This window comes from Eubalaena glacialis, chromosome 3, assembly GCF_028564815.1.
Source record: "Eubalaena glacialis isolate mEubGla1 chromosome 3, mEubGla1.1.hap2.+ XY, whole genome shotgun sequence".
Taxonomy (NCBI): domain Eukaryota; kingdom Metazoa; phylum Chordata; class Mammalia; order Artiodactyla; family Balaenidae; genus Eubalaena; species Eubalaena glacialis.
In genome coordinates this window covers 67879135-67951223 of record NC_083718.1, presented here as the reverse complement: position 1 = coordinate 67951223, position 72089 = coordinate 67879135, and positions in this window count along the sequence as shown.

Below are 72089 nucleotides of genomic sequence, written 5' to 3'. Positions count from 1 at the left end.
TAACGGTGCTGATTCTCCAAGTAGGGAGATTGTTAGTAAAGCGGCTGGAATGGCGAACCCGAGCACAAGGAGAGGAGAAATGAGGTGCGTTTTAGAAACCTTTCCCGATCACACGGTGTACCATCTTCTGGGTTTCCCAGGCATGTTTTCGATGTAGGAAGATGCCCTTGAACCTGGAGATTTCGGACCCATGGGATGGGTACCACGCACTATTACTTTAAAGGGTCTGCATTTGCTCACCCAACCTCACCAATCCTCTCAGCCCCAAGAGTGTCCAGCCTTATGTCTCATCCAGCTGTGGGTCTAGATATGGTCAATGCAGGTTGCATCAGAGCCCCTGAACGGATTTTGTAAGAATTTCTCTCTCTTTCACTGTCTTTGTTTTATTGGGTTTTTTTAAAAGTAATTTATTTTTATTATGGGGATTAGCTGCTTTTCACTGCTGTGTTTATGCCGCTTTACACCCTCTTGATTCACTTCCAGAGAGATATCAATACATAGGTTTTAAGATTCTTACTAGTCAGATATATTCTTGTGCAGTGCATAGGGGGTGTTGAGTCCATTTCACTGAGCAGGGAGTAGGTTTGTCTATTACATATTTGGCTTATGGAACGGTATCTGAGCTAATTTCAAACCCTTGTTTTATGCATCACCCCACCTGATCTTTCCCGTTAAGCAGCCATAGTGTGTTTTCTAAACGGGTGACTCTGTTCTGTTTTGTAATTCAGTTCAAGTGTAGCGATTTTGACATTCCCTCTATAAGTGATATCTTAGGATAAGTGTCTTTTTCTGTGTGACTTATTTCACTTAGAGTCATCGTACCTAAATCCACTCATCATGCTGCTACTAGCCTTACGACATTGATTTCATGGCTGAGTGATATTCCATTGTGCATAAGTACCAAAACTTCTTTATCCATTTTTCTCTTTCCTGGGCTATTGAAGGTGTACTGAAGTGGAGGTTCTTGTAAACAGAGCAGCCCTACACTTTAGGGTGCCTGTGTCTTGTGGATTTTCAGTTTTCCGAATTTATACGCCCATGAGTGGAAGTGCACTATGATCTCTAAGCTGTGTTTATTACATGTTTCAGGACACACCGTACACTTCTCCAGAGTGGCTGTTGGCAATTTACATCCCGCCCATCAGTGTAGCAAGGCTCCCATGTGTCCATGGCCTATCCTGCATTTCTGGTTTTTACACTTTATTCAGCATGGCCCTTTTGACCGATGGCAAGCGAGACTTCTTTGTAGTGCTGATTTGCCTTTCCGGCTTGTTTGGTTGGCCAAAAAGGGCATCATTGTCGAAGTTTTGCCGCTTTTCATGTGCTTTAAAGGCGTGTCGAATCTACCTCTTGAAATCTGTTTCCTGCAATTCTGCCTTGCTTTCAAATCCTCTTCGTTGCCTTCCCTCAATATATTTGTGGACGAGAGTTATCATTTATAACTCTGCAGGTTTGTGAATTGCAGTGCCCCTGAGCTCCAGTTGTCAACTCGCTTGTTTGGGAGCTGGCCGCAAAAGCGCAGGATTGCTTCAGGCCCTATTCTGGTTCTGGGGGGGGCAGGCTGAGCCTGTGGTTCATTCTTCTTCCTGATGGGAAAATAGAGTGACCTGTGCCTGTCCCAACACCTAGAGCTAGTCTCTCATTGGTTCCCCCTCTTCCCGTTCATCCTCAGGACAAATTGCAACCTGTACGAAACAGGAGGTTAACGGTGCTGATTCTCCAACTAGGGAGATTGTTAGTAAAGCGGCTGGAATGGCGAACCCGAGCACAAGGAGAGGAGAAATGAGGTGCGTTTTAGAAACCTTTCCCGATCACACGGTGTACCATCTTCTGGGTTTCCCAGGCATGTTTTCGATGTAGGAAGATGCCCTTGAAACTGGAGATTTGGGACCCATGGGATGGGTACCACGCAGTATTACTTTAAAGGGTCTGCGTTTGCTCACCCAACCTCACCAATCCTCTCAGCCCCAAGAGTGTCCAGCCTTATGTCTCATCCACCTGTGGGTCTAGATATGGTCAATGCAGGTTGCATCAGAGCCCCTGAACGGATTTTGTAAGAATTTCTCTCTCTTTCACTGTCTTTGTTTTATTGGGTTTTTTTTAAAGTAATTTATTTTTATTATGGGGATTAGCTGCTTTTCACTGCTGTGTTTATGCCGCTTTACACCCTCTTGATTCACTTCCAGAGAGATATCAATACATAGGTTTTAAGATTCTTACTAGTCAGATATATTCTTGTGCGGTGAATAGGGGGTGTTGAGTCCAGTTCACTGAGCAGGGAGTAGGTTTGTCTATTACATATTTGTCTTATGGAACGGTATCTGAGCTAATTTCAAACCCTTGTTTTATGCATCACCCCACCTGATCATTCCCGTTAAGCAGCCATAGTGTGTTTTCTAAACGGGTGACTCTGTTCTGTTTTGTAATTCAGTTCAAGTGTAGCGATTTTGACATTCCGTCTATAAGTGATATCTTAGGATAAGTGTCTTTTTCTGTGTGACTTATTTCACTTAGAGTCATCGTACCTAAATCCACTCATCATGCTGCTACTAGCCTTACGACATTGATTTCATGGCTGAGTGATATTCCATTGTGCATAAGTACCAAAACTTCTTTATCCATTTTTCTCTTTCCTGGGCTATTGAAGGTGTACTGAAGTGGAGGTTCTTGTAAACAGAGCAGCCCTACACTTTAGGGTGCCTGTGTCTTGTGGATTTTCAGTTTTCCCAATGTATACGCCCATGAGTGGAAGTGCCCTATGATCTCTAAGCTGTGTTTATTACATGTTTCAGGACACACCGTACACTTCTCCAGAGTGGCTGTTGGCAATTTACATCCCGCCCATCAGTGTAGCAAGGCTCCCATGTGTCCATGGCCTGTCCTGCATTTCTGGTTTTTACACTTTATTCAGCATGGCCCTTTTGACCGATGGCAAGCGAGACTTCTTTGTAGTGCTGATTTGCCTTTCTGGCTTGTTTGGTTGGCCAAAAAGGGCGATTCGTTTTTTCCTGAATATATTCAGGAAAAAACGCATACGCCCATTTTGGAAAGGGCATCATTGTCGACGTTTTGCCGCTTTTCATGTGCTTTAAAGGCGAGTCGAATCTACCTCCTGAAATCTGTTTACTGCAATTCTGTCTTGCTTTCAAATCCTCTTCGTTGCCTTCCCTCAATATATTTGTGGACGAGAGTTATCATTTATAACTCTGCAGGTTTGTGAATTGCAGTGCCCCTGAGCTCCATTTGTCAACTCGCTTGTTTGGGAACTGGCCGCAAAAGCACAGGATTGCTTCAGGCCCTATTCTGGTTCCGGGGGGGCAGGCTGAGCCTGTGGTTCATTCTTCTTCCTGATGGGAAAATAGAGTGACCTGTGCCTGTCCCAACACCTAGAGCTAGTCTCTCATTGGTTCCCCCTCTTCCCGTTCATCCTCAGGACAAATTGCAACATGTACGAAACAGGAGGTTAACGGTGCTGATTCTCCAACTAGGGAGATTGTTAGTAAAGCGGCTGGAATGGCGAACCCGAGCACAAGGAGAGGAGAAATGAGGTGCGTTTTAGAAACCTTTCCCGATCACACGGTGTACCATCTTCTGGGTTTCCCAGGCATGTTTCCGATGTAGGAAGATGCCCTTGAACCTGGAGATTTCGGACCCATGGGATGGGTACCACGCACTATTACTTTAAAGGGTCTGCGTTTGCTCACCCAACCTCACCAATCCTCTCAGCCCCAAGAGTGTCCAGCCTTATGTCTCATCCAGCTGTGGGTCTAGATATGGTCAATGCAGGTTGCATCAGAGCCCCTGAACGGATTTTGTAAGAATTTCTCTCTCTTTCACTGTCTTTGTTTTATTGGGTTTTTTTTAAAGTAATTTATTTTTATTATGGGGATTAGCTGCTTTTCACTGCTGTGTTTATGCCTCTTTACACCCTCTTGATTCACTTCCAGAGAGATATCAATACATAGGTTTTAAGATTCTTACTAGTCAGATATATTGTTGTGCAGTGAATAGGGGGTGTTGAGTCCAGTTCACTGAGCAGGGAGTAGGTTTGTCTATTACATATTTGGCTTATGGAACGGTATCTGAGCTAATTTCAAACCCTTGTTTTATGCATCACCCCACCTGATCTTTCCTGTTAAGCAGCCATAGTGTGTTTTCTAAACGTGTGACTCTGTTCTGTTTTGTAATTCAGTTCAAGTGTAGCGATTTTGACATTCCCTCTATAAGTGATATCTTAGGATAAGTGTCTTTTTCTGTGTGACTTATTTCACTTAGAGTCATCGTACCTAAATCCACTCATCATGCTGCTACTAGCCTTACGACATTGATTTCATGGCTGAGTGATATTCCATTGTGCATAAGTACCACAACTTCTTTATCCATTTTTCTCTTTCCTGGGCTCTTGAAGGTGTACCGAAGTGGAGGTTCTTATAAACAAAGCAGCCCTACACTTTGGGGTTCCTGTGTCTTGTGGATTTTCAGTTTTCCCAATGTATACGGCCATGAGTGGAAGTGCCCTATGCTCTCTAAGCTGTGTTTATTACATGTTTCAGGACACACCGTACACTTCTCCAGAGTGGCTGTTGGCAATTTACATCCCGCCCATCAGCGTAGCAAGGCTCCCATGTGTACATAGCCTGTCCTGCATTTCTGGTTTTTACACTTTGTTCAGCATGGCCCTTTTGACCTATGGCAAGCGAGACTTCTTTGTAGTGCTGATTTGCCTTTCCGGCTTGCTTGGTTGGCCAAAAAGTGCGTATGCGTTTTTTCCTGAATATATTCAGGAAAAAACGCATACGCCCTTTTTGGCCAAGGGCATCATTGTCGACGTTTTGCCGCTTTTCATGTGCTTTAAAGGCGAGTCGAATCTACCTCCTGAAATCTGTTTCCTGCAATTCTGCCTTGCTTTCAAATCCTCTTCGTTGCCTTCCCTCAATATATTTGTGGACGAGAGTTATCATTTATAACTCTGCAGGTTTGTGAATTGCAGTGCCCCTGAGCTCCAGTTGTCAACTCGCTTGTTTGGGAACTGGCCGCAAAAGCACAGGATTGCTTCAGGCCCTATTCTGGTTCCGGGGGGGCAGGCTGAGCCTGTGGTTCATTCTTCTTCCTGATGGGAAAATAGAGTGACCTGTGCTTTTCCCAACACCTAGAGCTAGTCTCTCATTGGTTCCCCCTCTTCCCGTTCATCCTCAGGACAAATTGCAACCTGTACGAAACAGGAGGTTAACGGTGCTGATTCTCCAAGTAGGGAGATTGTTAGTAAAGCGGCTGGAATGGCGAACCCGAGCACAAGGAGAGGAGAAATGAGGTGCATTTTAGAAACCTTTCCCGATCACACGGTGTACCATCTTCTGGGTTTCCCAGGCATGTTTTCGATGTAGGAAGAAGCCCTTGAACCTGGAGAATTGGGACCCATGGGATGGGTACCACGCAGTATTACTTTAAAGGGTCTGCGTTTGCTCACCCAACCTCACCAATCCTCTCAGCCCCAAGAGTGTCCAGCCTTATGTCTCATCCAGCTGTGGGTCTAGATATGGTCAATGAAGGTTGCATCAGAGCCCCTGAACGGATTTTGTAAGAATTTCTCTCTCTTTCACTGTCTTTGTTTTATTGGGTTTTTTTTAAAGTAATTTATTTTTATTATGGGGATTAGCTGCTTTTCACTGCTGTGTTTATGCCGCTTTACACCCTCTTGATTCACTTCCAGAGAGATGTCAATACATAGGTTTTAAGATTCTTACTAGTCAGATATATTCTTGTGCGGTGAATAGGGGGTGTTGAGTCCAGTTCACTGAGCAGGGAGTAGGTTTTTCTATTACATATTTGGCTTATGGAACGGTATCTGAGCTAATTTCAAACCCTTGTTTTATGCATCACCCCACCTGATCTTTCCCGTTAAGCAGCCATAGTGTGTTTTCTAAACGTGTGACTCTGTTCTGTTTTGTAATTCAGTTCAAGTGTAGCGATTTTGACATTCCCTCTATAAGTGATATCTTAGGATAAGTGTCTTTTTCTGTGTGACTTATTTCACTTAGAGTCATCGTACCTAAATCCACTCATCATGCTGCTACTAGCCTTACGACATTGATTTCATGGCTGAGTGATATTCCATTGTGCATAAGTACCACAACTTCTTTATCCATTTTTCTCTTTCCTGGGCTCTTGAAGGTGTACCGAAGTGGAGGTTCTTATAAACAAAGCAGCCCTACACTTTGGGGTTCCTGTGTCTTGTGGATTTTCAGTTTTCCCAATGTATACGGCCATGAGTGGAAGTGCCCTATGCTCTCTAAGCTGTGTTTATTACATGTTTCAGGACACACCGTACACTTCTCCAGAGTGGCTGTTGGCAATTTACATCCCGCCCATCAGCGTAGCAAGGCTCCCATGTGTACATAGCCTGTCCTGCATTTCTGGTTTTTACACTTTGTTCAGCATGGCCCTTTTGACCGATGGCAAGCGAGACTTCTTTGTAGTGCTGATTTGCCTTTCCGGCTTGCTTGGTTGGCCAAAAAGTGCGTATGCGTTTTTTCCTGAATATATTCAGGAAAAAACGCATACGCCCTTTTTGGCCAAGGGCATCATTGTCGACGTTTTGCCGCTTTTCATGTGCTTTAAAGGCGAGTCGAATCTACCTCCTGAAATCTGTTTCCTGCAATTCTGCCTTGCTTTCAAATCCTCTTCGTTGCCTTCCCTCAATATATTTGTGGACGAGAGTTATCATTTATAACTCTGCAGGTTTGTGAATTGCAGTGCCCCTGAGCTCCAGTTGTCAACTCGCTTGTTTGGGAACTGGCCGCAAAAGCACAGGATTGCTTCAGGCCCTATTCTGGTTCCGGGGGGGCAGGCTGAGCCTGTGGTTCATTCTTCTTCCTGATGGGAAAATAGAGTGACCTGTGCTTTTCCCAACACCTAGAGCTAGTCTCTCATTGGTTCCCCCTCTTCCCGTTCATCCTCAGGACAAATTGCAACCTGTACGAAACAGGAGGTTAACGGTGCTGATTCTCCAAGTAGGGAGATTGTTAGTAAAGCGGCTGGAATGGCGAACCCGAGCACAAGGAGAGGAGAAATGAGGTGCATTTTAGAAACCTTTCCCGATCACACGGTGTACCATCTTCTGGGTTTCCCAGGCATGTTTTCGATGTAGGAAGAAGCCCTTGAACCTGGAGAATTGGGACCCATGGGATGGGTACCACGCAGTATTACTTTAAAGGGTCTGCGTTTGCTCACCCAACCTCACCAATCCTCTCAGCCCCAAGAGTGTCCAGCCTTATGTCTCATCCAGCTGTGGGTCTAGATATGGTCAATGAAGGTTGCATCAGAGCCCCTGAACGGATTTTGTAAGAATTTCTCTCTCTTTCACTGTCTTTGTTTTATTGGGTTTTTTTTAAAGTAATTTATTTTTATTATGGGGATTAGCTGCTTTTCACTGCTGTGTTTATGCCGCTTTACACCCTCTTGATTCACTTCCAGAGAGATGTCAATACATAGGTTTTAAGATTCTTACTAGTCAGATATATTCTTGTGCGGTGAATAGGGGGTGTTGAGTCCAGTTCACTGAGCAGGGAGTAGGTTTTTCTATTACATATTTGGCTTATGGAACGGTATCTGAGCTAATTTCAAACCCTTGTTTTATGCATCACCCCACCTGATCTTTCCCGTTAAGCAGCCATAGTGTGTTTTCTAAACGTGTGACTCTGTTCTGTTTTGTAATTCAGTTCAAGTGTAGCGATTTTGACATTCCCTCTATAAGTGATATCTTAGGATAAGTGTCTTTTTCTGTGTGACTTATTTCACTTAGAGTCATCGTACCTAAATCCACTCATCATGCTGCTACTAGCCTTACGACATTGATTTCATGGCTGAGTGATATTCCATTGTGCATAAGTACCACAACTTCTTTATCCATTTTTCTCTTTCCTGGGCTCTTGAAGGTGTACCGAAGTGGAGGTTCTTATAAACAAAGCAGCCCTACACTTTGGGGTTCCTGTGTCTTGTGGATTTTCAGTTTTCCCAATGTATACGGCCATGAGTGGAAGTGCCCTATGCTCTCTAAGCTGTGTTTATTACATGTTTCAGGACACACCGTACACTTCTCCAGAGTGGCTGTTGGCAATTTACATCCCGCCCATCAGCGTAGCAAGGCTCCCATGTGTACATAGCCTGTCCTGCATTTCTGGTTTTTACACTTTGTTCAGCATGGCCCTTTTGACCGATGGCAAGCGAGACTTCTTTGTAGTGCTGATTTGCCTTTCCGGCTTGCTTGGTTGGCCAAAAAGGGCGTATGCGTTTTTTCCTGAATATATTCAGGAAAAAACGCATACGCCCTTTTTGGCCAAGGGCATCATTGTCGACGTTTTGCCGCTTTTCATGTGCTTTAAAGGCGAGTCGAATCTACCTCCTGAAATCTGTTTCCTGCAATTCTGCCTTGCTTTCAAATCCTCTTCGTTGCCTTCCCTCAATATATTTGTGGACGAGAGTTATCATTTATAACTCTGCAGGTTTGTGAATTGCAGTGCCCCTGAGCTCCATTTGTCAACTCGCTTGTTTGGGAGCTGGCCGCAAAAGCGCAGGATTGCTTCAGGCCCTATTGTGGTTCCGGGGGGGCAGGCTGAGCCTGTGGTTCATTCTTCTTCCTGATGGGAAAATAGAGTGACCTGTGCCTGTCCCAACACCTAGAGCTAGTCTCTCATTGGTTCCCCCTCTTCCCGTTCATCCTCAGGACAAATTGCAACATGTACGAAACAGGAAGTTAACGGTGCTGATTCTCCAAGTAGGGAGATTGTTAGTAAAGCGGCTGGAATGGCGAACCCGAGCACAAGGAGAGGAGAAATGAGGTGCGTTTTAGAAACCTTTCCCGATCACACGGTGTACCATCTTCTAGGTTTCCCAGGCATGTTTTCGATGTAGGAAGATGCCCTTGAACCTGGAGATTTCGGACCCATGGGATGGGTACCACGCACTATTACTTTAAAGGGTCTGCATTTGCTCACCCAACCTCACCAATCCTCTCAGCCCCAAGAGTGTCCAGCCTTATGTCTCATCCAGCTGTGGGTCTAGATATGGTCAATGCAGGTTGCATCAGAGCCCCTGAACGGATTTTGTAAGAATTTCTCTCTCTTTCACTGTCTTTGTTTTATTGGGTTTTTTTAAAAGTAATTTATTTTTATTATGGGGATTAGCTGCTTTTCACTGCTGTGTTTATGCCGCTTTACACCCTCTTGATTCACTTCCAGAGAGATATCAATACATAGGTTTTAAGATTCTTACTAGTCAGATATATTCTTGTGCAGTGCATAGGGGGTGTTGAGTCCATTTCACTGAGCAGGGAGTAGGTTTGTCTATTACATATTTGGCTTATGGAACGGTATCTGAGCTAATTTCAAACCCTTGTTTTATGCATCACCCCACCTGATCTTTCCCGTTAAGCAGCCATAGTGTGTTTTCTAAACGGGTGACTCTGTTCTGTTTTGTAATTCAGTTCAAGTGTAGCGATTTTGACATTCCCTCTATAAGTGATATCTTAGGATAAGTGTCTTTTTCTGTGTGACTTATTTCACTTAGAGTCATCGTACCTAAATCCACTCATCATGCTGCTACTAGCCTTACGACATTGATTTCATGGCTGAGTGATATTCCATTGTGCATAAGTACCAAAACTTCTTTATCCATTTTTCTCTTTCCTGGGCTATTGAAGGTGTACTGAAGTGGAGGTTCTTGTAAACAGAGCAGCCCTACACTTTAGGGTGCCTGTGTCTTGTGGATTTTCAGTTTTCCGAATTTATACGCCCATGAGTGGAAGTGCACTATGATCTCTAAGCTGTGTTTATTACATGTTTCAGGACACACCGTACACTTCTCCAGAGTGGCTGTTGGCAATTTACATCCCGCCCATCAGTGTAGCAAGGCTCCCATGTGTCCATGGCCTATCCTGCATTGCTGGTTTTTACACTTTATTCAGCATGGCCCTTTTGACCGATGGCAAGCGAGACTTCTTTGTAGTGCTGATTTGCCTTTCCGGCTTGTTTGGTTGGCCAAAAAGGGCATCATTGTCGAAGTTTTGCCGCTTTTCATGTGCTTTAAAGGCGTGTCGAATCTACCTCCTGAAATCTGTTTCCTGCAATTCTGCCTTGCTTTCAAATCCTCTTCGTTGCCTTCCCTCAATATATTTGTGGACGAGAGTTATCATTTATAACTCTGCAGGTTTGTGAATTGCAGTGCCCCTGAGCTCCAGTTGTCAACTCGCTTGTTTGGGAGCTGGCCGCAAAAGCGCAGGATTGCTTCAGGCCCTATTCTGGTTCTGGGGGGGGCAGGCTGAGCCTGTGGTTCATTCTTCTTCCTGATGGGAAAATAGAGTGACCTGTGCCTGTCCCAACACCTAGAGCTAGTCTCTCATTGGTTCCCCCTCTTCCCGTTCATCCTCAGGACAAATTGCAACCTGTACGAAACAGGAGGTTAACGGTGCTGATTCTCCAACTAGGGAGATTGTTAGTAAAGCGGCTGGAATGGCGAACCCGAGCACAAGGAGAGGAGAAATGAGGTGCGTTTTAGAAACCTTTCCCGATCACACGGTGTACCATCTTCTGGGTTTCCCAGGCATGTTTTCGATGTAGGAAGATGCCCTTGAACCTGGAGATTTGGGACCCATGGGATGGGTACCACGCAGTATTACTTTAAAGGGTCTGCGTTTGCTCACCCAACCTCACCAATCCTCTCAGCCCCAAGAGTGTCCAGCCTTATGTCTCATCCACCTGTGGGTCTAGATATGGTCAATGCAAGTTGCATCAGAGCCCCTGAACGGATTTTGTAAGAATTTCTCTCTCTTTCACTGTCTTTGTTTTATTGGGTTTTTTTTAAAGTAATTTATTTTCATTATGGGGTTTAGCTGCTTTTCACTGCTGTGTTTATGCCCCTTTACACCCTCTTGATTCACTTCCAGAGAGATATCAATACATAGGTTTTACGATTCTTACTAGTCAGATATATTCTTGTGCGGTGAATACGGGGTGTTGAGTCCAGTTCACTGAGCAGGGAGTAGGTTTGTCTATTACATATTTGGCTTATGGAACGGTATCTGAGCTAATTTCAAACCCTTGTTTTATGCATCACCCCACCTGATCTTTCCCGTTAAGCAGCCATAGTGTGTTTTCTAAACGTGTGACTCTGTTCTGTTTTGTAATTCAGTTCAAGTGTAGCGATTTTGACATTCCCTCTATAAGTGATATCTTAGGATAAGTGTCTTTTTCTGTGTGACTTATTTCACTTAGAGTCATCGTACCTAAATCCACTCATCATGCTGCTACTAGCCTTACGACATTGATTTCATGGCTGAGTGATATTCCATTGTGCATAAGTACCAAAACTTCTTTATCCATTTTTCTCTTTCCTGGGCTATTGAAGGTGTACTGAAGTGGAGGTTCTTGTAAACAGAGCAGCCCTACACTTTAGGGTGCCTGTGTCTTGTGGATTTTCAGTTTTCCCAATGTATACGCCCATGAGTGGAAGTGCCCTATGATCTCTAAGCTGTGTTTATTACATGTTTCAGGACACACCGTACACTTCTCCAGAGTGGCTGTTGGCAATTTACATCCCGCCCATCAGTGTAGCAAGGCTCCCATGTGTCCATGGCCTGTCCTGCATTTCTGGTTTTTACACTTTATTCAGCATGGCCCTTTTGACCGATGGCAAGCGAGACTTCTTTGTAGTGCTGATTTGCCTTTCTGGCTTGTTTGGTTGGCCAAAAAGGGCGATTCGTTTTTTCCTGAATATATTCAGGAAAAAACGCATACGCCCATTTTGGAAAGGGCATCATTGTCGACGTTTTGCCGCTTTTCATGTGCTTTAAAGGCGAGTCGAATCTACCTCCTGAAATCTGTTTACTGCAATTCTGTCTTGCTTTCAAATCCTCTTCGTTGCCTTCCCTCAATATATTTGTGGACGAGAGTTATCATTTATAACTCTGCAGGTTTGTGAATTGCAGTGCCCCTGAGCTCCATTTGTCAACTCGCTTGTTTGGGAACTGGCCGCAAAAGCACAGGATTGCTTCAGGCCCTATTCTGGTTCCGGGGGGGCAGGCTGAGCCTGTGGCTCATTCTTCTTCCTGATGGGAAAATAGAGTGACCTGTGCCTGTCCCAACACCTAGAGCTAGTCTCTCATTGGTTCCCCCTCTTCCCGTTCATCCTCAGGACAAATTGCAACATGTACGAAACAGGAGGTTAACGGTGCTGATTCTCCAACTAGGGAGATTGTTAGTAAAGCGGCTGGAATGGCGAACCCGAGCACAAGGAGAGGAGAAATGAGGTGCGTTTTAGAAACCTTTCCCGATCACACGGTGTACCATCTTCTGGGTTTCCCAGGCATGTTTCCGATGTAGGAAGATGCCCTTGAACCTGGAGATTTCGGACCCATGGGATGGGTACCACGCACTATTACTTTAAAGGGTCTGCGTTTGCTCACCCAACCTCACCAATCCTCTCAGCCCCAAGAGTGTCCAGCCTTATGTCTCATCCAGCTGTGGGTCTAGATATGGTCAATGCAGGTTGCATCAGAGCCCCTGAACGGATTTTGTAAGAATTTCTCTCTCTTTCACTGTCTTTGTTTTATTGGGTTTTTTTTAAAGTAATTTATTTTTATTATGGGGATTAGCTGCTTTTCACTGCTGTGTTTATGCCGCTTTACACCCTCTTGATTCACTTCCAGAGAGATATCAATACATAGGTTTTAAGATTCTTACTAGTCAGATATATTGTTTTGCGGTGAATAGGGGGTGTTGAGTCCAGTTCACTGAGCAGGGAGTAGGTTTGTCTATTACATATTTGGCTTATGGAACGGTATCTGAGCTAATTTCAAACCCTTGTTTTATGCATCACCCCACCTGATCTTTCCTGTTAAGCAGCCATAGTGTGTTTTCTAAACGTGTGACTCTGTTCTGTTTTGTAATTCAGTTCAAGTGTAGCGATTTTGACATTCCCTCTATAAGTGATATCTTAGGATAAGTGTCTTTTTCTGTGTGACTTATTTCACTTAGAGTCATCGTACCTAAATCCACTCATCATGCTGCTACTAGCCTTAGGACATTGATTTCATGGCTGAGTGATATTCCATTGTGCATAAGTACCACAACTTCTTTATCCATTTTTCTCTTTCCTGGGCTCTTGAAGGTGTACCGAAGTGGAGGTTCTTATAAACAAAGCAGCCCTACACTTTGGGGTGCCTGTGTCTTGTGGATTTTCAGTTTTCCCAATGTATACGGCCATGAGTGGAAGTGCCCTATGCTCTCTAAGCTGTGTTTATTACATGTTTCAGGACACACCGTACACTTCTCCAGAGTTGCTGTTGGCAATTTACATCCCGCCCATCAGCGTAGCAAGGCTCTCATGTGTCCATGGCCTGTCCTGCATTTCTGGTTTTTACACTTTGTTCAGCATGGCCCTTTTGACCGATGGCAAGCGAGACTTCTTTGTAGTGCTGATTTGCCTTTCCGGCTTGCTTGGTTGGCCAAAAAGGGCGTATGCGTTTTTTCCTGAATATATTCAGGAAAAAACGCATACGCCCTTTTTGGCCAAGGGCATCATTGTCGACGTTTTGCCGCTTTTCATGTGCTTTAAAGGCGAGTCGAATCTACCTCCTGAAATCTGTTTCCTGCAATTCTGCCTTGCTTTCAAATCCTCTTCGTTGCCTTCCCTCAATATATTTGTGGACGAGAGTTATCATTTATAACTCTGCAGGTTTGTGAATTGCAGTGCCCCTGAGCTCCAGTTGTCAACTCGCTTGTTTGGGAGCTGGCCGCAAAAGCGCAGGATTGCTTCAGGCCCTATTCTGGTTCCGGGGGGGCAGGCTGAGCCTGTGGTTCATTCTTCTTCCTGATGGGAAAATAGAGTGACCTGTGCCTGTCCCAACACCTAGAGCTAGTCTCTCATTGGTTCCCCCTCTTCCCGTTCATCCTCAGGACAAATTGCAACCTGTACGAAACAGGAGGTTAACGGTGCTGATTCTCCAAGTAGGGAGATTGTTAGTAAAGCGGCTGGAATGGCGAACCCGAGCACAAGGAGAGGAGAAATGAGGTGCATTTTAGAAACCTTTCCCGATCACACGGTGTACCATCTTCTGGGTTTCCCAGGCATGTTTTCGATGTAGGAAGATGCCCTTGAACCTGGAGATTTGGGACCCATGGGATGGGTACCACGCACTATTACTTTAAAGGGTCTGCGTTTGCTCACCCAACCTCACCAGTCCTCTCAGCCCCAAGAGTGTCCAGCCTTATGTCTCATCCAGCTGTGGGTCTAGATATGGTCAATGAAGGTTGCATCAGAGCCCCTGAACGGATTTTGTAAGAATTTCTCTCTCTTTCACTGTCTTTGTTTTATGGGGTTTTTTTTAAAGTAATTTATTTTCATTATGGGGTTTAGCTGCTTTTCACTGCTGTGTTTATGCCGCTTTACACCCTCTTGATTCACTTCCAGAGAGATATCAATACATAGGTTTTAAGATTCTTACTAGTCAGATATATTCTTGTGCGGTGAATAGGGGGTGTTGAGTCCAGTTCACTGAGCAGGGAGTAGGTTTGTCTATTACATATTTGGCTTATGGAACGGTATCTGTGCTAATTTCAAACCCTTGTTTTATGCATCACCCCACCTGATCTTTCCCGTTAAGCAGCCATAGTGTGTTTTCTAAACGTGTGACTCTGTTCTGTTTTGTAATTCAGTTCAAGTGTAGCGATTTTGACATTCCCTCTATAAGTGATATCTTAGGATAAGTGTCTTTTTCTGTGTGACTTATTTCACTTAGAGTCATCGTACCTAAATCCACTCGTCATGCTGCTACTAGCCTTACGACATTGATTTCATGGCTGAGTGATATTCCATTGTGCATAAGTACCACAACTTCTTTATCCATTTTTCTCTTTCCTGGGCTCTTGAAGGTGTACCGAAGTGGAGGTTCTTATAAACAAAGCAGCCCTACACTTTGGGGTGCCTGTGTCTTGTGGATTTTCAGTTTTCCCAATGTATACGGCCATGAGTGGAAGTGCCCTATGCTCTCTAAGCTGTGTTTATTACATGTTTCAGGACACACCGTACACTTCTCCAGAGTGGCTGTTGGCAATTTACATCCCGCCCATCAGCGTAGCAAGGCTCCCATGTGTCCATGGCCTGTCCTGCATTTCTGGTTTTTACACTTTGTTCAGCATGGCCCTTTTGACCGATGGCAAGCGAGACTTCTTTGTAGTGCTGATTTGCCTTTCCGGCTTGCTTGGTTGGCCAAAAAGGGCGTATGCGTTTTTTCCTGAATATATTCAGGAAAAAACGCATACGCCCTTTTTGGCCAAGGGCATCATTGTCGACGTTTTGCCGCTTTTCATGTGCTTTAAAGGCGAGTCGAATCTACCTCCTGAAATCTGTTTCCTGCAATTCTGCCTTGCTTTCAAATCCTCTTCGTTGCCTTCCCTCAATATATTTGTGGACGAGAGTTATCATTTATAACTCTGCAGGTTTGTGAATTGCAGTGCCCCTGAGCTCCATTTGTCAACTCGCTTGTTTGGGAGCTGGCCGCAAAAGCGCAGGATTGCTTCAGGCCCTATTCTGGTTCCGGGGGGGCAGGCTGAGCCTGTGGTTCATTCTTCTTCCTGATGGGAAAATAGAGTGACCTGTGCCTGTCCCAACACCTAGAGATAGTCTCTCCTTGGTTCCCCCTCTTCCCGTTCATCCTCAGGACAAATTGCAACCTGTACGAAACAGGAGGTTAACGGTGCTGATTCTCCAAGTAGGGAGATTGTTAGTAAAGCGGCTGGAATGGCGAACCCGAGCACAAGGAGAGGAGAAATGAGGTGCGTTTTAGAAACCTTTCCCAATCACACGCTGTACCATCTTCTGGGTTTCCCATGCATGTTTTCGATGTAGGAAGATGCCCTTGAACCTGGAGATTTGGGACCCATGGGATGGGTACCACGCAGTATTACTTTAAAGGGTCTGCGTTTGCTCACCCAACCTCACCAATCCTCTCAGCCCCAAGAGTGTCCAGCCTTATGTCTCATCCAGCTGTGGGTCTAGATATGGTCAATGAAGGTTGCATCAGAGCCCCTGAACGGATTTTGTAAGAATTTCTCTCTCTTTCACTGTCTTTGTGTTATGGGTTTTTTTTTTTTAAGTAATTTATTTTCATTATGGGGTTTAGCTGCTTTTCACTGCTGTGTTTATGCCGCTTTACACCCTCTTGATTCACTTCCAGAGAGATATCAATACATAGGTTTTAAGATTCTTACTAGTCAGATATATTCTTCTGCGGTGAATAGGGGGTGTTGAGTCCAGTTCACTGAGCAGGGAGTAGGTTTGTCTATTACATATTTGGCTTATGGAACGGTATCTGAGCTAATTTCAAACCCTTGTTTTATGCATCACCCCACCTGATCTTTCCCGTTAAGCAGCCATAGTGTGTTTTCTAAACGTGTGACTCTATTCTGTTTTGTAATTCAGTTCAAGTGTAGCGATTTTGACATTCCCTCTATAAGTGATATCTTAGGATAAGTGTCTTTTTCTGTGTGACTTATTTCACTTAGAGTCATCGTACCTAAATCCACTCATCATGCTGCTACTAGCCTTACGACATTGATTTCATGGCTGAGTGATATTCCATTGTGCATAAGTACCAAAACTTCTTTATCCATTTTTCTCTTTCCTGGGTTATTGAAGGTGTACTGAAATGGAGGTTCTTGTAAACAGAGCAGCCCTACACTTTAGGGTGCCTGTGTCTTGTGGATTTTCAGTTTTCCCAATGTATACGCCCATGAGTGGAAGTGCCCTATGATCTATAAGCTGTGTTTATTACATGTTTCAGGACACACCGTACACTTCTCCAGAGTGGCTGTTGGCAATTTACATCCCGCCCATCAGTGTAGCAAGGCTCCCATGTGTCCATGGCCTGTCCTGCATTTCTGGTTTTTACACTTTATTCAGCATGGCCCTTTTGACCGATGGCAAGCGAGACTTCTTTGTAGTGCTGATTTGCCTTTCTGGCTTGTTTGGTTGGCCAAAAAGGGCGTATTCGTTTTTTCCTGAATATATTCAGGAAAAAACGCATACGCCCTTTTTGGAAAGGGCATCATTGTCGACGTTTTGCCACTTTTCATGTGCTTTAAAGGCGAGTCGAATCTACCTCCTGAAATCTGTTTCCTGCAATTCTGCCTTGCTTTCAAATCCTCTTCGTTGCCTTCCCTCAATATATTTGTGGACGAGAGTTATCATTTATAACTCTGCAGGTTTGTGAATTGCAGTGCCCCTGAGCTCCAGTTGTCAACTCGCTTGTTTGGGAGCTGGCCGCAAAAGCACAGGATTGCTTCAGGCCCTATTCTGGTTCCGGGGGGGCAGGCTGAGCCTGTGGTTCATTCTTCTTCCTGATGGGAAAATAGAGTGACCTGTGCTTTTCCCAACACCTAGAGCTAGTCTCTCATTGGTTCCCCCTCTTCCCGTTCATCCTCAGGACAAATTGCAACCTGTACGAAACAGGAGGTTAACGGTGCTGATTCTCCAAGTAGGGAGATTGTTAGTAAAGCGGCTGGAATGGCGAACCCGAGCACAAGGAGAGGAGAAATGAGGTGCGTTTTAGAAACCTTTCCCGATCACACGGTGTACCATCTTCTGGGTTTCCCAGGCATGTTTTCGATGTAGGAAGATGCCCTTGAACCTGGAGATTTCGGACCCATGGGATGGGTACCACGCAGTATTACTTTAAAGGGTCTGCGTTTGCTCACCCAACCTCACCAATCCTCTCAGCCCCAAGAGTGTCCAGCCTTATGTCTCATCCACCTGTGGGTCTAGATATGGTCAATGCAGGTTGCATCAGAGCCCCTGAACGGATTTTGTAAGAATTTCTCTCTCTTTCACTGTCTTTGTTTTATTGGGTTTTTTTTAAAGTAATTTATTTTTATTATGGGGTTTAGCTGCTTTTCACTGCTGTGTTTATGCCGCTTTACACCCTATTGATTCATTTCCAGAGAGATATCAATACATAGGTTTAAGAGTCTTACTAGTCAGATATATTCTTGTGCGGTGAATAGGGGATGTTGAGTCCAGTTCACTGAGGAGGGACTAGGTTTGTCTATTACATATTTGGCTTATGGAACGGTATCTGAGCTAATTTCAAACCCTTGTTTAATGCATCACCCCACCTGATCTTTCCCGTTAAGCAGCCATAGTGTGTTTTCTAAACGTGTGACTCTGTTCTGTTTTGTAATTCAGTTCAAGTGTAGCGATTTTGACATTCCCTCTATAAGTGATATCTTAGGATAAGTGTCTTTTTCTGTGTGACTTATTTCACTTAGAGTCATCGTACCTAAATCCACTCATCATGCTGCTACTAGCCTTGTGACATTGATTTCATGGCTGAATGATATTCCATTGTGCATAAGTACCACAACTTCTTTATCCATTTTTCTCTTTCCTGGGCTCTTGAAGGTGTACTGAAGTGGAGGTTCTTGTAAACAGAGCAGCCCTACACTTTAGGGTGCCTGTGTCTTGTGGATTTTCAGTTTTCCCAATGTATACGCCCATGAGTGGAAGTGCCCTATGCTCTCTAAGCTGTGTTTATTACATGTTTCAGGACACACCATACACTTCTCCAGAGTGGCTGTTGGCAATTTACATCCCGCCCATCAGCGTAGCAAGGCTCCCATGTGTCCATGGCCTGTCCTGCATTTCTGGTTTTTACACTTTGTTCAGCATGGCCCTTTTGACCGATGGCAAGCGAGACTTCTTTGTAGTGCTGATTTGCCTTTCCGGCTTGCTTGGTTGGCCAAAAAGGGCGTATGCGTTTTTTCCTGAATATATTCAGGAAAAAACGCATACGCCCTTTTTGGCCAAGGGCATCATTGTCGACGTTTTGCCGCTTTTCATGTGCTTTAAAGGCGAGTCGAATCTACCTCCTGAAATCTGTTTCCTGCAATTCTGCCTTGCTTTCAAATCCTCTTCGTTGCCTTCCCTCAATATATTTGTGGACGAGAGTTATCATTTATAACTCTGCAGGTTTGTGAATTGCAGTGCCCCTGAGCTCCAGTTGTCAACTCGCTTGTTTGGGAGCTGGCCGCAAAAGCGCAGGATTGCTTCAGGCCCTATTCTGGTTCCGGGGGGGCAGGCTGAGCCTGTGGTTCATTCTTCTTCCTGATGGGAAAATAGAGTGACCTGTGCCTGTCCCAACACCTAGAGCTAGTCTCTCATTGGTTCCCCCTCTTCCCGTTCATCCTCAGGACAAATTGCAACCTGTACGAAACAGGAGGTTAACGGTGCTGATTCTCCAAGTAGGGAGATTGTTAGTAAAGCGGCTGGAATGGCGAACCCGAGCACAAGGAGAGGAGAAATGAGGTGCATTTTAGAAACCTTTCCCGATCACACGGTGTACCATCTTCTGGGTTTCCCAGGCATGTTTTCGATGTAGGAAGATGCCCTTGAACCTGGAGATTTGGGACCCATGGGATGGGTACCACGCACTATTACTTTAAAGGGTCTGCGTTTGCTCACCCAACCTCACCAGTCCTCTCAGCCCCAAGAGTGTCCAGCCTTATGTCTCATCCAGCTGTGGGTCTAGATATGGTCAATGAAGGTTGCATCAGAGCCCCTGAACGGATTTTGTAAGAATTTCTCTCTCTTTCACTGTCTTTGTTTTATGGGGTTTTTTTTAAAGTAATTTATTTTCATTATGGGGTTTAGCTGCTTTTCACTGCTGTGTTTATGCCGCTTTACACCCTCTTGATTCACTTCCAGAGAGATATCAATACATAGGTTTTAAGATTCTTACTAGTCAGATATATTCTTGTGCGGTGAATAGGGGGTGTTGAGTCCAGTTCACTGAGCAGGGAGTAGGTTTGTCTATTACATATTTGGCTTATGGAACGGTATCTGTGCTAATTTCAAACCCTTGTTTTATGCATCACCCCACCTGATCTTTCCCGTTAAGCAGCCATAGTGTGTTTTCTAAACGTGTGACTCTGTTCTGTTTTGTAATTCAGTTCAAGTGTAGCGATTTTGACATTCCCTCTATAAGTGATATCTTAGGATAAGTGTCTTTTTCTGTGTGACTTATTTCACTTAGAGTCATCGTACCTAAATCCACTCGTCATGCTGCTACTAGCCTTACGACATTGATTTCATGGCTGAGTGATATTCCATTGTGCATAAGTACCACAACTTCTTTATCCATTTTTCTCTTTCCTGGGCTCTTGAAGGTGTACCGAAGTGGAGGTTCTTATAAACAAAGCAGCCCTACACTTTGGGGTGCCTGTGTCTTGTGGATTTTCAGTTTTCCCAATGTATACGGCCATGAGTGGAAGTGCCCTATGCTCTCTAAGCTGTGTTTATTACATGTTTCAGGACACACCGTACACTTCTCCAGAGTGGCTGTTGGCAATTTACATCCCGCCCATCAGCGTAGCAAGGCTCCCATGTGTCCATGGCCTGTCCTGCATTTCTGGTTTTTACACTTTGTTCAGCATGGCCCTTTTGACCGATGGCAAGCGAGACTTCTTTGTAGTGCTGATTTGCCTTTCCGGCTTGCTTGGTTGGCCAAAAAGGGCGTATGCGTTTTTTCCTGAATATATTCAGGAAAAAACGCATACGCCCTTTTTGGCCAAGGGCATCATTGTCGACGTTTTGCCGCTTTTCATGTGCTTTAAAGGCGAGTCGAATCTACCTCCTGAAATCTGTTTCCTGCAATTCTGCCTTGCTTTCAAATCCTCTTCGTTGCCTTCCCTCAATATATTTGTGGACGAGAGTTATCATTTATAACTCTGCAGGTTTGTGAATTGCAGTGCCCCTGAGCTCCATTTGTCAACTCGCTTGTTTGGGAGCTGGCCGCAAAAGCGCAGGATTGCTTCAGGCCCTATTCTGGTTCCGGGGGGGCAGGCTGAGCCTGTGGTTCATTCTTCTTCCTGATGGGAAAATAGAGTGACCTGTGCCTGTCCCAACACCTAGAGATAGTCTCTCCTTGGTTCCCCCTCTTCCCGTTCATCCTCAGGACAAATTGCAACCTGTACGAAACAGGAGGTTAACGGTGCTGATTCTCCAAGTAGGGAGATTGTTAGTAAAGCGGCTGGAATGGCGAACCCGAGCACAAGGAGAGGAGAAATGAGGTGCGTTTTAGAAACCTTTCCCAATCACACGCTGTACCATCTTCTGGGTTTCCCATGCATGTTTTCGATGTAGGAAGATGCCCTTGAACCTGGAGATTTGGGACCCATGGGATGGGTACCACGCAGTATTACTTTAAAGGGTCTGCGTTTGCTCACCCAACCTCACCAATCCTCTCAGCCCCAAGAGTGTCCAGCCTTATGTCTCATCCAGCTGTGGGTCTAGATATGGTCAATGAAGGTTGCATCAGAGCCCCTGAACGGATTTTGTAAGAATTTCTCTCTCTTTCACTGTCTTTGTGTTATGGGTTTTTTTTTCTTAAGTAATTTATTTTCATTATGGGGTTTAGCTGCTTTTCACTGCTGTGTTTATGCCGCTTTACACCCTCTTGATTCACTTCCAGAGAGATATCAATACATAGGTTTTAAGATTCTTACTAGTCAGATATATTCTTCTGCGGTGAATAGGGGGTGTTGAGTCCAGTTCACTGAGCAGGGAGTAGGTTTGTCTATTACATATTTGGCTTATGGAACGGTATCTGAGCTAATTTCAAACCCTTGTTTTATGCATCACCCCACCTGATCTTTCCCGTTAAGCAGCCATAGTGTGTTTTCTAAACGTGTGACTCTATTCTGTTTTGTAATTCAGTTCAAGTGTAGCGATTTTGACATTCCCTCTATAAGTGATATCTTAGGATAAGTGTCTTTTTCTGTGTGACTTATTTCACTTAGAGTCATCGTACCTAAATCCACTCATCATGCTGCTACTAGCCTTACGACATTGATTTCATGGCTGAGTGATATTCCATTGTGCATAAGTACCAAAACTTCTTTATCCATTTTTCTCTTTCCTGGGTTATTGAAGGTGTACTGAAATGGAGGTTCTTGTAAACAGAGCAGCCCTACACTTTAGGGTGCCTGTGTCTTGTGGATTTTCAGTTTTCCCAATGTATACGCCCATGAGTGGAAGTGCCCTATGATCTATAAGCTGTGTTTATTACATGTTTCAGGACACACCGTACACTTCTCCAGAGTGGCTGTTGGCAATTTACATCCCGCCCATCAGTGTAGCAAGGCTCCCATGTGTCCATGGCCTGTCCTGCATTTCTGGTTTTTACACTTTATTCAGCATGGCCCTTTTGACCGATGGCAAGCGAGACTTCTTTGTAGTGCTGATTTGCCTTTCTGGCTTGTTTGGTTGGCCAAAAAGGGCGTATTCGTTTTTTCCTGAATATATTCAGGAAAAAACGCATACGCCCTTTTTGGAAAGGGCATCATTGTCGACGTTTTGCCACTTTTCATGTGCTTTAAAGGCGAGTCGAATCTACCTCCTGAAATCTGTTTCCTGCAATTCTGCCTTGCTTTCAAATCCTCTTCGTTGCCTTCCCTCAATATATTTGTGGACGAGAGTTATCATTTATAACTCTGCAGGTTTGTGAATTGCAGTGCCCCTGAGCTCCAGTTGTCAACTCGCTTGTTTGGGAGCTGGCCGCAAAAGCACAGGATTGCTTCAGGCCCTATTCTGGTTCCGGGGGGGCAGGCTGAGCCTGTGGTTCATTCTTCTTCCTGATGGGAAAATAGAGTGACCTGTGCTTTTCCCAACACCTAGAGCTAGTCTCTCATTGGTTCCCCCTCTTCCCGTTCATCCTCAGGACAAATTGCAACCTGTACGAAACAGGAGGTTAACGGTGCTGATTCTCCAAGTAGGGAGATTGTTAGTAAAGCGGCTGGAATGGCGAACCCGAGCACAAGGAGAGGAGAAATGAGGTGCGTTTTAGAAACCTTTCCCGATCACACGGTGTACCATCTTCTGGGTTTCCCAGGCATGTTTTCGATGTAGGAAGATGCCCTTGAACCTGGAGATTTCGGACCCATGGGATGGGTACCACGCAGTATTACTTTAAAGGGTCTGCGTTTGCTCACCCAACCTCACCAATCCTCTCAGCCCCAAGAGTGTCCAGCCTTATGTCTCATCCACCTGTGGGTCTAGATATGGTCAATGCAGGTTGCATCAGAGCCCCTGAACGGATTTTGTAAGAATTTCTCTCTCTTTCACTGTCTTTGTTTTATTGGGTTTTTTTTAAAGTAATTTATTTTTATTATGGGGTTTAGCTGCTTTTCACTGCTGTGTTTATGCCGCTTTACACCCTATTGATTCATTTCCAGAGAGATATCAATACATAGGTTTAAGAGTCTTACTAGTCAGATATATTCTTGTGCGGTGAATAGGGGATGTTGAGTCCAGTTCACTGAGGAGGGACTAGGTTTGTCTATTACATATTTGGCTTATGGAACGGTATCTGAGCTAATTTCAAACCCTTGTTTAATGCATCACCCCACCTGATCTTTCCCGTTAAGCAGCCATAGTGTGTTTTCTAAACGTGTGACTCTGTTCTGTTTTGTAATTCAGTTCAAGTGTAGCGATTTTGACATTCCCTCTATAAGTGATATCTTAGGATAAGTGTCTTTTTCTGTGTGACTTATTTCACTTAGAGTCATCGTACCTAAATCCACTCATCATGCTGCTACTAGCCTTGTGACATTGATTTCATGGCTGAATGATATTCCATTGTGCATAAGTACCACAACTTCTTTATCCATTTTTCTCTTTCCTGGGCTCTTGAAGGTGTACTGAAGTGGAGGTTCTTGTAAACAGAGCAGCCCTACACTTTAGGGTGCCTGTGTCTTGTGGATTTTCAGTTTTCCCAATGTATACGCCCATGAGTGGAAGTGCCCTATGCTCTCTAAGCTGTGTTTATTACATGTTTCAGGACACACCATACACTTCTCCAGAGTGGCTGTTGGCAATTTACATCCCGCCCATCAGCGTAGCAAGGCTCCCATGTGTCCATGGCCTGTCCTGCATTTCTGGTTTTTACACTTTGTTCAGCATGGCCCTTTTGACCGATGGCAAGCGAGACTTCTTTGTAGTGCTGATTTGCCTTTCCGGCTTGCTTGGTTGGCCAAAAAGGGCGTATGCGTTTTTTCCTGAATATATTCAGGAAAAAACGCATACGCCCTTTTTGGCCAAGGGCATCATTGTCGACGTTTTGCCGCTTTTCATGTGCTTTAAAGGCGAGTCGAATCTACCTCCTGAAATCTGTTTCCTGCAATTCTGCCTTGCTTTCAAATCCTCTTCGTTGCCTTCCCTCAATATATTTGTGGACGAGAGTTATCATTTATAACTCTGCAGGTTTGTGAATTGCAGTGCCCCTGAGCTCCAGTTGTCAACTCGCTTGTTTGGGAGCTGGCCGCAAAAGCGCAGGATTGCTTCAGGCCCTATTCTGGTTCCGGGGGGGCAGGCTGAGCCTGTGGTTCATTCTTCTTCCTGATGGGAAAATAGAGTGACCTGTGCCTGTCCCAACACCTAGAGCTAGTCTCTCATTGGTTCCCCCTCTTCCTGTTCATCCTCAGGACAAATGGCAACCTGTACGAAACAGGAGGTTAACGGTGCTGATTCTCCAAGTAGGGAGATTGTTAGTAAAGTGGCTGGAATGGCGAACCCGAGCACAAGGAGAGGAGAAATGAGGTGCGTTTTAGAAACCTTTCCCGATCACACGGTGTACCATCTTCTGGGTTTCCCAGGCATGTTTTCGATGTAGGAAGATGCCCTTGAACCTGGAGATTTCGGACCCATGGGATGGGTACCACGCAGTATTACTTTAAAGTGTCTGCGTTTGCTCACCCAACCTCACCAATCCTCTCAGCCCCAAGAGTGTCCAACCTTATGTCTCATCCAGCTGTGGGTCTAGATATGGTCAATGAAGGTTGCATCAGAGCCCCTGAACAGATTTTGTAAGAATTTCTCTCTCTTTCACTGTCTTTGTTTTATGGGGTTTTTTTTTAAAGTAATTTATTTTCATTATGGGGTTTAGCTGCTTTTCACTGCTGTGTTTATGCCGCTTTACACCCTATTGATTCACTTCCAGAGAGATATCAATACATAGGTTTTAAGATTCTTACTAGTCAGATATATTCTTGTGCGGTGAATAGGGGGTGTTGAGTCCAGTTCACTGAGCAGGGAGTAGGTTTGTCTATTACATATTTGGCTTATGGAACGGTATCTGAGCTAATTTCAAACCCTTGTTTTATGCATCACCCCACCTGATCTTTCCCGTTAAGCAGCCATAGTGTGTTTTCTAAACGGGTGACTCTGTTCTGTTTTGTAATTCAGTTCAAGTGTAGCGATTTTGACATTCCCTCTATAAGTGATATCTTAGGATAAGTGTCTTTTTCTGTGTGACTTATTTCACTTAGAGTCATCGTACCTAAATCCACTCATCATGCTGCTACTAGCCTTACGACATTGATTTCATGGCTGAGTGATATTCCATTGTGCATAAGTACCAAAACTTCTTTATCCATTTTTCTCTTTCCTGGGGTATTGAAGGTGTACTGAAGTGGAGGTTCTTGTAAACAGAGCAGCCCTACACTTTAGGGTGCCTGTGTCTTGTGGATTTTCAGTTTTCCCAATGTATACGCCCATGAGTGGAAGTGCCCTATGCTCTCTAAGCTGTGTTTATTACATGTTTCAGGACACACCATACACTTCTCCAGAGTGGCTGTTGGCAATTTACATCCCGCCCATCAGCGTAGCAAGGCTCCCATGTGTCCATGGCCTGTCCTGCATTTCTGGTTTTTACACTTTATTCAGCATGGCCCTTTTGACCGATGGCAAGCGAGACTTCTTTGTAGTGCTGATTTGCCTTTCCGGCTTGCTTGGTTGGCCAAAAAGGGCGTATTCGTTTTTTCCTGAATATATTCAGGAAAAAACGAATACGCCCTTTTTGGCCAAGGGCATCATTGTCGACGTTTTGCCGCTTTTCATGTGCTTTAAAGGCGAGTCGAATCTACCTCCTGAAATCTGTTTCCTGCAATTCTGCCTTGCTTTCAAATCCTCTTCGTTGCCTTCCCTCAATATATTTGTGGACGAGAGTTATCATTTATAACTCTGCAGGTTTGTGAATTGCAGTGCCCCTGAGCTCCAGTTGTCAACTCGCTTGTTTGGGAGCTGGCCGCAAAAGCACAGGATTGCTTCAGGCCCTATTGTGGTTCCGGGGGGGCAGGCTGAGCCTGTGGTTCATTCTTCTTCCTGATGGGAAAATAGAGTGACCTGTGCCTGTCCCAACACCTAGAGCTAGTCTCTCATTGGTTCCCCCTCTTCCCGTTCATCCTCAGGACAAATTGCAACCTGTACGAAACAGGAGGTTAACGGTGCTGATTCTCCAAGTAGGGAGATTGTTAGTAAAGCGGCTGGAATGGCGAACCCGAGCACAAGGAGAGGAGAAATGAGGTGCATTTTAGAAACCTTTCCCGTTCACACGGTGTACCATCTTCTGGGTTTCCCATGCATGTTTTCGATGTAGGAAGATGCCCTTGAACCTGGAGATTTGGGACCCATGGGATGGGTACCACGCAGTATTACTTTAAAGGGTCTGCGTTTGCTCACCCAACCTCACCAATCCTCTCAGCCCCAAGAGTGTCCAGCCTTATGTCTCATCCAGCTGTGGGTCTAGATATGGTCAATGAAGGTTGCATCAGAGCCCCTGAACGGATTTTGTAAGAATTTCTCTCTCTTTCACTGTCTTTGTTTTATGGGGTTTTTTTTTAAAGTAATTTATTTTCATTATGGGGTTTAGCTGCTTTTCACTGCTGTGTTTATGCCGCTTTACACCCTATTGATTCACTTCCAGAGAGATATCAATACATAGGTTTTAAGATTCTTACTAGTCAGATATATTCTTGTGCGGTGAATAGGGGGTGTTGAGTCCAGTTCACTGAGCAGGGAGTAGGTTTGTCTATTACATATTTGGCTTATGGAACGGTATCTGAGCTAATTTCAAACCCTTGTTTTATGCATCACCCCACCTGATCTTTCCCGTTAAGCAGCCATAGTGTGTTTTCTAAACGGGTGACTCTGTTCTGTTTTGTAATTCAGTTCAAGTGTAGCGATTTTGACATTCCCTCTATAAGTGATATCTTAGGATAAGTGTCTTTTTCTGTGTGACTTATTTCACTTAGAGTCATCGTACCTAAATCCACTCATCATGCTGCTACTAGCCTTACGACATTGATTTCATGGCTGAGTGATATTCCATTGTGCATAAGTACCACAACTTCTTTATCCATTTTTCTCTTTCCTGGGCTCTTGAAGGTGTACCGAAGTGGAGGTTCTTATAAACAAAGCAGCCCTACACTTTGGGGTGCCTGTGTCTTGTGGATTTTCAGTTTTCCCAATGTATACGGCCATGAGTGGAAGTGCCCTATGCTCTCTAAGCTGTGTTTATTACATGTTTCAGGACACACCGTACACTTCTCCAGAGTGGCTGTTGGCAATTTACATCCCGCCCATCAGCGTAGCAAGGCTCCCATGTGTCCATGGCCTGTCCTGCATTTCTGGTTTTTACACTTTGTTCAGCATGGCCCTTTTGACCGATGGCAAGCGAGACTTCTTTGTAGTGCTGATTTGCCTTTCCGGCTTGCTTGGTTGGCCAAAAAGGGCGTATGCGTTTTTTCCTGAATATATTCAGGAAAAAACGCATACGCCCTTTTTGGCCAAGGGCATCATTGTCGACGTTTTGCCGCTTTTCATGTGCTTTAAAGGCGAGTCGAATCTACCTCCTGAAATCTGTTTCCTGCAATTCTGCCTTGCTTTCAAATCCTCTTCGTTGCCTTCCCTCAATATATTTGTGGACGAGAGTTATCATTTATAACTCTGCAGGTTTGTGAATTGCAGTGCCCCTGAGCTCCAGTTGTCAACTCGCTTGTTTGGGAGCTGGCCGCAAAAGCGCAGGATTGCTTCAGGCCCTATTCTGGTTCCGGGGGGGCAGGCTGAGCCTGTGGTTCATTCTTCTTCCTGATGGGAAAATAGAGTGACCTGTGCCTGTCCCAACACCTAGAGCTAGTCTCTCATTGGTTCCCCCTCTTCCTGTTCATCCTCAGGACAAATGGCAACCTGTACGAAACAGGAGGTTAACGGTGCTGATTCTCCAAGTAGGGAGATTGTTAGTAAAGTGGCTGGAATGGCGAACCCGAGCACAAGGAGAGGAGAAATGAGGTGCGTTTTAGAAACCTTTCCCGATCACACGGTGTACCATCTTCTGGGTTTCCCAGGCATGTTTTCGATGTAGGAAGATGCCCTTGAACCTGGAGATTTCGGACCCATGGGATGGGTACCACGCAGTATTACTTTAAAGTGTCTGCGTTTGCTCACCCAACCTCACCAATCCTCTCAGCCCCAAGAGTGTCCAACCTTATGTCTCATCCAGCTGTGGGTCTAGATATGGTCAATGAAGGTTGCATCAGAGCCCCTGAACAGATTTTGTAAGAATTTCTCTCTCTTTCACTGTCTTTGTTTTATGGGGTTTTTTTTTAAAGTAATTTATTTTCATTATGGGGTTTAGCTGCTTTTCACTGCTGTGTTTATGCCGCTTTACACCCTATTGATTCACTTCCAGAGAGATATCAATACATAGGTTTTAAGATTCTTACTAGTCAGATATATTCTTGTGCGGTGAATAGGGGGTGTTGAGTCCAGTTCACTGAGCAGGGAGTAGGTTTGTCTATTACATATTTGGCTTATGGAACGGTATCTGAGCTAATTTCAAACCCTTGTTTTATGCATCACCCCACCTGATCTTTCCCGTTAAGCAGCCATAGTGTGTTTTCTAAACGGGTGACTCTGTTCTGTTTTGTAATTCAGTTCAACTGTAGCGATTTTGACATTCCCTCTATAAGTGATATCTTAGGATAAGTGTCTTTTTCTGTGTGACTTATTTCACTTAGAGTCATCGTACCTAAATCCACTCATCATGCTGCTACTAGCCTTACGACATTGATTTCATGGCTGAGTGATATTCCATTGTGCATAAGTACCAAAACTTCTTTATCCATTTTTCTCTTTCCTGGGGTATTGAAGGTGTACTGAAGTGGAGGTTCTTGTAAACAGAGCAGCCCTACACTTTAGGGTGCCTGTGTCTTGTGGATTTTCAGTTTTCCCAATGTATACGCCCATGAGTGGAAGTGCCCTATGCTCTCTAAGCTGTGTTTATTACATGTTTCAGGACACACCATACACTTCTCCAGAGTGGCTGTTGGCAATTTACATCCCGCCCATCAGCGTAGCAAGGCTCCCATGTGTCCATGGCCTGTCCTGCATTTCTGGTTTTTACACTTTATTCAGCATGGCCCTTTTGACCGATGGCAAGCGAGACTTCTTTGTAGTGCTGATTTGCCTTTCCGGCTTGCTTGGTTGGCCAAAAAGGGCGTATTCGTTTTTTCCTGAATATATTCAGGAAAAAACGAATACGCCCTTTTTGGCCAAGGGCATCATTGTCGACGTTTTGCCGCTTTTCATGTGCTTTAAAGGCGAGTCGAATCTACCTCCTGAAATCTGTTTCCTGCAATTCTGCCTTGCTTTCAAATCCTCTTCGTTGCCTTCCCTCAATATATTTGTGGACGAGAGTTATCATTTATAACTCTGCAGGTTTGTGAATTGCAGTGCCCCTGAGCTCCAGTTGTCAACTCGCTTGTTTGGGAGCTGGCCGCAAAAGCACAGGATTGCTTCAGGCCCTATTGTGGTTCCGGGGGGGCAGGCTGAGCCTGTGGTTCATTCTTCTTCCTGATGGGAAAATAGAGTGACCTGTGCCTGTCCCAACACCTAGAGCTAGTCTCTCATTGGTTCCCCCTCTTCCCGTTCATCCTCAGGACAAATTGCAACCTGTACGAAACAGGAGGTTAACGGTGCTGATTCTCCAAGTAGGGAGATTGTTAGTAAAGCGGCTGGAATGGCGAACCCGAGCACAAGGAGAGGAGAAATGAGGTGCATTTTAGAAACCTTTCCCGTTCACACGGTGTACCATCTTCTGGGTTTCCCATGCATGTTTTCGATGTAGGAAGATGCCCTTGAACCTGGAGATTTGGGACCCATGGGACGGGTACCACGCAGTATTACTTTAAAGGGTCTGCGTTTGCTCACCCAACCTCACCAATCCTCTCAGCCCCAAGAGTGTCCAGCCTTATGTCTCATCCAGCTGTGGGTCTAGATATGGTCAATGAAGGTTGCATCAGAGCCCCTGAACGGATTTTGTAAGAATTTCTCTCTCTTTCACTGTCTTTGTTTTATGGGGTTTTTTTTTAAAGTAATTTATTTTCATTATGGGGTTTAGCTGCTTTTCACTGCTGTGTTTATGCCGCTTTACACCCTATTGATTCACTTCCAGAGAGATATCAATACATAGGTTTTAAGATTCTTAATAGTCAGATATATTCTTGTGCGGTGAATAGGGGGTGTTGAGTCCAGTTCACTGAGCAGGGAGTAGGTTTGTCTATTACATATTTGGCTTATGGAACGGTATCTGAGCTAATTTCAAACCCTTGTTTTATGCATCACCCCACCTGATCTTTCCCGTTAAGCAGCCATAGTGTGTTTTCTAAACGGGTGACTCTGTTCTGTTTTGTAATTCAGTTCAAGTGTAGCGATTTTGACATTCCCTCTATAAGTGATATCTTAGGATAAGTGTCTTTTTCTGTGTGACTTATTTCACTTAGAGTCATCGTACCTAAATCCACTCATCATGCTGCTACTAGCCTTACGACATTGATTTCATGGCTGAGTGATATTCCATTGTGCATAAGTACCAAAACTTCTTTATCCATTTTTCTCTTTCCTGGGCTATTGAAGGTGTACTGAAGTGGAGGTTCTTGTAAACAGAGCAGCCCTACACTTTAGGGTGCCTGTGTCTTGTGGATTTTCAGTTTTCCCAATGTATACGCCCATGAGTGGAAGTGCCCTATGCTCTCTAAGCTGTGTTTATTACATGTTTCAGGACACACCATACACTTCTCCAGAGTGGCTGTTGGCAATTTACATCCCGCCCATCAGCGTAGCAAGGCTCCCATGTGTCCATGGCCTGTCCTGCATTTCTGGTTTTTACACTTTATTCAGCATGGCCCTTTTGACCGATGGCAAGCGAGACTTCTTTGTAGTGCTGATTTGCCTTTCCGGCTTGCTTGGTTGGCCAAAAAGGGCGTATTCGTTTTTTCTTGAATATATTCAGGAAAAAACGAATACGCCCTTTTTGGCCAAGGGCATCATTGTCGACGTTTTGCCGCTTTTCATGTGCTTTAAAGGCGAGTCGAATCTACCTCCTGAAATCTGTTTCCTGCAATTCTGCCTTGCTTTCAAATCCTCTTCGTTGCCTTCCCTCAATATATTTGTGGACGAGAGTTATCATTTATAACTCTGCAGGTTTGTGAATTGCAGTGCCCCTGAGCTCCAGTTGTCAACTCGCTTGTTTGGGAGCTGGCCGCAAAAGCGCAGGATTGCTTCAGGCCCTATTCTGGTTCCGGGGGGGCAGGCTGAGCCTGTGGTTCATTCTTCTTCCTGATGGGAAAATAGAGTGACCTGTGCCTGTCCCAACACCTAGAGCTAGTCTCTCATTGGTTCCCCCTCTTCCCGTTCATCCTCAGGACAAATGGCAACCTGTACGAAACAGGAGGTTAACGGTGCTGATTCTCCAAGTAGGGAGATTGTTAGTAAAGTGGCTGGAATGGCGAACCCGAGCACAAGGAGAGGAGAAATGAGGTGCGTTTTAGAAACCTTTCCCGATCACACGGTGTACCATCTTCTGGGTTTCCCATGCATGTTTTCGATGTAGGAAGATGCCCTTGAACCTGGAGATTTGGGACCCATGGGATGGGTACCACGCAGTATTACTTTAAAGGGTCTGCGTTTGCTCACCCAACCTCACCAATCCTCTCAGCCCCAAGAGTGTCCAGCCTTATGTCTCATCCAGCTGTGGGTCTAGATATGGTCAATGAAGGTTGCATCAGAGCCCCTGAACGGATTTTGTAAGAATTTCTCTCTCTTTCACTGTCTTTGTTTTATGGGGTTTTTTTTTAAAGTAATTTATTTTCATTATGGGGTTTAGCTGCTTTTCACTGCTGTGTTTATGCCGCTTTACACCCTATTGATTCACTTCCAGAGAGATATCAATACATAGGTTTTAAGATTCTTAATAGTCAGATATATTCTTGTGCGGTGAATAGGGGGTGTTGAGTCCAGTTCACTGAGCAGGGAGTAGGTTTGTCTATTACATATTTGGCTTATGGAACGGTATCTGAGCTAATTTCAAACCCTTGTTTTATGCATCACCCCACCTGATCTTTCCCGTTAAGCAGCCATAGTGTGTTTTCTAAACGTGTGACTCTGTTCTGTTTTGTAATTCAGTTCAAGTGTAGCGATTTTGACATTCCCTCTATAAGTGATATCTTAGGATAAGTGTCTTTTTCTGTGTGACTTATTTCACTTAGAGTCATCGTACCTAAATCCACTCATCATGCTGCTACTAGCCTTACGACATTGATTTCATGGCTGAGTGATATTCCATTGTGCATAAGTACCACAACTTCTTTATCCATTTTTCTCTTTCCTGGGCTCTTGAAGGTGTACCGAAGTGGAGGTTCTTATAAACAAAGCAGCCCTACACTTTGGGGTGCCTGTGTCTTGTGGATTTTCAGTTTTCCCAATGTATACGGCCATGAGTGGAAGTGCCCTATGCTCTCTAAGCTGTGTTTATTACATGTTTCAGGACACACCGTACACTTCTCCAGAGTGGCTGTTGGCAATTTACATCCCGCCCATCAGCGTAGCAAGGCTCCCATGTGTCCATGGCCTGTCCTGCATTTCTGGTTTTTACACTTTGTTCAGCATGGCCCTTTTGACCGATGGCAAGCGAGACTTCTTTGTAGTGCTGATTTGCCTTTCCGGCTTGCTTGGTTGGCCAAAAAGGGCGTATGCGTTTTTTCCTGAATATATTCAGGAAAAAACGCATACGCCCTTTTTGGCCAAGGGCATCATTGTCGACGTTTTGCCGCTTTTCATGTGCTTTAAAGGCGAGTCGAATCTACCTCCTGAAATCTGTTTCCTGCAATTCTGCCTTGCTTTCAAATCCTCTTCGTTGCCTTCCCTCAATATATTTGTGGACGAGAGTTATCATTTATAACTCTGCAGGTTTGTGAATTGCAGTGCCCCTGAGCTCCATTTGTCAACTCGCTTGTTTGGGAGCTGGCCGCAAAAGCGCAGGATTGCTTCAGGCCCTATTCTGGTTCCGGGGGGGCAGGCTGAGCCTGTGGTTCATTCTTCTTCCTGATGGGAAAATAGAGTGACCTGTGCCTGTCCCAACACCTAGAGATAGTCTCTCCTTGGTTCCCCCTCTTCCCGTTCATCCTCAGGACAAATTGCAACCTGTACGAAACAGGAGGTTAACGGTGCTGATTCTCCAAGTAGGGAGATTGTTAGTAAAGCGGCTGGAATGGTGAACCCGAGCACAAGGAGAGGAGAAATGAGGTGCATTTTAGAAACCTTTCCCGATCACACGGTGTACCATCTTCTGGGTTTCCCATGCATGTTTTCGATGTAGGAAGATGCCCTTGAACCTGGAGATTTGGGACCCATGGGATGGGTACCACGCAGTATTACTTTAAAGGGTCTGCGTTTGCTCACCCAACCTCACCAATCCTCTCAGCCCCAAGAGTGTCCAGCCTTATGTCTCATCCAGCTGTGGGTCTAGATATGGTCAATGAAGGTTGCATCAGAGCCCCTGAACGGATTTTGTAAGAATTTCTCTCTCTTTCACTGTCTTTGTGTTATGGGTTTTTTTTTTTTAAGTAATTTATTTTCATTATGGGGTTTAGCTGCTTTTCACTGCTGTGTTTATGCCGCTTTACACCCTCTTGATTCACTTCCAGAGAGATATCAATACATAGGTTTTAAGATTCTTACTAGTCAGATATATTCTTCTGCGGTGAATAGGGGGTGTTGAGTCCAGTTCACTGAGCAGGGAGTAGGTTTGTCTATTACATATTTGGCTTATGGAACGGTATCTGAGCTAATTTCAAACCCTTGTTTTATGCATCACCCCACCTGATCTTTCCCGTTAAGCAGCCATAGTGTGTTTTCTAAACGTGTGACTCTATTCTGTTTTGTAATTCAGTTCAAGTGTAGCGATTTTGACATTCCCTCTATAAGTGATATCTTAGGATAAGTGTCTTTTTCTGTGTGACTTATTTCACTTAGAGTCATCGTACCTAAATCCACTCATCATGCTGCTACTAGCCTTACGACATTGATTTCATGGCTGAGTGATATTCCATTGTGCATAAGTACCAAAACTTCTTTATCCATTTTTCTCTTTCCTGGGTTATTGAAGGTGTACTGAAATGGAGGTTCTTGTAAACAGAGCAGCCCTACACTTTAGGGTGCCTGTGTCTTGTGGATTTTCAGTTTTCCCAATGTATACGCCCATGAGTGGAAGTGCCCTATGATCTATAAGCTGTGTTTATTACATGTTTCAGGACACACCGTACACTTCTCCAGAGTGGCTGTTGGCAATTTACATCCCGCCCATCAGTGTAGCAAGGCTCCCATGTGTCCATGGCCTGTCCTGCATTTCTGGTTTTTACACTTTATTCAGCATGGCCCTTTTGACCGATGGCAAGCGAGACTTCTTTGTAGTGCTGATTTGCCTTTCTGGCTTGTTTGGTTGGCCAAAAAGGGCGTATTCGTTTTTTCCTGAATATATTCAGGAAAAAACGCATACGCCCTTTTTGGAAAGGGCATCATTGTCGACGTTTTGCCGCTTTTCATGTGCTTTAAAGGCGAGTCGAATCTACCTCCTGAAATCTGTTTCCTGCAATTCTGCCTTGCTTTCAAATCCTCTTCGTTGCCTTCCCTCAATATATTTGTGGACGAGAGTTATCATTTAGAACTCTGCAGGTTTGTGAATTGCAGTGCCCCTGAGCTCCAGTTGTCAACTCGCTTGTTTGGGAGCTGGCCGCAAAAGCACAGGATTGCTTCAGGCCCTATTCTGGTTCCGGGGGGGCAGGCTGAGCCTGTGGTTCATTCTTCTTCCTGATGGGAAAATAGAGTGACCTGTGCTTTTCCCAACACCTAGAGCTAGTCTCTCATTGGTTCCCCCTCTTCCCGTTCATCCTCAGGACAAATTGCAACCTGTACGAAACAGGAGGTTAACGGTGCTGATTCTCCAAGTAGGGAGATTGTTAGTAAAGCGGCTGGAATGGCGAACCCGAGCACAAGGAGAGGAGAAATGAGGTGCGTTTTAGAAACCTTTCCCGATCACACGGTGTACCATCTTCTGGGTTTCCCAGGCATGTTTTCGATGTAGGAAGATGCCCTTGAACCTGGAGATTTCGGACCCATGGGATGGGTACCACGCAGTATTACTTTAAAGGGTCTGCGTTTGCTCACCCAACCTCACCAATCCTCTCAGCCCCAAGAGTGTCCAGCCTTATGTCTCATCCACCTGTGGGTCTAGATATGGTCAATGCAGGTTGCATCAGAGCCCCTGAACGGATTTTGTAAGAATTTCTCTCTCTTTCACTGTCTTTGTTTTATTGGGTTTTTTTTAAAGTAATTTATTTTTATTATGGGGTTTAGCTGCTTTTCACTGCTGTGTTTATGCCGCTTTACACCCTATTGATTCATTTCCAGAGAGATATCAATACATAGGTTTAAGAGTCTTACTAGTCAGATATATTCTTGTGCGGTGAATAGGGGATGTTGAGTCCAGTTCACTGAGGAGGGACTAGGTTTGTCTATTACATATTTGGCTTATGGAACGGTATCTGAGCTAATTTCAAACCCTTGTTTAATGCATCACCCCACCTGATCTTTCCCGTTAAGCAGCCATAGTGTGTTTTCTAAACGTGTGACTCTGTTCTGTTTTGTAATTCAGTTCAAGTGTAGCGATTTTGACATTCCCTCTATAAGTGATATCTTAGGATAAGTGTCTTTTTCTGTGTGACTTATTTCACTTAGAGTCATCGTACCTAAATCCACTCATCATGCTGCTACTAGCCTTGTGACATTGATTTCATGGCTGAATGATATTCCATTGTGCATAAGTACCACAACTTCTTTATCCATTTTTCTCTTTCCTGGGCTCTTGAAGGTGTACTGAAGTGGAGGTTCTTGTAAACAGAGCAGCCCTACACTTTAGGGTGCCTGTGTCTTGTGGATTTTCAGTTTTCCCAATGTATACGCCCATGAGTGGAAGTGCCCTATGCTCTCTAAGCTGTGTTTATTACATGTTTCAGGACACACCATACACTTCTCCAGAGTGGCTGTTGGCAATTTACATCCCGCCCATCAGCGTAGCAAGGCTCCCATGTGTCCATGGCCTGTCCTGCATTTCTGGTTTTTACACTTTGTTCAGCATGGCCCTTTTGACCGATGGCAAGCGAGACTTCTTTGTAGTGCTGATTTGCCTTTCCGGCTTGCTTGGTTGGCCAAAAAGGGCGTATGCGTTTTTTCCTGAATATATTCAGGAAAAAACGCATACGCCCTTTTTGGCCAAGGGCATCATTGTCGACGTTTTGCCGCTTTTCATGTGCTTTAAAGGCGAGTCGAATCTACCTCCTGAAATCTGTTTCCTGCAATTCTGCCTTGCTTTCAAATCCTCTTCGTTGCCTTCCCTCAATATATTTGTGGACGAGAGTTATCATTTATAACTCTGCAGGTTTGTGAATTGCCGTGCCCCTGAGCTCCAGTTGTCAACTCGCTTGTTTGGGAGCTGGCCGCAAAAGCGCAGGATTGCTTCAGGCCCTATTCTGGTTCCGGGGGGGCAGGCTGAGCCTGTGGTTCATTCTTCTTCCTGATGGGAAAATAGAGTGACCTGTGCCTGTCCCAACACCTAGAGCTAGTCTCTCATTGGTTCCCCCTCTTCCTGTTCATCCTCAGGACAAATTGCAACCTGTACGAAACAGGAGGTTAACGGTGCTGATTCTCCAAGTAGGGAGATTGTTAGTAAAGTGGCTGGAATGGCGAACCCGAGCACAAGGAGAGGAGAAATGAGGTGCGTTTTAGAAACCTTTCCCGATCACACGGTGTACCATCTTCTGGGTTTCCCAGGCATGTTTTCGATGTAGGAAGATGCCCTTGAACCTGGAGATTTCGGACCCATGGGATGGGTACCACGCAGTATTACTTTAAAGTGTCTGCGTTTGCTCACCCAACCTCACCAATCCTCTCAGCCCCAAGAGTGTCCAACCTTATGTCTCATCCAGCTGTGGGTCTAGATATGGTCAATGAAGGTTGCATCAGAGCCCCTGAACGGATTTTGTAAGAATTTCTCTCTCTTTCACTGTCTTTGTTTTATGGGGTTTTTTTTTAAAGTAATTTATTTTCATTATGGGGTTTAGCTGCTTTTCACTGCTGTGTTTATGCCGCTTTACACCCTATTGATTCACTTCCAGAGAGATATCAATACATAGGTTTTAAGATTCTTAATAGTCAGATATATTCTTGTGCGGTGAATAGGGGGTGTTGAGTCCAGTTCACTGAGCAGGGAGTAGGTTTGTCTATTACATATTTGGCTTATGGAACGGTATCTGAGCTAATTTCAAACCCTTGTTTTATGCATCACCCCACCTGATCTTTCCCGTTAAGCAGCCATAGTGTGTTTTCTAAACGGGTGACTCTGTTCTGTTTTGTAATTCAGTTCAAGTGTAGCGATTTTGACATTCCCTCTATAAGTGATATCTTAGGATAAGTGTCTTTTTCTGTGTGACTTATTTCACTTAGAGTCATCGTACCTAAATCCACTCATCATGCTGCTACTAGCCTTACGACATTGATTTCATGGCTGAGTGATATTCCATTGTGCATAAGTACCACAACTTCTTTATCCATTTTTCTCTTTCCTGGGCTCTTGAAGGTGTACCGAAGTGGAGGTTCTTATAAACAAAGCAGCCCTACACTTTGGGGTGCCTGTGTCTTGTGGATTTTCAGTTTTCCCAATGTATACGGCCATGAGTGGAAGTGCCCTATGCTCTCTAAGCTGTGTTTATTACATGTTTCAGGACACACCGTACACTTCTCCAGAGTGGCTGTTGGCAATTTACATCCCGCCCATCAGCGTAGCAAGGCTCCCATGTGTCCATGGCCTGTCCTGCATTTCTGGTTTTTACACTTTGTTCAGCATGGCCCTTTTGACCGATGGCAAGCGAGACTTCTTTGTAGTGCTGATTTGCCTTTCCGGCTTGCTTGGTTGGCCAAAAAGGGCGTATGCGTTTTTTCCTGAATATATTCAGGAAAAAACGCATACGCCCTTTTTGGCCAAGGGCATCATTGTCGACGTTTTGCCGCTTTTCATGTGCTTTAAAGGCGAGTCGAATCTACCTCCTGAAATCTGTTTCCTGCAATTCTGCCTTGCTTTCAAATCCTCTTCGTTGCCTTCCCTCAATATATTTGTGGACGAGAGTTATCATTTATAACTCTGCAGGTTTGTGAATTGCAGTGCCCCTGAGCTCCATTTGTCAACTCGCTTGTTTGGGAGCTGGCCGCAAAAGCGCAGGATTGCTTCAGGCCCTATTCTGGTTCCGGGGGGGCAGGCTGAGCCTGTGGTTCATTCTTCTTCCTGATGGGAAAATAGAGTGACCTGTGCCTGTCCCAACACCTAGAGATAGTCTCTCCTTGGTTCCCCCTCTTCCCGTTCATCCTCAGGACAAATTGCAACCTGTACGAAACAGGAGGTTAACGGTGCTGATTCTCCAAGTAGGGAGATTGTTAGTAAAGCGGCTGGAATGGTGAACCCGAGCACAAGGAGAGGAGAAATGAGGTGCATTTTAGAAACCTTTCCCGATCACACGGTGTACCATCTTCTGGGTTTCCCATGCATGTTTTCGATGTAGGAAGATGCCCTTGAACCTGGAGATTTGGGACCCATGGGATGGGTACCACGCAGTATTACTTTAAAGGGTCTGCGTTTGCTCACCCAACCTCACCAATCCTCTCAGCCCCAAGAGTGTCCAGCCTTATGTCTCATCCAGCTGTGGGTCTAGATATGGTCAATGAAGGTTGCATCAGAGCCCCTGAACGGATTTTGTAAGAATTTCTCTCTCTTTCACTGTCTTTGTGTTATGGGTTTTTTTTTTTAAGTAATTTATTTTCATTATGGGGTTTAGCTGCTTTTCACTGCTGTGTTTATGCCGCTTTACACCCTCTTGATTCACTTCCAGAGAGATATCAATACATAGGTTTTAAGATTCTTACTAGTCAGATATATTCTTCTGCGGTGAATAGGGGGTGTTGAGTCCAGTTCACTGAGCAGGGAGTAGGTTTGTCTATTACATATTTGGCTTATGGAACGGTATCTGAGCTAATTTCAAACCCTTGTTTTATGCATCACCCCACCTGATCTTTCCCGTTAAGCAGCCATAGTGTGTTTTCTAAACGTGTGACTCTATTCTGTTTTGTAATTCAGTTCAAGTGTAGCGATTTTGATATTCCCTCTATAAGTGATATCTTAGGATAAGTGTCTTTTTCTGTGTGACTTATTTCACTTAGAGTCATCGTACCTAAATCCACTCATCATGCTGCTACTAGCCTTACGACATTGATTTCATGGCTGAGTGATATTCCATTGTGCATAAGTACCAAAACTTCTTTATCCATTTTTCTCTTTCCTGTGTTATTGAAGGTGTACTGAAATGGAGGTTCTTGTAAACAGAGCAGCCCTACACTTTAGGGTGCCTGTGTCTTGTGGATTTTCAGTTTTCCCAATGTATACGCCCATGAGTGGAAGTGCCCTATGATCTATAAGCTGTGTTTATTACATGTTTCAGGACACACCGTACACTTCTCCAGAGTGGCTGTTGGCAATTTACATCCCGCCCATCAGTGTAGCAAGGCTCCCATGTGTCCATGGCCTGTCCTGCATTTCTGGTTTTTACACTTTATTCAGCATGGCCCTTTTGACCGATGGCAAGCGAGACTTCTTTGTAGTGCTGATTTGCCTTTCTGGCTTGTTTGGTTGGCCAAAAAGGGCGTATTCGTTTTTTCCTGAATATATTCAGGAAAAAACGCATACGCCCTTTTTGGAAAGGGCATCATTGTCGACGTTTTGCCGCTTTTCATGTGCTTTAAAGGCGAGTCGAATCTACCTCCTGAAATCTGTTTCCTGCAATTCTGCCTTGCTTTCAAATTCTCTTCGTTGCCTTCCCTCAATATATTTGTGGACGAGAGTTATCATTTATAACTCTGCAGGTTTGTGAATTGCAGTGCCCCTGAGCTCCAGTTGTCAACTCGCTTGTTTGGGAGCTGGCCGCAAAAGCACAGGATTGCCTCAGGCCCTATTCTGGTTCCGGGGGGGCAGGCTGAGCCTGTGGTTCATTCTTCTTCCTGATGGGAAAATAGAGTGACCTGTGCTTTTCCCAACACCTAGAGCTAGTCTCTCATTGGTTCCCCCTCTTCCCGTTCATCCTCAGGACAAATTGCAACCTGTACGAAACAGGAGGTTAACGGTGCTGATTCTCCAAGTAGGGAGATTGTTAGTAAAGCGGCTGGAATGGCGAACCCGAGCACAAGGAGAGGAGAAATGAGGTGCGTTTTAGAAACCTTTCCCGATCACACGGTGTACCATCTTCTGGGTTTCCCAGGCATGTTTTCGATGTAGGAAGATGCCCTTGAACCTGGAGATTTCGGACCCATGGGATGGGTACCACGCAGTATTACTTTAAAGGGTCTGCGTTTGCTCACCCAACCTCACCAATCCTCTCAGCCCCAAGAGTGTCCAGCCTTATGTCTCATCCACCTGTGGGTCTAGATATGGTCAATGCAGGTTGCATCAGAGCCCCTGAACAGATTTTGTAAGAATTTCTCTCTCTTTCACTGTCTTTGTTTTATGGGGTTTTTTTTTAAAGTAATTTATTTTCATTATGGGGTTTAGCTGCTTTTCACTGCTGTGTTTATGCCGCTTTACACCCTATTGATTCACTTCCAGAGAGATATCAATACATAGGTTTTAAGATTCTTACTAGTCAGATATATTCTTGTGCGGTGAATAGGGGGTGTTGAGTCCAGTTCACTGAGCAGGGAGTAGGTTTGTCTATTACATATTTGGCTTATGGAACGGTATCTGAGCTAATTTCAAACCCTTGTTTTATGCATCACCCCACCTGATCTTTCCCGTTAAGCAGCCATAGTGTGTTTTCTAAACGGGTGACTCTGTTCTGTTTTGTAATTCAGTTCAAGTGTAGCGATTTTGACATTCCCTCTATAAGTGATATCTTAGGATAAGTGTCTTTTTCTGTGTGACTTATTTCACTTAGAGTCATCGTACCTAAATCCACTCATCATGCTGCTACTAGCCTTACGACATTGATTTCATGGCTGAGTGATATTCCATTGTGCATAAGTACCAAAACTTCTTTATCCATTTTTCTCTTTCCTGGGCTATTGAAGGTGTACTGAAGTGGAGGTTCTTGTAAACAGAGCAGCCCTACACTTTAGGGTGCCTGTGTCTTGTGGATTTTCAGTTTTCCCAATGTATACGCCCATGAGTGGAAGTGCCCTATGCTCTCTAAGCTGTGTTTATTACATGTTTCAGGACACACCATACACTTCTCCAGAGTGGCTGTTGGCAATTTACATCCCGCCCATCAGCGTAGCAAGGCTCCCATGTGTCCATGGCCTGTCCTGCATTTCTGGTTTTTACACTTTATTCAGCATGGCCCTTTTGACCGATGGCAAGCGAGACTTCTTTGTAGTGCTGATTTGCCTTTCCGGCTTGCTTGGTTGGCCAAAAAGGGCGTATTCGTTTTTTCCTGAATATATTCAGGAAAAAACGAATACGCCCTTTTTGGCCAAGGGCATCATTGTCGACGTTTTGCCGCTTTTCATGTGCTTTAAAGGCGAGTCGAATCTACCTCCTGAAATCTGTTTCCTGCAATTCTGCCTTGCTTTCAAATCCTCTTCGTTGCCTTCCCTCAATATATTTGTGGACGAGAGTTATCATTTATAACTCTGCAGGTTTGTGAATTGCAGTGCCCCTGAGCTCCAGTTGTCAACTCGCTTGTTTGGGAGCTGGCCGCAAAAGCACAGGATTGCTTCAGGCCCTATTGTGGTTCCGGGGGGGCAGGCTGAGCCTGTGGTTCATTCTTCTTCCTGATGGGAAAATAGAGTGACCTGTGCCTGTCCCAACACCTAGAGCTAGTCTCTCATTGGTTCCCCCTCTTCCCGTTCATCCTCAGGACAAATTGCAACCTGTACGAAACAGGAGGTTAACGGTGCTGATTCTCCAAGTAGGGAGATTGTTAGTAAAGCGGCTGGAATGGTGAACCCGAGCACAAGGAGAGGAGAAATGAGGTGCATTTTAGAAACCTTTCCCGATCACACGGTGTACCATCTTCTGGGTTTCCCATGCATGTTTTCGATGTAGGAAGATGCCCTTGAACCTGGAGATTTGGGACCCATGGGATGGGTACCACGCAGTATTACTTTAAAGGGTCTGCGTTTGCTCACCCAACCTCACCAATCCTCTCAGCCACAAGAGTGTCCAGCCTTATGTCTCATCCAGCTGTGGGTCTAGATATGGTCAATGAAGGTTGCATCAGAGCCCCTGAACGGATTTTGTAAGAATTTCTCTCTCTTTCACTGTCTTTGTTTTATGGGGTTTTTTTTTAAAGTAATTTATTTTCATTATGGGGTTTAGCTGCTTTTCACTGCTGTGTTTATGCCGCTTTACACCCTATTGATTCATTTCCAGAGAGATATCAATACATAGGTTTAAGAGTCTTACTAGTCAGATATATTCTTGTGCGGTGAATAGGGGATGTTGAGTCCAGTTCACTGAGGAGGGACTAGGTTTGTCTATTACATATTTGGCTTATGGAACGGTATCTGAGCTAATTTCAAACCCTTGTTTAATGCATCACCCCACCTGATCTTTCCCGTTAAGCAGCCATAGTGTGTTTTCTAAACGTGTGACTCTGTTCTGTTTTGTAATTCAGTTCAAGTGTAGCGATTTTGACATTCCCTCTATAAGTGATATCTTAGGATAAGTGTCTTTTTCTGTGTGACTTATTTCACTTAGAGTCATCGTACCTAAATCCACTCATCATGCTGCTACTAGCCTTGTGACATTGATTTCATGGCTGAATGATATTCCATTGTGCATAAGTACCACAACTTCTTTATCCATTTTTCTCTTTCCTGGGCTCTTGAAGGTGTACCGAAGTGGAGGTTCTTATAAACAAAGCAGCCCTACACTTTGGGGTGCCTGTGTCTTGTGGATTTTCAGTTTTCCCAATGTATACGGCCATGAGTGGAAGTGCCCTATGCTCTCTAAGCTGTGTTTATTACATGTTTCAGGACACACCGTACACTTCTCCAGAGTGGCTGTTGGCAATTTACATCCCGCCCATCAGCGTAGCAAGGCTCCCATGTGTCCATGGCCTGTCCTGCATTTCTGGTTTTTACACTTTGTTCAGCATGGCCCTTTTGACCGATGGCAAGCGAGACTTCTTTGTAGTGCTGATTTGCGTTTCCGGCTTGCTTGGTTGGCCAAAAAGGGCGTATGCGTTTTTTCCTGAATATATTCAGGAAAAAACGCATACGCCCTTTTTGGCCAAGGGCATCATTGTCGACGTTTTCCCGCTTTTCATGTGCTTTAAAGGCGAGTCGAATCTACCTCCTGAAATCTGTTTCCTGCAATTCTGCCTTGCTTTCAAATCCTCTTCGTTGCCTTCCCTCAATATATTTGTGGACGAGAGTCATCATTTATAACTCTGCAGGTTTGTGAATTGCAGTGCCCCTGAGCTCCATTTGTCAACTCGCTTGTTTGGGAGCTGGCCGCAAAAGCGCAGGATTGCTTCAGGCCCTATTCTGGTTCCGGGGGGGCAGGCTGAGCCTGTGGTTCATTCTTCTTCCTGATGGGAAAATAGAGTGACCTGTGCCTGTCCCAACACCTAGAGCTAGTCTCTCAATGGTTCCCCCTCTTCCCGTTCATCCTCAGGACAAATTGCAACCTGTACGAAACAGGAGGTTAACGGTGCTGATTCTCCAAGTAGGGAGATTGTTAGTAAAGCGGCTGGAATGGCGAACCCGAGCACAAGGAGAGGAGAAATGAGGTGCATTTTAGAAACCTTTCCCGATCACACGGTGTACCATCTTCTGGGTTTCCCATGCATGTTTTCAATGTAGGCAGATGCCCTTGAACCTGGAGATTTGGGACCCATGGGATGGGTACCACGCAGTATTACTTTAAAGGGTCTGCATTTGCTCACCCAACCTAACCAATCCTCTCAGCCCCAAGAGTGTCCAGCCTTATGTCTCATCCAGCTGTGGGTCTAGATATGGTCAATGAAGGTTGCATCAGAGCCCATGAACAGATTTTGTAAGAATTTCTCTCTCTTTCACTGTCTTTGTTTTATGGGGTTTTTTTTTAAAGTAATTTATTTTCATTATGGGGTTTAGCTGCTTTTCACTGCTGTGTTTATGCCGCTTTACACCCTATTGATTCACTTCCAGAGAGATATCAATACATAGGTTTTAAGATTCTTACTAGTCAGATATATTCTTGTGCGGTGAATAGGGGGTGTTGAGTCCAGTTCACTGAGCAGGGAGTAGGTTTGTCTATTACATATTTGGCTTATGGAACGGTATCTGAGCTAATTTCAAACCCTTGTTTTATGCATCACCCCACCTGATCTTTCCCGTTAAGCAGCCATAGTGTGTTTTCTAAACGTGTGACTCTGTTCTGTTTTGTAATTCAGTTCAAGTGTAGCGATTTTGACATTCCCTCTATAAGTGATATCTTAGGATAAGTGTCTTTTTCTGTGTGACTTATTTCACTTAGAGTCATCGTACCTAAATCCACTCATCATGCTGCTACTAGCCTTACGACATTGATTTCATGGCTGAGTGATATTCCATTGTGCATAAGTACCAAAACTTCTTTATCCATTTTTCTCTTTCCTGGGCTATTGAAGGTGTACTGAAGTGGAGGTTCTTGTAAACAGAGCAGCCCTACACTTTAGGGTGCCTGTGTCTTGTGGATTTTCAGTTTTCCCAATGTATACGCCCATGAGTGGAAGTGCCCTATGCTCTCTAAGCTATGTTTATTACATGTTTCAGGACACACCATACACTTCTCCAGAGTGGCTGTTGGCAATTTACATCCCGCCCATCAGCGTAGCAAGGCTCCCATGTGTCCATGGCCTGTCCTGCATTTCTGGTTTTTACACTTTGTTCAGCATGGCCCTTTTGACCGATGGCAAGCGAGACTTCTTTGTAGTGCTGATTTGCCTTTCCGGCTTGCTTGGTTGGCCAAAAAGGGCGTATTCGTTTTTTCCTGAATATATTCAGGAAAAAACGCATACGCCCTTTTTGGCCAAGGGCATCATTGTCGACGTTTTGCCGCTTTTCATGTGCTTTAAAGGCGAGTCGAATCTACCTCCTGAAATCTGTTTCCTGCAATTCTGCCTTGCTTTCAAATCCTCTTCGTTGCCTTCCCTCAATATATTTGTGGACGAGAGTTATCATTTATAACACTGCAGGTTTGTGAATTGCAGTGTCCCTGAGCTCCAGTTGTCAACTCGCTTGTTTGGGAGCTGGCCGCAAAAGCGCAGGATTGCTTCAGGCCCTATTCTGGTTCCGGGGGGGCAGGCTGAGCCTGTGGTTCATTCTTCTTCCTGATGGGAAAATCGAGTGACCTGTGCTTTTCCCAACACCTAGAGCTAGTCTCTCATTGGTTCCCCCTCTTCCCGTTCATCCTCAGGACAAATTGCAACCTGTACGAAACAGGAGGTTAACGGTGCTGATTCTCCAAGTAGGGAGATTGTTAGTAAAGTGGCTGGAATGGCGAACCCGAGCACAAGGAGAGGAGAAATGAGGTGCGTTTTAGAAACCTTTCCCGATCACACGGTGTACCATCTTCTGGGTTTCCCATGCATGTTTTCGATGTAGGAAGATGCCCTTGAACCTGGAGATTTCGGACCCATGGGATGGGTACCACGCACTATTACTTTAAAGGGTCTGCGTTTGCTCACCCAACCTCACCAATCCTCTCAGCCCCAAGAGTGTCCAGCCTTATGTCTCATCCACCTGTGGGTCTAGATATGGTCAATGCAGGTTGCATCAGAGCCCCTGAACGGATTTTGTAAGAATTTCTCTCTCTTTCACTGTCTTTGTTTTATTGGGTTTTTTTTAAAGTAATTTATTTTTATTATGGGGTTTAGCTGCTTTTCACTGCTGTGTTTATGCCGCTTTACACCCTATTGATTCATTTCCAGAGAGATATCAATACATAGGTTTAAGAGTCTTACTAGTCAGATATATTCTTGTGCGGTGAATAGGGGATGTTGAGTCCAGTTCACTGAGGAGGGACTAGGTTTGTCTATTACATATTTGGCTTATGGAACGGTATCTGAGCTAATTTCAAACCCTTGTTTAATGCATCACCCCACCTGATCTTTCCCGTTAAGCAGCCATAGTGTGTTTTCTAAACGTGTGACTCTGTTCTGTTTTGTAATTCAGTTCAAGTGTAGCGATTTTGACATTCCCTCTATAAGTGATATCTTAGGATAAGTGTCTTTTTCTGTGTGACTTATTTCACTTAGAGTCATCGTACCTAAATCCACTCATCATGCTGCTACTAGCCTTGTGACATTGATTTCATGGCTGAATGATATTCCATTGTGCATAAGTACCACAACTTCTTTATCCATTTTTCTCTTTCCTGGGCTCTTGAAGGTGTACCGAAGTGGAGGTTCTTATAAACAAAGCAGCCCTACACTTTGGGGTGCCTGTGTCTTGTGGATTTTCAGTTTTCCCAATGTATACGGCCATGAGTGGAAGTGCCCTATGCTCTCTAAGCTGTGTTTATTACATGTTTCAGGACACACCGTACACTTCTCCAGAGTGGCTGTTGGCAATTTACATCCCGCCCATCAGCGTAGCAAGGCTCCCATGTGTCCATGGCCTGTCCTGCATTTCTGGTTTTTACACTTTGTTCAGCATGGCCCTTTTGACCGATGGCAAGCGAGACTTCTTTGTAGTGCTGATTTGCGTTTCCGGCTTGCTTGGTTGGCCAAAAAGGGCGTATGCGTTTTTTCCTGAATATATTCAGGAAAAAACGCATACGCCCTTTTTGGCCAAGGGCATCATTGTCGACGTTTTCCCGCTTTTCATGTGCTTTAAAGGCGAGTCGAATCTACCTCCTGAAATCTGTTTCCTGCAATTCTGCCTTGCTTTCAAATCCTCTTCGTTGCCTTCCCTCAATATATTTGTGGACGAGAGTCATCATTTATAACTCTGCAGGTTTGTGAATTGCAGTGCCCCTGAGCTCCATTTGTCAACTCGCTTGTTTGGGAGCTGGCCGCAAAAGCGCAGGATTGCTTCAGGCCCTATTCTGGTTCCGGGGGGGCAGGCTGAGCCTGTGGTTCATTCTTCTTCCTGATGGGAAAATAGAGTGACCTGTGCCTGTCCCAACACCTAGAGCTAGTCTCTCAATGGTTCCCCCTCTTCCCGTTCATCCTCAGGACAAATTGCAACCTGTACGAAACAGGAGGTTAACGGTGCTGATTCTCCAAGTAGGGAGATTGTTAGTAAAGCGGCTGGAATGGCGAACCCGAGCACAAGGAGAGGAGAAATGAGGTGCATTTTAGAAACCTTTCCCGATCACACGGTGTACCATCTTCTGGGTTTCCCATGCATGTTTTCAATGTAGGCAGATGCCCTTGAACCTGGAGATTTGGGACACATGGGATGGGTACCACGCAGTATTACTTTAAAGGGTCTGCATTTGCTCACCCAACCTAACCAATCCTCTCAGCCCCAAGAGTGTCCAGCCTTATGTCTCATCCAGCTGTGGGTCTAGATATGGTCAATGAAGGTTGCATCAGAGCCCATGAACAGATTTTGTAAGAATTTCTCTCTCTTTCACTGTCTTTGTTTTATGGGGTTTTTTTTTAAAGTAATTTATTTTCATTATGGGGTTTAGCTGCTTTTCACTGCTGTGTTTATGCCGCTTTACACCCTATTGATTCACTTCCAGAGAGATATCAATACATAGGTTTTAAGATTCTTACTAGTCAGATATATTCTTGTGCGGTGAATAGGGGGTGTTGAGTCCAGTTCACTGAGCAGGGAGTAGGTTTGTCTATTACATATTTGGCTTATGGAACGGTATCTGAGCTAATTTCAAACCCTTGTTTTATGCATCACCCCACCTGATCTTTCCCGTTAAGCAGCCATAGTGTGTTTTCTAAACGTGTGACTCTGTTCTGTTTTGTAATTCAGTTCAAGTGTAGCGATTTTGACATTCCCTCTATAAGTGATATCTTAGGATAAGTGTCTTTTTCTGTGTGACTTATTTCACTTAGAGTCATCGTACCTAAATCCACTCATCATGCTGCTACTAGCCTTACGACATTGATTTCATGGCTGAGTGATATTCCATTGTGCATAAGTACCAAAACTTCTTTATCCATTTTTCTCTTTCCTGGGCTATTGAAGGTGTACTGAAGTGGAGGTTCTTGTAAACAGAGCAGCCCTACACTTTAGGGTGCCTGTGTCTTGTGGATTTTCAGTTTTCCCAATGTATACGCCCATGAGTGGAAGTGCCCTATGCTCTCTAAGCTATGTTTATTACATGTTTCAGGACACACCATACACTTCTCCAGAGTGGCTGTTGGCAATTTACATCCCGCCCATCAGCGTAGCAAGGCTCCCATGTGTCCATGGCCTGTCCTGCATTTCTGGTTTTTACACTTTGTTCAGCATGGCCCTTTTGACCGATGGCAAGCGAGACTTCTTTGTAGTGCTGATTTGCCTTTCCGGCTTGCTTGGTTGGCCAAAAAGGGCGTATTCGTTTTTTCCTGAATATATTCAGGAAAAAACGCATACGCCCTTTTTGGCCAAGGGCATCATTGTCGACGTTTTGCCGCTTTTCATGTGCTTTAAAGGCGAGTCGAATCTACCTCCTGAAATCTGTTTCCTGCAATTCTGCCTTGCTTTCAAATCCTCTTCGTTGCCTTCCCTCAATATATTTGTGGACGAGAGTTATCATTTATAACACTGCAGGTTTGTGAATTGCAGTGTCCCTGAGCTCCAGTTGTCAACTCGCTTGTTTGGGAGCTGGCCGCAAAAGCGCAGGATTGCTTCAGGCCCTATTCTGGTTCCGGGGGGGCAGGCTGAGCCTGTGGTTCATTCTTCTTCCTGATGGGAAAATCGAGTGACCTGTGCTTTTCCCAACACCTAGAGCTAGTCTCTCATTGGTTCCCCCTCTTCCCGTTCATCCTCAGGACAAATTGCAACCTGTACGAAACAGGAGGTTAACGGTGCTGATTCTCCAAGTAGGGAGATTGTTAGTAAAGTGGCTGGAATGGCGAACCCGAGGCACAAGGAGAGGAGAAATGAGGTGCGTTTTAGAACCTTTCCCGATCACACGGTGTACCATCTTCTGGGTTTCCCATGCATGTTTTCGATGTAGGAAGATGCCCTTGAACCTGGAGATTTCGGACCCATGGGATGGGTACCACGCACTATTACTTTAAAGGGTCTGCGTTTGCTCACCCAACCTCACCAATCCTCTCAGCCCCAAGAGTGTCCAGCCTTATGTCTCATCCACCTGTGGGTCTAGATATGGTCAATGCAGGTTGCATCAGAGCCCCTGAACGGATTTTGTAAGAATTTCTCTCTCTTTCACTGTCTTTGTTTTATTGGGTTTTTTTTAAAGTAATTTATTTTTATTATGGGGATTAGCTGCTTTTCACTGCTGTGTTTATGCCGCTTTACACCCTCTTGATTCACTTCCAGAGAGATATCAATACATAGGTTTTAAGATTCTTACTAGTCAGATATATTCTTGTGCGGTGAATAGGGGGTGTTGAGTCCAGTTCACTGAGCAGGGAGTAGGTTTGTCTATTACATATTTGGCTTATGGAACGGTATCTGAGCTAATTTCAAACCCTTGTTTTATGCATCACCCCACCTGATCTTTCCCGTTAAGCAGCCATAGTGTGTTTTCTAAATGGGTGACTCTGTTCTGTTTTGTAATTCAGTTCAACTGTAGCGATTTTGACATTCCCTCTATAAGTGATATCTTAGGATAAGTGTCTTTTTCTGTGTGACTTATTTCACTTAGAGTCATCGTACCTAAATCCACTCATCATGCTGCTACTAGCCTTACGACATTGATTTCATGGCTGAGTGATATTCCATTGTGCATAAGTACCAAAACTTCTTTATCCATTTTTCTCTTTCCTGGGCTATTGAAGGTGTACTGAAGTGGAGGTTCTTGTAAACAGAGCAGCCCTACACTTTAGGGTGCCTGTGTCTTGTGGATTTTCAGTTTTCCCAATGTATACGCCCATGAGTGGAAGTGCCCTATGCTCTCTAAGCTGTGTTTATTACATGTTTCAGGACACACCGTACACTTCTCCAGAGTGGCTGTTGGCAATTTACATCCCGCCCATCAGCGTAGCAAGGCTCCCATGTGTCCATGGCCTGTCCTGCATTTCTGGTTTTTACACTTTGTTCAGCATGGCCCTTTTGACCGATGGCAAGCGAGACTTCTTTGTAGTGCTGATTTGCCTTTCCGGCTTGCTTGGTTGGCCAAAAAGGGCGTATGCGTTTTTTCCTGAATATATTCAGGAAAAAACGCATACGCCCTTTTTGGCCAAGGGCATCATTGTCGACGTTTTCCCGCTTTTCATGTGCTTTAAAGGCGAGTCGAATCTACCTCCTGAAATCTGTTTCCTGCAATTCTGCCTTGCTTTCCAATCCTCTTCGTTGCCTTCCCTCAATATATTTGTGGACGAGAGTCATCATTTATAACTCTGCAGGTTTGTGAATTGCAGTGCCCCTGAGCTCCAGTTGTCAACTCGCTTGTTTGGGAGCTGGCCGCAAAAGCGCAGGATTGCTTCAGGCCCTATTCTGGTTCCGGGGGGGCAGGCTGAGCCTGTGGTTCATTCTTCTTCCTGATGGGAAAATAGAGTGACCTGTGCCTGTCCCAACACCTAGAGCTAGTCTCTCATTGGTTCCCCCTCTTCCCGTTCATCCTCAGGACAAATTGCAACCTGTACGAAACAGGAGGTTAACGGTGCTGATTCTCCAAGTAGGGAGATTGTTAGTAAAGTGGCTGGAATGGCGAACCCGAGCACAAGGAGAGGAGAAATGAGGTGCATTTTAGAAACCTTTCCCGATCACACGGTGTACCATCTTCTGGGTTTCCCATGCATGTTTTCAATGTAGGCAGATGCCCTTGAACCTGGAGATTTGGGACACATGGGATGGGTACCACGCAGTATTACTTTAAAGGGTCTGCGTTTGCTCACCCAACCTCACCAATCCTCTCAGCCCCAAGAGTGTCCAACCTTATGTCTCATCCAGCTGTGGGTCTAGATATGGTCAATGAAGGTTGCATCAGAGCCCCTGAACATTAGATTTGTAAGAATTTCTCTCTCTTTCACTGTCTTTGTTTTATGGGGTTTTTTTTTAAAGTAATTTATTTTCATTATGGGGTTTAGCTGCTTTTCACTGCTGTTTTTATGCCGCTTTACACCCTATTGATTCACTTCCAGAGAGATATCAATACATAGGTTTTAAGATTCTTACTAGTCAGATATATTCTTGTGCGGTGAATAGGGGGTGTTGAGTCCAGTTCACTGAGCAGGGAGTAGGTTTGTCTATTACATATTTGGCTTATGGAACGGTATCTGAGCTAATTTCAAACCCTTGTTTTATGCATCACCCCACCTGATCTTTCCCGTTAAGCAGCCATAGTGTGTTTTCTAAACGGGTGACTCTGTTCTGTTTTGTAATTCAGTTCAACTGTAGCGATTTTGACATTCCCTCTATAAGTGATATCTTAGGATAAGTGTCTTTTTCTGTGTGACTTATTTCACTTAGAGTCATCGTACCTAAATCCACTCATCATGCTGCTACTAGCCTTACGACATTGATTTCATGGCTGAGTGATATTCCATTGTGCATAAGTACCAAAACTTCTTTATCCATTTTTCTCTTTCCTGGGCTATTGAAGGTGTACTGAAGTGGAGGTTCTTGTAAACAGAGCAGCCCTACACTTTAGGGTGCCTGTGTCTTGTGGATTTTCAGTTTTCCCCAATGTATACGCCCATGAGTGGAAGTGCCCTATGCTCTCTAAGCTGTGTTTATTACATGTTTCAGGACACACCATACACTTCTCCAGAGTGGCTGTTGGCAATTTACATCCCGCCCATCAGCGTAGCAAGGCTCCCATGTGTCCATGGCCTGTCCTGCATTTCTGGTTTTTACACTTTGTTCAGCATGGCCCTTTTGACCGATGGCAAGCGAGACTTCTTTGTAGTGCTGATTTGCCTTTCCGGCTTGCTTGGTTGGCCAAAAAGGGCGTATGCGTTTTTTTCCTGAATATATTCAGGAAAAAACGCATACGCCCTTTTTGGCCAAGGGCATCATTGTCGACGTTTTCCCCGCTTTTCATGTGCTTTAAAGGCGAGTCGAATCTACCTCCTGAAATCTGTTTCCTGCAATTCTGCCTTGCTTTCCAATCCTCTTCGTTGCCTTCCCTCAATATATTTGTGGACGAGAGTCATCATTTATAACTCTGCAGGTTTGTGAATTGCAGTGCCCCTGAGCTCCAGTTGTCAACTCGCTTGTTTGGGAGCTGGCCGCAAAAGCGCAGGATTGCTTCAGGCCCTATTCTGGTTCCGGGGGGGCAGGCTGAGCCTGTGGTTCATTCTTCTTCCTGATGGGAAAATAGAGTGACCTGTGCCTGTCCCAACACCTAGAGCTAGTCTCTCATTGGTTCCCCCCTCTTCCCGTTCATCCTCAGGACAAATTGCAACCTGTACGAAACAGGAGGTTAACGGTGCTGATTCTCCAAGTAGGGAGATTGTTAGTAAAGTGGCTGGAATGGCGAACCCGAGCACAAGGAGAGGAGAAATGAGGTGCGTTTTAGAAACCTTTCCCGATCACACGGTGTACCATCTTCTGGGTTTCCCATGCATGTTTTCGATGTAGGAAGATGCCCTTGAACCTGGAGATTTCGGACCCATGGGATGGGTACCACGCACTATTACTTTAAAGGGTCTGCGTTTGCTCACCCAACCTCACCAATCCTCTCAGCCCCAAGAGTGTCCAGCCTTATGTCTCATCCACCTGTGGGTCTAGATATGGTCAATGCAGGTTGCATCAGAGCCCCTGAACGGATTTTGTAAGAATTTCTCTCTCTTTCACTGTCTTTGTTTTATTGGGTTTTTTTTAAAGTAATTTATTTTTATTATGGGGTTTAGCTGCTTTTCACTGCTGTGTTTATGCCGCTTTACACCCTATTGATTCATTTCCAGAGAGATATCAATACATAGGTTTAAGAGTCTTACTAGTCAGATATATTCTTGTGCGGTGAATAGGGGATGTTGAGTCCAGTTCACTGAGGAGGGACTAGGTTTGTCTATTACATATTTGGCTTATGGAACGGTATCTGAGCTAATTTCAAACCCTTGTTTAATGCATCACCCCACCTGATCTTTCCCGTTAAGCAGCCATAGTGTGTTTTCTAAACGTGTGACTCTGTTCTGTTTTGTAATTCAGTTCAAGTGTAGCGATTTTGACATTCCCTCTATAAGTGATATCTTAGGATAAGTGTCTTTTTCTGTGTGACTTATTTCACTTAGAGTCATCGTACCTAAATCCACTCATCATGCTGCTACTAGCCTTGTGACATTGATTTCATGGCTGAATGATATTCCATTGTGCATAAGTACCACAACTTCTTTATCCATTTTTCTCTTTCCTGGGCTCTTGAAGGTGTACCGAAGTGGAGGTTCTTATAAACAAAGCAGCCCTACACTTTGGGGTGCCTGTGTCTTGTGGATTTTCAGTTTTCCCAATGTATACGGCCATGAGTGGAAGTGCCCTATGCTCTCTAAGCTGTGTTTATTACATGTTTCAGGACACACCGTACACTTCTCCAGAGTGGCTGTTGGCAATTTACATCCCGCCCATCAGCGTAGCAAGGCTCCCATGTGTCCATGGCCTGTCCTGCATTTCTGGTTTTTACACTTTGTTCAGCATGGCCCTTTTGACCGATGGCAAGCGAGACTTCTTTGTAGTGCTGATTTGCGTTTCCGGCTTGCTTGGTTGGCCAAAAAGGGCGTATGCGTTTTTTCCTGAATATATTCAGGAAAAAACGCATACGCCCTTTTTGGCCAAGGGCATCATTGTCGACGTTTTCCCGCTTTTCATGTGCTTTAAAGGCGAGTCGAATCTACCTCCTGAAATCTGTTTCCTGCAATTCTGCCTTGCTTTCAAATCCTCTTCGTTGCCTTCCCTCAATATATTTGTGGACGAGAGTCATCATTTATAACTCTGCAGGTTTGTGAATTGCAGTGCCCCTGAGCTCCATTTGTCAACTCGCTTGTTTGGGAGCTGGCCGCAAAAGCGCAGGATTGCTTCAGGCCCTATTCTGGTTCCGGGGGGGCAGGCTGAGCCTGTGGTTCATTCTTCTTCCTGATGGGAAAATAGAGTGACCTGTGCCTGTCCCAACACCTAGAGCTAGTCTCTCAATGGTTCCCCCTCTTCCCGTTCATCCTCAGGACAAATTGCAACCTGTACGAAACAGGAGGTTAACGGTGCTGATTCTCCAAGTAGGGAGATTGTTAGTAAAGCGGCTGGAATGGCGAACCCGAGCACAAGGAGAGGAGAAATGAGGTGCATTTTAGAAACCTTTCCCGATCACACGGTGTACCATCTTCTGGGTTTCCCATGCATGTTTTCAATGTAGGCAGATGCCCTTGAACCTGGAGATTTGGGACACATGGGATGGGTACCACGCAGTATTACTTTAAAGGGTCTGCATTTGCTCACCCAACCTAACCAATCCTCTCAGCCCCAAGAGTGTCCAGCCTTATGTCTCATCCAGCTGTGGGTCTAGATATGGTCAATGAAGGTTGCATCAGAGCCCATGAACAGATTTTGTAAGAATTTCTCTCTCTTTCACTGTCTTTGTTTTATGGGGTTTTTTTTTAAAGTAATTTATTTTCATTATGGGGTTTAGCTGCTTTTCACTGCTGTGTTTATGCCGCTTTACACCCTATTGATTCACTTCCAGAGAGATATCAATACATAGGTTTTAAGATTCTTACTAGTCAGATATATTCTTGTGCGGTGAATAGGGGGTGTTGAGTCCAGTTCACTGAGCAGGGAGTAGGTTTGTCTATTACATATTTGGGCTTATGGAACGGTATCTGAGCTAATTTCAAACCCTTGTTTTATGCATCACCCCACCTGATCTTTCCCGTTAAGCAGCCATAGTGTGTTTTCTAAACGTGTGACTCTGTTCTGTTTTGTAATTCAGTTCAAGTGTAGCGATTTTGACATTCCCTCTATAAGTGATATCTTAGGATAAGTGTCTTTTTCTGTGTGACTTATTTCACTTAGAGTCATCGTACCTAAATCCACTCATCATGCTGCTACTAGCCTTACGACATTGATTTCATGGCTGAGTGATATTCCATTGTGCATAAGTACCAAAACTTCTTTATCCATTTTTCTCTTTCCTGGGCTATTGAAGGTGTACTGAAGTGGAGGTTCTTGTAAACAGAGCAGCCCTACACTTTAGGGTGCCTGTGTCTTGTGGATTTTCAGTTTTCCCAATGTATACGCCCATGAGTGGAAGTGCCCTATGCTCTCTAAGCTATGTTTATTACATGTTTCAGGACACACCATACACTTCTCCAGAGTGGCTGTTGGCAATTTACATCCCGCCCATCAGCGTAGCAAGGCTCCCATGTGTCCATGGCCTGTCCTGCATTTCTGGTTTTTACACTTTGTTCAGCATGGCCCTTTTGACCGATGGCAAGCGAGACTTCTTTGTAGTGCTGATTTGCCTTTCCGGCTTGCTTGGTTGGCCAAAAAGGGCGTATTCGTTTTTTCCTGAATATATTCAGGAAAAAACGCATACGCCCTTTTTGGCCAAGGGCATCATTGTCGACGTTTTGCCGCTTTTCATGTGCTTTAAAGGCGAGTCGAATCTACCTCCTGAAATCTGTTTCCTGCAATTCTGCCTTGCTTTCAAATCCTCTTCGTTGCCTTCCCTCAATATATTTGTGGACGAGAGTTATCATTTATAACACTGCAGGTTTGTGAATTGCAGTGTCCCTGAGCTCCAGTTGTCAACTCGCTTGTTTGGGAGCTGGCCGCAAAAGCGCAGGATTGCTTCAGGCCCTATTCTGGTTCCGGGGGGGCAGGCTGAGCCTGTGGTTCATTCTTCTTCCTGATGGGAAAATCGAGTGACCTGTGCTTTTCCCAACACCTAGAGCTAGTCTCTCATTGGTTCCCCCTCTTCCCGTTCATCCTCAGGACAAATTGCAACCTGTACGAAACAGGAGGTTAACGGTGCTGATTCTCCAAGTAGGGAGATTGTTAGTAAAGTGGCTGGAATGGCGAACCCGAGCACAAGGAGAGGAGAAATGAGGTGCGTTTTAGAAACCTTTCCCGATCACACGGTGTACCATCTTCTGGGTTTCCCATGCATGTTTTCGATGTAGGAAGATGCCCTTGAACCTGGAGATTTCGGACCCATGGGATGGGTACCACGCACTATTACTTTAAAGGGTCTGCGTTTGCTCACCCAACCTCACCAATCCTCTCAGCCCCAAGAGTGTCCAGCCTTATGTCTCATCCACCTGTGGGTCTAGATATGGTCAATGCAGGTTGCATCAGAGCCCCTGAACGGATTTTGTAAGAATTTCTCTCTCTTTCACTGTCTTTGTTTTATTGGGTTTTTTTTAAAGTAATTTATTTTTATTATGGGGATTAGCTGCTTTTCACTGCTGTGTTTATGCCGCTTTACACCCTCTTGATTCACTTCCAGAGAGATATCAATACATAGGTTTTAAGATTCTTACTAGTCAGATATATTCTTGTGCGGTGAATAGGGGGTGTTGAGTCCAGTTCACTGAGCAGGGAGTAGGTTTGTCTATTACATATTTGGCTTATGGAACGGTATCTGAGCTAATTTCAAACCCTTGTTTTATGCATCACCCCACCTGATCTTTCCCGTTAAGCAGCCATAGTGTGTTTTCTAAATGGGTGACTCTGTTCTGTTTTGTAATTCAGTTCAACTGTAGCGATTTTGACATTCCCTCTATAAGTGATATCTTAGGATAAGTGTCTTTTTCTGTGTGACTTATTTCACTTAGAGTCATCGTACCTAAATCCACTCATCATGCTGCTACTAGCCTTACGACATTGATTTCATGGCTGAGTGATATTCCATTGTGCATAAGTACCAAAACTTCTTTATCCATTTTTCTCTTTCCTGGGCTATTGAAGGTGTACTGAAGTGGAGGTTCTTGTAAACAGAGCAGCCCTACACTTTAGGGTGCCTGTGTCTTGTGGATTTTCAGTTTTCCCAATGTATACGCCCATGAGTGGAAGTGCCCTATGCTCTCTAAGCTGTGTTTATTACATGTTTCAGGACACACCGTACACTTCTCCAGAGTGGCTGTTGGCAATTTACATCCCGCCCATCAGCGTAGCAAGGCTCCCATGTGTCCATGGCCTGTCCTGCATTTCTGGTTTTTACACTTTGTTCAGCATGGCCCTTTTGACCGATGGCAAGCGAGACTTCTTTGTAGTGCTGATTTGCCTTTCCGGCTTGCTTGGTTGGCCAAAAAGGGCGTATGCGTTTTTTCCTGAATATATTCAGGAAAAAACGCATACGCCCTTTTTGGCCAAGGGCATCATTGTCGACGTTTTCCCGCTTTTCATGTGCTTTAAAGGCGAGTCGAATCTACCTCCTGAAATCTGTTTCCTGCAATTCTGCCTTGCTTTCCAATCCTCTTCGTTGCCTTCCCTCAATATATTTGTGGACGAGAGTCATCATTTATAACTCTGCAGGTTTGTGAATTGCAGTGCCCCTGAGCTCCAGTTGTCAACTCGCTTGTTTGGGAGCTGGCCGCAAAAGCGCAGGATTGCTTCAGGCCCTATTCTGGTTCTGGGGGGGCAGGCTGAGCCTGTGGTTCATTCTTCTTCCTGATGGGAAAATAGAGTGACCTGTGCCTGTCCCAACACCTAGAGCTAGTCTCTCATTGGTTCCCCCTCTTCCCGTTCATCCTCAGGACAAATTGCAACCTGTACGAAACAGGAGGTTAACGGTGCTGATTCTCCAAGTAGGGAGATTGTTAGTAAAGTGGCTGGAATGGCGAACCCGAGCACAAGGAGAGGAGAAATGAGGTGCATTTTAGAAACCTTTCCCGATCACACGGTGTACCATCTTCTGGGTTTCCCATGCATGTTTTCAATGTAGGCAGATGCCCTTGAACCTGGAGATTTGGGACACATGGGATGGGTACCACGCAGTATTACTTTAAAGGGTCTGCGTTTGCTCACCCAACCTCACCAATCCTCTCAGCCCCAAGAGTGTCCAACCTTATGTCTCATCCAGCTGTGGGTCTAGATATGGTCAATGAAGGTTGCATCAGAGCCCCTGAACAGATTTTGTAAGAATTTCTCTCTCTTTCACTGTCTTTGTTTTATGGGGTTTTTTTTTAAAGTAATTTATTTTCATTATGGGGTTTAGCTGCTTTTCACTGCTGTTTTTATGCCGCTTTACACCCTATTGATTCACTTCCAGAGAGATATCAATACATAGGTTTTAAGATTCTTACTAGTCAGATATATTCTTGTGCGGTGAATAGGGGGTGTTGAGTCCAGTTCACTGAGCAGGGAGTAGGTTTGTCTATTACATATTTGGCTTATGGAACGGTATCTGAGCTAATTTCAAACCCTTGTTTTATGCATCACCCCACCTGATCTTTCCCGTTAAGCAGCCATAGTGTGTTTTCTAAACGGGTGACTCTGTTCTGTTTTGTAATTCAGTTCAACTGTAGCGATTTTGACATTCCCTCTATAAGTGATATCTTAGGATAAGTGTCTTTTTCTGTGTGACTTATTTCACTTAGAGTCATCGTACCTAAATCCACTCATCATGCTGCTACTAGCCTTACGACATTGATTTCATGGCTGAGTGATATTCCATTGTGCATAAGTACCAAAACTTCTTTATCCATTTTTCTCTTTCCTGGGCTATTGAAGGTGTACTGAAGTGGAGGTTCTTGTAAACAGAGCAGCCCTACACTTTAGGGTGCCTGTGTCTTGTGGATTTTCAGTTTTCCCAATGTATACGCCCATGAGTGGAAGTGCCCTATGCTCTCTAAGCTGTGTTTATTACATGTTTCAGGACACACCATACACTTCTCCAGAGTGGCTGTTGGCAATTTACATCCCGCCCATCAGCGTAGCAAGGCTCCCATGTGTCCATGGCCTGTCCTGCATTTCTGGTTTTTACACTTTGTTCAGCATGGCCCTTTTGACCGATGGCAAGCGAGACTTCTTTGTAGTGCTGATTTGCCTTTCCGGCTTGCTTGGTTGGCCAAAAAGGGCGTATGCGTTTTTTCCTGAATATATTCAGGAAAAAACGCATACGCCCTTTTTGGCCAAGGGCATCATTGTCGACGTTTTCCCGCTTTTCATGTGCTTTAAAGGCGAGTCGAATCTACCTCCTGAAATCTGTTTCCTGCAATTCTGCCTTGCTTTCCAATCCTCTTCGTTGCCTTCCCTCAATATATTTGTGGACGAGAGTCATCATTTATAACTCTGCAGGTTTGTGAATTGCAGTGCCCCTGAGCTCCAGTTGTCAACTCGCTTGTTTGGGAGCTGGCCGCAAAAGCGCAGGATTGCTTCAGGCCCTATTCTGGTTCCGGGGGGGCAGGCTGAGCCTGTGGTTCATTCTTCTTCCTGATGGGAAAATAGAGTGACCTGTGCCTGTCCCAACACCTAGAGCTAGTCTCTCATTGGTTCCCCCTCTTCCCGTTCATCCTCAGGACAAATTGCAACCTGTACGAAACAGGAGGTTAACGGTGCTGATTCTCCAAGTAGGGAGATTGTTAGTAAAGTGGCTGGAATGGCGAACCCGAGCACAAGGAGAGGAGAAATGAGGTGCGTTTTAGAAACCTTTCCCGATCACACGGTGTACCATCTTCTGGGTTTCCCATGCATGTTTTCAATGTAGGCAGATGCCCTTGAACCTGGAGATTTGGGACACATGGGATGGGTACCACGCAGTATTACTTTAAAGGGTCTGCGTTTGCTCACCCAACCTCACCAATCCTCTCAGCCCCAAGAGTGTCCAACCTTATGTCTCATCCAGCTGTGGGTCTAGATATGGTCAATGAAGGTTGCATCAGAGCCCCTGAACAGATTTTGTAAGAATTTCTCTCTCTTTCACTGTCTTTGTTTTATGGGGTTTTTTTTTAAAGTAATTTATTTTCATTATGGGGTTTAGCTGCTTTTCACTGCTGTTTTTATGCCGCTTTACACCCTATTGATTCACTTCCAGAGAGATATCAATACATAGGTTTTAAGATTCTTACTAGTCAGATATATTCTTGTGCGGTGAATAGGGGGTGTTGAGTCCAGTTCACTGAGCAGGGAGTAGGTTTGTCTATTACATATTTGGCTTATGGAACGGTATCTGAGCTAATTTCAAACCCTTGTTTTATGCATCACCCCACCTGATCTTTCCCGTTAAGCAGCCATAGTGTGTTTTCTAAACGGGTGACTCTGTTCTGTTTTGTAATTCAGTTCAACTGTAGCGATTTTGACATTCCCTCTATAAGTGATATCTTAGGATAAGTGTCTTTTTCTGTGTGACTTATTTCACTTAGAGTCATCGTACCTAAATCCACTCATCATGCTGCTACTAGCCTTACGACATTGATTTCATGGCTGAGTGATATTCCATTGTGCATAAGTACCAAAACTTCTTTATCCATTTTTCTCTTTCCTGGGCTATTGAAGGTGTACTGAAGTGGAGGTTCTTGTAAACAGAGCAGCCCTACACTTTAGGGTGCCTGTGTCTTGTGGATTTTCAGTTTTCCCAATGTATACGCCCATGAGTGGAAGTGCCCTATGCTCTCTAAGCTGTGTTTATTACATGTTTCAGGACACACCATACACTTCTCCAGAGTGGCTGTTGGCAATTTACATCCCGCCCATCAGCGTAGCAAGGCTCCCATGTGTCCATGGCCTGTCCTGCATTTCTGGTTTTTACACTTTGTTCAGCATGGCCCTTTTGACCGATGGCAAGCGAGACTTCTTTGTAGTGCTGATTTGCCTTTCCGGCTTGCTTGGTTGGCCAAAAAGGGCGTATGCGTTTTTTCCTGAATATATTCAGGAAAAAACGCATACGCCCTTTTTGGCCAAGGGCATCATTGTCGACGTTTTCCCGCTTTTCATGTGCTTTAAAGGCGAGTCGAATCTACCTCCTGAAATCTGTTTCCTGCAATTCTGCCTTGCTTTCCAATCCTCTTCGTTGCCTTCCCTCAATATATTTGTGGACGAGAGTCATCATTTATAACTCTGCAGGTTTGTGAATTGCAGTGCCCCTGAGCTCCAGTTGTCAACTCGCTTGTTTGGGAGCTGGCCGCAAAAGCGCAGGATTGCTTCAGGCCCTATTCTGGTTCCGGGGGGGCAGGCTGAGCCTGTGGTTCATTCTTCTTCCTGATGGGAAAATAGAGTGACCTGTGCCTGTCCCAACACCTAGAGCTAGTCTCTCATTGGTTCCCCCTCTTCCCGTTCATCCTCAGGACAAATTGCAACCTGTACGAAACAGGAGGTTAACGGTGCTGATTCTCCAAGTAGGGAGATTGTTAGTAAAGTGGCTGGAATGGCGAACCCGAGCACAAGGAGAGGAGAAATGAGGTGCATTTTCGAAACCTTTCCCGATCACACGGTGTACCATCTTCTGGGTTTCCCATGCATGTTTTCAATGTAGGCAGATGCCCTTGAACCTGGAGATTTGGGACACATGGGATGGGTACCACGCAGTATTACTTTAAAGGGTCTGCGTTTGCTCACCCAACCTCACCAATCCTCTCAGCCCCAAGAGTGTCCAACCTTATGTCTCATCCAGCTGTGGGTCTAGATATGGTCAATGAAGGTTGCATCAGAGCCCCTGAACAGATTTTGTAAGAATTTCTCTCTCTTTCACTGTCTTTGTTTTATGGGGTTTTTTTTTAAAGTAATTTATTTTCATTATGGGGTTTAGCTGCTTTTCACTGCTGTTTTTATGCCGCTTTACACCCTATTGATTCACTTCCAGAGAGATATCAATACATAGGTTTTAAGATTCTTACTAGTCAGATATATTCTTGTGCGGTGAATAGGGGGTGTTGAGTCCAGTTCACTGAGCAGGGAGTAGGTTTGTCTATTACATATTTGGCTTATGGAACGGTATCTGAGCTAATTTCAAACCCTTGTTTTATGCATCACCCCACCTGATCTTTCCCGTTAAGCAGCCATAGTGTGTTTTCTAAACGGGTGACTCTGTTCTGTTTTGTAATTCAGTTCAACTGTAGCGATTTTGACATTCCCTCTATAAGTGATATCTTAGGATAAGTGTCTTTTTCTGTGTGACTTATTTCACTTAGAGTCATCGTACCTAAATCCACTCATCATGCTGCTACTAGCCTTACGACATTGATTTCATGGCTGAGTGATATTCCATTGTGCATAAGTACCAAAACTTCTTTATCCATTTTTCTCTTTCCTGGGCTATTGAAGGTGTACTGAAGTGGAGGTTCTTGTAAACAGAGCAGCCCTACACTTTAGGGTGCCTGTGTCTTGTGGATTTTCAGTTTTCCCAATGTATACGCCCATGAGTGGAAGTGCCCTATGCTCTCTAAGCTGTGTTTATTACATGTTTCAGGACACACCATACACTTCTCCAGAGTGGCTGTTGGCAATTTACATCCCGCCCATCAGCGTAGCAAGGCTCCCATGTGTCCATGGCCTGTCCTGCATTTCTGGTTTTTACACTTTATTCAGCATGGCCCTTTTGACCGATGGCAAGCGAGACTTCTTTGTAGTGCTGATTTGCCTTTCCGGCTTGCTTGGTTGGCAAAAAGGGCGTATTCGTTTTTTCCTGAATATATTCAGGAAAAAACGAATACGCCCTTTTTGGCCAAGGGCATCATTGTCGACGTTTTGCCGCTTTTCATGTGCTTTAAAGGCGAGTCGAATCTACCTCCTGAAATCTGTTTCCTGCAATTCTGCCTTGCTTTCAAATCCTCTTCGTTGCCTTCCCTCAATATATTTGTGGACGAGAGTTATCATTTATAACTCTGCAGGTTTGTGAATTGCAGTGCCCCTGAGCTCCAGTTGTCAACTCGCTTGTTTGGGAGCTGGCCGCAAAAGCACAGGATTGCTTCAGGCCCTATTGTGGTTCCGGGGGGGCAGGCTGAGCCTGTGGTTCATTCTTCTTCCTGATGGGAAAATAGAGTGACCTGTGCCTGTCCCAACACCTAGAGCTAGTCTCTCATTGGTTCCCCCTCTTCCCGTTCATCCTCAGGACAAATTGCAACCTGTACGAAACAGGAGGTTAACGGTGCTGATTCTCCAAGTAGGGAGATTGTTAGTAAAGCGGCTGGAATGGCGAACCCGAGCACAAGGAGAGGAGAAATGAGGTGCATTTTAGAAACCTTTCCCGATCACACGGTGTACCATCTTCTGGGTTTCCCATGCATGTTTTCGATGTAGGAAGATGCCCTTGAACCTGGAGATTTGGGACCCATGGGATGGGTACCACGCAGTATTACTTTAAAGGGTCTGCGTTTGCTCACCCAACCTCACCAATCCTCTCAGCCCCAAGAGTGTCCAGCCTTATGTCTCATCCAGCTGTGGGTCTAGATATGGTCAATGAAGGTTGCATCAGAGCCCCTGAACGGATTTTGTAAGAATTTCTCTCTCTTTCACTGTCTTTGTTTTATGGGGTTTTTTTTTAAAGTAATTTATTTTCATTATGGGGTTTAGCTGCTTTTCACTGCTGTGTTTATGCCGCTTTACACCCTATTGATTCACTTCCAGAGAGATATCAATACATAGGTTTTAAGATTCTTACTAGTCAGATATATTCTTGTGCGGTGAATAGGGGGTGTTGAGTCCAGTTCACTGAGCAGGGAGTAGGTTTGTCTATTACATATTTGGCTTATGGAACGGTATCTGAGCTAATTTCAAACCCTTGTTTTATGCATCACCCCACCTGATCTTTCCCGTTAAGCAGCCATAGTGTGTTTTCTAAACGGGTGACTCTGTTCTGTTTTGTAATTCAGTTCAAGTGTAGCGATTTTGACATTCCCTCTATAAGTGATATCTTAGGATAAGTGTCTTTTTCTGTGTGACTTATTTCACTTAGAGTCATCGTACCTAAATCCACTCATCATGCTGCTACTAGCCTTACGACATTGATTTCATGGCTGAGTGATATTCCATTGTGCATAAGTACCAAAATTCTTTATCCATTTTTCTCTTTCCTGGGCTATTGAAGGTGTACTGAAGTGGAGGTTCTTGTAAACAGAGCAGCCCTACACTTTAGGGTGCCTGTGTCTTGTGGATTTTCAGTTTTCCCAATGTATACGCCCATGAGTGGAAGTGCCCTATGCTCTCTAAGCTGTGTTTATTACATGTTTCAGGACACACCATACACTTCTCCAGAGTGGCTGTTGGCAATTTACATCCCACCCATCAGCGTAGCAAGGCTCCCATGTGTCCATGGCCTGTCTTGCATTTCTGGTTTTTACACTTTGTTCAGCATGGCCCTTTTGACCGATGGCAAGCGAGACTTCTTTGTAGTGCTGATTTGCCTTTCCGGCTTGCTTGGTTGGCCAAAAAGGGCGTATTCGTTTTTTCCTGAATATATTCAGGAAAAAACGCATACGCCCTTTTTGGCCAAGGGCATCATTGTCGACGTTTTGCCGCTTTTCATGTGCTTTAAAGGCGAGTCGAATCTACCTCCTGAAATCTGTTTCCTGCAATTCTGCCTTGCTTTCAAATCCTCTTCGTTGCCTTCCCTCAATATATTTGTGGACGAGAGTTATCATTTATAACTCTGCAAGTTTGTGAATTGCAGTGCCCCTGAGCTCCAGTTGTCAACTCGCTTGTTTGGGAGCTGGCCGCAAAAGCGCAGGATTGCTTCAGCCCCTATTCTGGTTCCGGGGGGGCAGGCTGAGCCTGTGGTTCATTCTTCTTCCTGATGGGAAAATAGAGTGACCTGTGCCTGTCCCAACACCTAGAGCTAGTCTCTCATTGGTTCCCCCTCTTCCCGTTCATCCTCAGGACAAATTGCAACCTGTACGAAACAGGAGGTTAACGGTGCTGATTCTCCAAGTAGGGAGATTGTTAGTAAAGCGGCTGGAATGGCGAACCCGAGCACAAGGAGAGGAGAAATGAGGTGCATTTTAGAAACCTTTCCCGATCACACGGTGTACCATCTTCTGGGTTTCCCATGCATGTTTTCGATGTAGGAAGATGCCCTTGAACCTGGAGATTTGGGACCCATGGGATGGGTACCACGCAGTATTACTTTAAAGGGTCTGCGTTTGCTCACCCAACCTCACCAATCCTCTCAGCCCCAAGAGTGTCCAGCCTTATGTCTCATCCAGCTGTGGGTCTAGATATGGTCAATGAAGTTTGCATCAGACCCCTGAACGGATTTTGTAAGAATTTCTCTCTCTTTCACTGTCTTTGTTTTATGGGGGTTTTTTTTAAAGTAATTTATTTTCATTATGGGGTTTAGCTGCTTTTCACTGCTGTTTTTATGCCGCTTTACACCCTATTGATTCACTTCCAGAGAGATATCAATACATAGGTTTTAAGGTTCTTACTAGTCAGATATATTCTTGTGCGGTGAATAGGGGGTGTTGAGTCCAGTTCACTGAGCAGGGAGTAGGTTTGTCTATTACATATTTGGCTTATGGAACGGTATCTGAGCTAATTTCAAACCCTTGTTTTATGCATCACCCCACCTGATCTTTCCCGTTAAGCAGCCATAGTGTGTTTTCTAAACGTGTGACTCTGTTCTGTTTTGTAATTCAGTTCAAGTGTAGCGATTTTGACATTCCCTCTATAAGTGATATCTTAGGATAAGTGTCTTTTTCTGTGTGACTTATTTCACTTAGAGTCATCGTACCTAAATCCACTCATCATGCTGCTACTAGCCTTACGACATTGATTTCATGGCTGAGTGATATTCCATTGTGCATAAGTACCAAAACTTCTTTATCCATTTTTCTCTTTCCTGGGCTATTGAAGGTGTACTGAAGTGGAGGTTCTTGTAAACAGAGCAGCCCTACACTTTAGGGTGCCTGTGTCTTGTGGATTTTCAGTTTTCCCAATGTATACGCCCATGAGTGGAAGTGCCCTATGCTCTCTAAGCTGTGTTTATTACATGTTTCAGGACACACCATACACTTCTCCAGAGTGGCTGTTGGCAATTTACATCCCGCCCATCAGCGTAGCAAGACTCCCATGTGTCCATGGCCTGTCCTGCATTTCTGGTTTTTACACTTTGTTCAGCATGGCCCTTTTGACCGATGGCAAGCGAGACTTCTTTGTAGTGCTGATTTGCCTTTCCGGCTTGCTTGGTTGGCCAAAAAGGGCGTATTCGTTTTTTCCTGAATATATTCAGGAAAAAACGCATACGCCCTTTTTGGCCAAGGGCATCATTGTCGACGTTTTGCCGCTTTTCATGTGCTTTAAAGGCGAGTCGAATCTACTTCCTGAAATCTGTTTCCTGCAATTCTGCCTTGCTTTCAAATCCTCTTCGTTGCCTTCCCTCAATATATTTGTGGACGAGAGTTATCATTTATAACTCTGCAAGTTTGTGAATTGCAGTGCCCCTGAGCTCCAGTTGTCAACTCGCTTGTTTGGGAGCTGGCCGCAAAAGCGCAGGATTGCTTCAGGCCCTATTGTGGTTCCGGGGGGGCAGGCTGAGCCTGTGGTTCATTCTTCTTCCTGATGGGAAAATAGAGTGACCTGTGCCTGTCCCAACACCTAGAGCTAGTCTCTCATTGGTTCCCCCTCTTCCCGTTCATCCTCAGGACAAATTGCAACCTGTACGAAACAGGAGGTTAACGGTGCTGATTCTCCAAGTAGGGAGATTGTTAGTAAAGCGGCTGGAATGGCGAACCCGAGCACAAGGAGAGGAGAAATGAGGTGCATTTTAGAAACCTTTCCCGATCACATGGTGTACCATCTTCTGGGTTTCCCATGCATGTTTTCGGTGTAGGAAGATGCCCTTGAACCTGGAGATTTGGGACCCATGGGATGGGTACCACGCAGTATTACTTTAAAGGGTCTGCGTTTGCTCACCCAACCTCACCAATCCTCTCAGCCCCAAGAGTGTCCAGCCTTATGTCTCATCCAGCTGTGGGTCTAGATATGGTCAATGAAGGTTGCATCAGAGCCCCTGAACGGATTTTGTAAGAATTTCTCTCTCTTTCACTGTCTTTGTTTTATGGGGTTTTTTTTTAAAGTAATTTATTTTCATTATGGGGTTTAGCTGCTTTTCACTGCTGTGTTTATGCCGCTTTACACCCTCTTGATTCACTTCCAGAGAGATATCAATACATAGGTTTTAAGATTCTTACTAGTCAGATATATTCTTGTGCGGTGAATAGGGGGTGTTGAGTCCAGTTCACTGAGCAGGGAGTAGGTTTGTCTATTACATATTTGGCTTATGGAACGGTATCTGAGCTAATTTCAAACCCTTGTTTTATGCATCACCCCACCTGATCTTTCCCGTTAAGCAGCCATAGTGTGTTTTCTAAACGTGTGACTCTGTTCTGTTTTGTAATTCAGTTCAAGTGTAGCGATTTTGACATTCCCTCTATAAGTGATATCTTAGGATAAGTGTCTTTTTCTGTGTGACTTATTTCACTTAGAGTCATCGTACCTAAATCCACTCATCATGCTGCTACTAGCCTTAAGACATTGATTTCATGGCTGAGTGATATTCCATTGTGCATAAGTACCAAAACTTCTTTATCCATTTTTCTCTTTCCTGGGCTATTGAAGGTGTACTGAAGTGGAGGTTCTTGTAAACAGAGCAGCCCTACAATTTAGGGTGCCTGTGTCTTGTGGATTTTCAGTTTTCCCAATGTATACGCCCATGAGTGGAAGTGCCCTATGATCTCTAAGCTGTGTTTGTTACATGTTTCAGGACACACCGTACACTTCTCCAGAGTGGCTGTTGGCAATTTACATCCCGCCCATCAGTGTAGCAAGGCTCCCATGTGTCCATGACCTATCCTGCATTTCTGGTTTTTACACTTTATTCAGCATGGCCCTTTTGACCGATGGCAAGCGAGACTTCTTTGTAGTGCTGATTTGCCTTTCCGGCTTGTTTGGTTGGCCAAAAATGGCATCATTGTCGACGTTTTGCCGCTTTTCATGTGCTTTAAAGGCGAGTCGAATCTACCTCCTGAAATCTGTTTCCTGCAATTCTGCCTTGCTTTCAAATCCTCTTCGTTGCCTTCCCGCAATATATTTGTGGACGAGAGTTATCATTTATAACTCTGCAGGTTTGTGAATTGCAGTGCCCCTGAGCTCCAGTTGTCAACTCGCTTGTTTGGGAGCTGGCCGCAAAAGCGCAGGATTGCTTCAGGCCCTATTCTTGTTCCGGGGGGGCAGGCTGAGCCTGTGGTTCATTCTTCTTCCTGATGGGAAAATAGAGTGACCTGTGCCTGTCCCAACACCTAGAGCTAGTCTCTCATTGGTTCCCCCTCTTCCCGTTCATCCTCAGGACAAATTGCAACCTGTACGAAACAGGAGGTTAACGGTGCTGATTCTCCAAGTAGGGAGATTGTTAGTAAAGCGGCTGGAATGGCGAACCCGAGCACAAGGAGAGGAGAAATGAGGTGCATTTTAGAAACCTTTCCCGATCACACGGTGTACCATCTTCTGGGTTTCCCATGCATGTTTTCGATGTAGGAAGATGCCCTTGAACCTGGAGATTTGGGACCCATGGGATGGGTACCACGCAGTATTACTTTAAAGGGTCTGCGTTTGCTCACCCAACCTCACCAGTCCTCTCAGCCCCAAGAGTGTCCAGCCTTATGTCTCATCCAGCTGTGGGTCTAGATATGGTCAATGAAGGTTGCATCAGAGCCCCTGAACGGATTTTGTAAGAATTTCTCTCTCTTTCACTGTCTTTGTTTTATGGGGTTTTTTTTTAAAGTAATTTATTTTCATTATGGGGATTAGCTGCTTTTCACTGCTGTGTTTATGCCGCTTTACACCCTATTGATTCACTTCCAGAGAGATATCAATACATAGGTTTTAAGATTCTTACTAGTCAGATATATTCTTGTGCGGTGAATAGGGGGTGTTGAGTCCAGTTCACTGAGCAGGGAGTAGGTTTGTCTATTACATATTCGGCTTATGGAACGGTATCTGAGCTAATTTCAAACCCTTGTTTTATGCATCACCCCACCTGATCTTTCCCGTTAAGCAGCCATAGTGTGTTTTCTAAACGTGTGACTCTGTTCTGTTTTGTAATTCAGTTCAAGTGTAGCGATTTTGACATTCCCTCTATAAGTGATATCTTAGGATAAGTGTCTTTTTCTGTGTGGCTTATTTCACTTAGAGTCATCGTACCTAAATCCACTCATCATGCTGCTACTAGCCTTACGACATTGATTTCATGGCTGAGTGATATTCCATTGTGCATAAGTACCAAAACTTCTTTATCCATTTTTCTCTTTCCTGGGCTATTGAAGTTGTACTGAAGTGGAGGTTCTTGTAAACAGAGCAGCCCTACACTTTAGGGTGCCTGTGTCTTGTGGATTTTCAGTTTTCCCAATGTATACGCCCATGAGTGGAAGTGCCCTATGATCTCTAAGCTGTGTTTATTACACGTTTCAGGACACACCGTACACTTCTCCAGAGTGGCTGTTGGCAATTTACATCCCGCCCATCAGCGTAGCAAGGCTCCCATGTGTCCATGGCCTGTCCTGCATTTCTGGTTTTTACACTTTGTTCAGCATGGCCCTTTTGACCGATGGCAAGCGAGACTTCTTTGTAGTGCTGATTTGCCTTTCCGGCTTGCTTGGTTGGACAAAAAGGGCGTATGCGTTTTTTCCTGAATATATTCAGGAAAAAATGCATACGCCCTTTTTGGCCAAGGGCATCATTGTCGACGTTTTGCCGCTTTTCATGTGCTTTAAAGGCGAGTCGAATCTACCTCCTGAAATCTGTTTCCTGCAATTCTGCCTTGCTTTCAAATCCTCTTCGTTGCCTTCCCTCAATATATTTGTGGACGAGAGTTATCATTTATAACTCTGCAGGTTTGTGAATTGCAGTGCCCCTGAGCTCCAGTTGTCAACTCGCTTGTTTGGGAGCTGGACGCAAAAGCGCAGGATTGCTTCAGGCCCTATTCTGGTTCCGGGGGGGCAGGCTGAGCCTGTGGTTCATTCTTCTTCCTGATGGGAAAATAGAGTGACCTGTGCCTGTCCCAACACCTAGAGCTAGTCTCTCATTGGTTCCCCCTCTTCCCGTTCATCCTCAGGACAAATTGCAACCTGTACGAAACAGGAGGTTAACGGTGCTGATTCTCCAAGTAGGGAGATTGTTAGTAAAGCGGCTGGAATGGCGAACCCGAGCACAAGGAGAGGAGAAATGAGGTGCATTTTAGAAACCTTTCCCGATCACACGGTGTACCATCTTCTGGGTTTCCCAGGCATGTTTTCGATGTAGGAAGATGCCCTTGAACCTGGAGATTTGGGACCCATGGGATGGGTACCACGCAGTATTACTTTAAAGGGTCTGCGTTTGCTCACCCAACCTCACCAGTCCTCTCAGCCCCAAGAGTGTCCAGCCTTATGTCTCATCCAGCTGTGGGTCTAGATATGGTCAATGAAGGTTGCATCAGAGCCCCTGAAGGGATTTTGTAAGAATTTCTCTCTCTTTCACTGTCTTTGTTTTATGGGTATTTTTTTAAAGTAATTTATTTTCATTATGGGGTTTAGCTGCTTTTCACTGCTGTGTTTATGCCGCTTTACACCCTATTGATTCACTTCCAGAGAGATATCAATACATAGGTTTTAAGATTCTTACTAGTCACATATATTCTTGTGCGGTGAATAGGGGGTGTTAAGTCCAGTTCACTGAGCAGGGAGTAGGTTTGTCTATTACATATTTGGCTTATGGAACGGTATCTGAGCTAATTTCAAACCCTTGTTTTATGCATCACCCCACCTGATCTTTCCCGTTAAGCAGCCATAGTGTGTTTTCTAAACGTGTGACTCTGTTCTGTTTTGTAATTCAGTTCAAGTGTAGCGATTTTCACATTCCCTCTATAAGTGATATCTTAGGATAAGTGTCTTTTTCTGTGTGACTTATTTCACTTAGAGTCATCGTACCTAAATCCACTCATCATGCTGCTACTAGCCTTACGACATTGATTTCATGGCTGAGTGATATTCCATTGTGCATAAGTACCAAAACTTCTTTATCCATTTTTCTCTTTCCTGGGCTATTGAAGGTGTACTGAAGTGGAGGTTCTTGTAAACAGAGCAGCCCTACACTTTAGGGTGCCTGTGTCTTGTGGATTTTCAGTTTTCCCAATGTATACGCCCATGAGTGGAAGTGCCCTATGATCTCTAAGCTGTGTTTATTACATGTTTCAGGACACACCGTACACTTCTCCAGAGTGGCTGTTGGCAATTTACATCCCGCCCATCAGCGTAGCAAGGCTCCCATGTGTCAATGGCCTGTCCTGCATTTCTGGTTTTTACACTTTGTTCAGCATGGCCCTTTTGACCGATGGCAAGCGAGACTTCTTTGTAGTGCTGATTTGCCTTTCCGGCTTGCTTGGTTGGCCAAAAAGGGCGTATGCGTTTTTTCCTGAATATATTCAGGAAAAAACGCATACGCCCTTTTTGGCCAAGGGCATCATTGTCGACGTTTTGCCGCTTTTCATGTGCTTTAAAGGCGAGTCGAATCTACCTCCTGAAATCTGTTTCCTGCAATTCTGCCTTGCTTTCAAATCCTCTTCGTTGCCTTCCCTCAATATATTTGTGGACGAGAGTTATCATTTATAACTCTGCAGGTTAGTGAATTGCAGTGCCCCTGAGATCCAGTTGTCAACTCGCTTGTTTGGGAGCTGGCCGCAAAAGCGCAGGATTGCTTCAGGCCCTATTCTGGTTCCAGGGGGGCAGGCTGAGCCTGTGGTTCATTCTTCTTCCTGATGGGAAAATAGAGTGACCTGTGCCTGTCCCAACACCTAGAGCTAGTCTCTCATTGGTTCCCCCTCTTCCCGTTCATCCTCAGGA